Source organism: Panicum virgatum, chromosome 2K, assembly GCF_016808335.1.
Source record: "Panicum virgatum strain AP13 chromosome 2K, P.virgatum_v5, whole genome shotgun sequence".
Taxonomy (NCBI): Eukaryota; Viridiplantae; Streptophyta; class Magnoliopsida; order Poales; family Poaceae; genus Panicum; species Panicum virgatum.
This window is the reverse complement of record NC_053137.1, coordinates 51792651-51864739: the sequence shown is the minus strand read 5'-3', so window position 1 is coordinate 51864739 and position 72089 is coordinate 51792651. Positions and strand designations below refer to the sequence as shown.

The window sequence follows — 72089 nt, the reverse complement described above, 5'->3', positions numbered from 1 at the left end:
GCAAGCATCCATCCCATTTCTGTGAATAGGCTAAGACACAGGCGCGGAGCATGTCCTCTAAAATTTGATTTATCCTCTCTGTTTGGCCATCTGTTTGAGGATGATAGGCTGAGCTGTGAATAAGACGAGTTCCCAAGCAAGCATGTAATTGCTCTCAAAAGCGAGCAATGAATTGAGTCCCACGATCTGCACCATGTAAACATAGTATACGATCTATATACAACTCGGCATACTGCTTGGCCATGTACCTGGTCTTTACTGGAAGGAAATGAGCCGATTTGGTAAGGTGATCTACTATAACCCAGATAGAATCGTAACCCTTTTGAGTTCGAGGCAGGCCAACTATAAAATCCATACTAATGTCTTCCCATTTCCATTCAGGAATACTCAAAGATTGAAGAGTCCCAGCTGGTCTGAGATGACTGGCTTTAACCCTTCGACAGATGTCACATTTGGACACATACTTGGCAATTTCCCTTTTCATCCGAGTCAACCAAAATCGTTGTTTCAGGTCTTGATACATTTTATTGCTTCCAGGATGAATTGATAGTCGAGAAGTGTGGGCTTCATCAAGAATTTGCCTTCTAAGCTCAAAATCTTTAGGCACCACTAGTCGGTTTTTGAACCATAATACATCCTCACTATCTTGGTGGAAACAAGTCACTTTAGGATCTCCTTCTGATATCCTTCTCTGAATTTCCTTCACCCCTTTATCTTTCTTTTGTTCCGCGATGACGAGATCTCGAAGAGTAGGAGTGAGTTCTAGATGGGCCAATGTGCCATGTGGTACAATACTTAAGTTCAGCTTTTCCATTTCAAAGCAAAGAGACTCGCTTAAGGGTATAGCTGAGATGCAATGACAGTGAGCTTTGCGACTTAGCACATCTGCAACCACATTTGTTTTGCCCAGATGATAATGCACTTCAAGCTCATAATCTTTAATCAACTCAAGCCATCGTCTTTGATGCATGTTCAAATCAGCTTGAGTGAAAAGATATTTGAGACTCTTGTGATCAGTATAGATGTTGCATAATGTACCCAGAAGATAGTGTCGCCAGATCTTAAGAGCATGGACCACAGCTGCTAATTCAAGATCATGGGTGGGGTAGTTCTCTTCATGATGCTTGAGTGATCGAGAAGCATAAGCAATCATTCGGTTCTCTTGCATCAGAACACAGCCAAGTCCTGTGCCTGAGGCATCACAATAGACATCGAATGGTTTTGTAGTGTCAGGCTGGGCTAAGATCGGTGCCGAAGTAAGGAGCATTTTCAATTTTTGGAACACTTCCTCACATTGATTACTCCAATAGAATTTGACACCCTTCTTAAGGAGTTCAGTTATCGGTTTAGCAATTTTGGAGAATTCTAGAATGAACCAACGATAATAACTAGCTAGACCTAGAAAACTGCGAATTTCAAGAACTGAAGTTGGGGCTTCCCAATCTAGTACATCTTGTACTTTACTGGGATCAACGAAGATACCTTCAGCAGATATGACATGACCGAGGAATGGAACTTCCTTCAGCCAGAAGTCACACTTGCTGAATTTGGCATAAAGCTGGTGCTCTCTAAGATGCTGAAGTATTATGTGAAGGTGTCGAGCATGTTCCTCTTCATTCTTGGAATAGATCAAGATATCACCAATGAAGACCACGACAAACTTATCTAACTTCGGCATGAATACCGAATTCATGAGGTACATGAAGTAAGCGGGAGCATTGGTTAATCCGAAGGACATCACCAAATACTCGTAAAGACCATAACGAATAGAGAAAGTTGTTTTTGGTATATCTGCCGGTCTGATTTTGATTTGATGATAGCCAGATCGAAGATCTATTTTTGATAATACTTTGGCCCCAGCTAACTAATCAAAGAGAAGGTCAATACGAGGAAGTGGGTACATGTTCTTGATGGTGACCGCATTCAAAGGTCGATAATCCACACATAACCTTAACCCTTGATCCTTCTTCTTCACGAACAAGACCGGGCATCCCCAAGGTGAGGTGCTCGGTCGAATAAAACCTTTATCTTGTAACACTTGCAACTAGACTTTTAATTCAGCTAACTCACTTGGAGTCATTCTATATGGCCTTCTAGATATGGGTGATGTGCTAGGCTGTAACTCTATGACAAATTCAATATCCTGATCTGGAGGCATGCCTAGCAATTTCTCCGGAAACACATCGGGGTATTCACACACCACAAGAATTTCTTCTAAGGCTTTCGCCTCGAGATGGTATATTGCTCTTGTTGGAATCTCTTGCTGGGAAAGATGAATATCTATAGGACCATATGTGGGAGAGTTAAGTTGAATAACACGAGAAGATGTATTAACGATGGCACAATGCTCTTTCATCCAATTCATTCCAAGTATGACATCTATCCCCTGACTTGGAAGGACAATGGGTGTAGTATGAAAAATCTTCCCGCTCAAGTCAAGGGCACATCTCGAACTAATTGGCTGGTACTTAAGTGTATGCCTGGTGCATGAATGATATATGGCCTTTTCATTTGAATTACGTGCAAGTTGAGTCGTGCCACGCATGCTTGACTAATAAATATGTGAGATGCTCCCGAATCAAATAGCACAATAGCTGGGCAGTGGTTAATGGAGAACATACCCGCCATTACTTGAGTGCCTTCGGGAACGTCTTCCAGGGTGGTGTAGTTCACGCGACCCGTCTTAGCAGGTACAATCTTCTTCTTCTGTTCCTGCTAGCGAGAACCTTGACCTGGCGCAGGAGTCTTGTAGTAATCCTGCCAAGGTGGCATACGGCAGTCACGTGCAAAGTGCCCCAGTTTATCACAATTGTACCAGGGGTAGTTGTTGAGGCATGGAGCTTGTAGCGCTAGAGGCTTCTGCCCATACTGCTGTGTCGGGGGACGTGGTGCCCACTGCTGCTGTTGCTGTGGTGGCCTAGCGACCCAACGACCCTACTGTGGAGGACGGTTTGAAGCCTGCTAAGTTCCCGTCTGAACCAGTTTGTACCTCTGGGGTGCATTGCTGGAAGATCCCACCGGTGCCTTCCTTTTCTTGTCAGCTTTGTGCGCCAGCGTGGCATCTTCCTGGGTGATGGCCTTATTAACTAGCTTAGTGAAGTTGTCACAAGTGGTGAGAGCTAGCTTGTCCTGAAGCTTTGTGTTGAGTCCCCTCCTGAAGCAATCATGTTTCTTCTCATCGGTATCCACATGGAACCCACCATACTGGGATAGCTGATTGAAAGTTTGGGCGTATTGCAGGACCGTGTTGTTTCCCTGCTTCAGTGCTAGGAATTCTGCCATCTTTCTCCTCATCAAGCTAGTCGGGATGTGATGGGCTTTAAAAGCTGCCACAAATTCATTCCAGGTGAGACGCGTACCAGTGGGAAGTAGAGCCTTGTGATTAACCCACCATATCTTTGCAGGGCCTCTCAGCTATTGCGCTGCAAAGGCAGCCTTGTCCATTTCTATGCAATTGAGGATACCGAACTTGTCTTCAATGGTGCGAATCCAAGCATCTGCCTCAAGGGGATCATCTGCCTTGTGGAACAGAGGTGGTTGGGTGGCCAGAAAACCGACATAGTCAATTTCAGCTGGTGGTGGTGGAGGTTGTCGACCTCTGCCGGCAGTGGCTTGCATCAGTTGCCTTATCAATTCAGTTTGCTCATTGCGGTCGGCGATAAGAGCCGCAACAGCCTGAGCCAAAGAGGGAGATGGTTGGGGCTGTCCTCCGTGATTCACATTGTCATGGTTGGCAGCATGGTTATCACCCATCTGCAAAACAACCACCCCTTGGTTAGCCATTCCGCTTATCAGGATTAATCCATGCAATAAAAGAATGTGCATATCCAATATGAACACACGGCATGAATCATTTCCCTCGCGATATGGTTCACCAAGGGAAATAATATGACTTGCTTCAGTTGAAACCGCATCTACTCAATTTAAACCGCAGATTGACAACTCGGGGTTGCACAATTTCCACCCAGAGTAGCTCTAGCGTATGCAATACTAAACATTGCTCAACAATTTTAGATTCGCAGACATCCAAAGCACAGGTCATAGTTGAAGTTTCACACACTGACAGAAAGATCATTACAAAGTAATTTACATTAAGCAGCCACACTGCTCGAGCTGGAAAAGAGTTCATTACATTACCAAAGCCCTGCTACGAACGACAAGCTAACATTGGAGAAGGGTTCATACACGACCCGAGCATCACACTAACACTAGCTAAGGGGTTATCCTACATGACTCGAAACTACTGAGCCACAAAAGAATTCTCAACCCAAGGTTAGCCTAGAGCACTATGTTGGACATACTACCCAACTATCCTACAGTTAGGCTACACTGCAAGGGGAGAAACGACACCATCTAGCTGCGTCCTCAGCCTCCATGTCCGCTACTGCCTGCACCTAAGCCTTAACGTCCTCAATCAACTCATGGGCCTGCTGAAGCTGCCCCTCAAGGTGCTGCACCATCTGAGTCCTGTTCTCCAGCTCCTCATGCAACTCCTGAATCCTTATCTTTCTAGCTCTTGCCTTGGCCTTCACAATTTTTAGCTTGTCCAGGGCGCTAGTCATGTTTTGCTCATGTATGTGAGCCTCTCGAGCCTTGCTCCTACATACCAAATTCTCCTCGCGAAGCTGCTCGTACATGTTGATCAAAGCTGAAGAGTAGCTGAATGAGAGGGCCGTCCTGACATTGTAGTCGGGCATCATGTAGTTCAAGTTGCGGTTCACCCGATCTGCATAAGCCTGAGTGGTCTCATCCTTTAAAGGAATCACACTGTAGGGAGTATCCATAACCTCGGCATTATGCTTCTCAGAGAACTCTTCAATGGCATTCCTAGCAGCGATCTCCCAAGAGTCTGCTAGCTTCCTACCATAGACTGTGAGCTGCCAAGAGTCCCAGTCCAAGCGAGCGGGCATGCAGGAATCTTCACTATCATCTGACAGCGCTCGGTGTCCAGCAAGCTAGACTCATGCCTTGAGTACTGTGGGGGCTCGGTGTAGTCAAACGCTCTGAGCATCTGTCACAGCAGACGAGGGAAGTGGCCGGTGTGGAGGGCATTGGAGTGCGCCCAACCCTCTGTATCCACGATCACGTGCGTGAAGTTAGCCATCTGTAAGGACACACAGCGTTAACATAAGCCACAGTTTTCAAAAAGAACAAAATGAAATTTAACAACGCAACATAAATAAATTTTTGGAAGAGCGCAATAGTAACAACATGGCGATCAAAATAAATTTTATGAAGCGCAACCCTAAACAAACAAGGCGATCAACCAACTCGGATATGCAAGATGCATGCACGTTCTATCATTTCTCACCAAACAAGTACCAAAATATGGTATACAAGGACGACTAGTGGCACAATATGTACTCTCCCTATATATACTAGTCGTTTCTACGATCAAGGATTTCATAACGCACTTAATGTGGTTAGTTTACCAGTAAAAGAACACAGAGTATATATATACAACTACTTCTGGACCCTTCGTGCCAGCACTCACAAACGGCCCCCATGTGTCCTACGCCACACGGGTAACGCATATGCAGTTTCCCACATATTCACACATACATTACCATCCACTATAGAGATGGCACCCAGACATTTGACGCTGAATGAGCAGCGCTGCATACATCATAATAACGTATTCACTTCCCGTACACTCGCCTTACGGGACATCCAAGGGTAGACGTGTCCCAAGGGGCACGGTCATGGCCAACCGCATGACAGGTTTACATCTCGTAACATTGTCTTACAAGATGACCGTGATTACAATCACGCGGTAGGAAATCCGCACTCCATATCAGGCGGCAGATAGCGACAGGCTCATTTGAATTCAGCTTGGTCACCTCCTCGTATGCTCATCATACGGGACCCGCGCACGTATGAAATATGTGGGCTATTCTAAAAGACTACCAAGAATGCTTACCTCGCTTATCTTAGCGTAGGTGCGTCATTACCGAATATAGATACAAGTTGTGCAAGAATTAAAGTTTAACAAAAAGTAAATGCTGGAAGTGCTGGAATGAAATAGATACTTAGATGCCACCTGACTCATGTAACATAATTAGGGCATACGAACTATCTATCCTATTCCTTAGCGCATCTAGCGTCAACTTTTCGAAAAACCCAAAATCTTTGCAAGATAAGAGTTACTTAACTTAATTAAGCATGCCAGTAATCACCCCTAATGCAATTTAGAGCTCTGATGCCAGCTGTAGCAGACCCGACTAAATTAAACTGGCTTAAGTGCGCTAACTATCATCTTAATGAATAATCAAGTTACCACGCACTTAAAACGGTGTAATCCGGCAGTCCGTCGGGTAATTCCCGATTAAACTACTATACTCCAGGATCACATTTGCACTAGAAGACTCGCACGAAGACGAGCATAGGTGATACAAGCATACAGAGATTCTCAAATTAATTTACAACACGGGTTTTACATAAAAGTTTTGAATACAAACAACAGAGTTCAAACACAACGGAAGTTAAAACCGAGTTTGAAATACAATAAGGTACTACGAGCGACGATAAAAGTGGGCCTCACATCTTGCCCACGATGTGCTGCCAACTGGCCCGAACTTCACGGAGAAGACGGGACCCACTCGACGGTCCAACCAGGACGAAGCGGTTGTCCAATCCAGAACGCACAGACCTCCTCGAAGTCAGCGGGGACACAACCTGCTCAGAAGGGTTACAACGACAACCCTGAGTATACTAATACTCAGCAAGGCTTACCCGACTCTGGGTATCCTTAGCCCAATAACTACACATGCAAAGCTTTTTGGCTCTAGAGTTCTTTTTCTGAAAGGCTGCTAATGGTGAATCCTTACTTTCACTATTTTAGCTCCATTTAGTATATCAAGTATTAACTAAATTAGCTTAAGTATCTAGAGCATACATGGTTGATTACATTAAACCTCTAGTAAAAAACAATTCAAACGTCTTCATTCCATTCTCAGTCCATCCTTTACTATGATGTGACGAAGTGACCAAGGTTCTCTTAACCGAGAGAGACGGCGAATCGATCCGATTTAACCTTGCAAGGTGGACCTAACTCACACGACACGCGTAAACCCCGTCGGGTCACACACGTCAACTGTTCCCCTCTTTACCACGACGTCTGAATCACACCTGCCAAAACCCGGGTGAAGGGCCCCTCACGACGAACTCCCGGAGAACCCGGAGGCAATATACACTCCAACACCCGCCATCATCCCACTCCCAGAGTAGCGGGTCGCAATTCAAAGTATCGTTGCAAATCAGGTAATTAGCTTACCGGTTTCGACTACCTCCTACTTTCGGTATGTGGTTGGTACTGTTCAATCTTGGTCAGCACAGCCAACAATGGTACGGTCCTCAATCGACACAGGCGGAGGCTACTTTCCCTTTCTTTCATATCCAGAACCAACTCATCTCCGCCCGGTCTCCATTTCTCTTTACTCATCAACTCATTTTCAAGCTATTTGCCAAGGAATCAAGATCTTAAATCTCGCGAGTGACAGTGATCACTCGACTTTTACCGAGATCCTACTTAGCAAAGCATTGCTAACGATACCTGTACACTAGTATAGACTTGCAGGTACCTAGGGAAAACATGCATACTAGGGTTTCATACAACTCCTAGAATGTAAATGCACAATTACTTTAATAAACATTGAATACTTAAATTAGGGTTATGCTCCGGGGCTTGCCTTGCAGGTCAGTGGGGTTAGCGACTTCTTCGGGAGTGGATTCGACTGTGTCCTCCTGCTGTCCTCCTGCTTGCGGCTCCTGGATCGGCTCGGCAATCAGCTCGTAGGCGAATTCGGTTTCAGCGTATACACGAATAAAATATGCCATGCATGAGACTCATGAAATGATGCAATGCAATACACACAATGAGCGGCATGGACAAAACTCTAAAAGTATTTACGGAGCAACCTCACAACTAGGGTTACGATGGAAATGGTTTAGAACTGATGTACAGGCCTTGGTTCTAATGCCTTTTAGCCTGAAGTGTTTTCTATCAAGCAAAAGTTACTAAACTCTCTTTGAAGGATTAAACACAACCCTAGAACAACATGGATCAAATTATTCAGGGGCTTGTTTTGCTACAAAAACACATGCATGAAAGAATTAATTAACAACAATTATAAAAGAAAGAGCATAGTTAGAAACAAATTAAAAACAACGACCTAACTTGCAGATATGATCTAGCCACATGAATTTATCAGAATAACATGATTTTGATAAAGCATGCCACACAATTTTTCCAATATTTATTGATGACCGAAAATATTTATTTTAACTCTAGCAAGTTAAACTAAACATAAATAGATTTCACAAAAGTGCACAGCACCGGCACATGAAATTTTTACAGTGGATTACACATACAAAGATTAGGCTACTGCATAAATTTCATGATTTTTAGAGCAACGAAACAGCAGAAATAAATTAATTAAGCTTGAGAACAAAACAAAATCTAGTAGGGGCAAAACTAACATTTAACATGCATAGGTATTTTTCCTCTGAAGATCTCGATTTAAGCAACCCAACAATATTTATTTTGCATTTTCCTACATTATTTTACAATTTTTCAAAGTTCCCAGCTATTTAAACAAATTAAAACCCTAAACCGGGCTGACAACTGGGCCCCACCCGCAAGTGGGAGGCCCAGCTCAGCCCCTCTCCTGCTTGCGCCCGCGCGCGCCATGGCCATGGCCGTGGCCATGGGCGGACGCGGCGGCAGCTGCGTTCCCCGCCGGCGGGGTTCGGCCGGCGGGGCAGCCCGGCGACCAGGGCGGCTGGCCGGCCCCGGGGCGCGCGGCAGCGGCCCGCGGGCTCGCACAGAGCGGCCACGCAGTGGGCGAGCGGCGGCGGCAGGACGGCACGGCGGCGCTCCGGTGGTGGCGGCGCGCGATTCGAGCGGGAAAAAGGCCGGGGAGGAAGAGGAGAGCGTGAGGAAGCTCACCACATCGTCCAATCGAGCGGAGAAGGGCCGGAAAGGTGGGGCTCGATGAGAGGGGCGGAGCTCGGCGAGGACAACAATGGTGGCCGGCGATGGCGGACTCGATTCGGCCGCGAGATGGCTCAATCGAGCTCGTGGAGGGGCTACGGAGGTGGAGGGCGAGGTTGCGCGGCTTGGGTTTGGCCGGTACGAGCGCCGGCGGCGACTTTGCTCACGTCGGGCTCGGCGTGAGCGCGAGGAAGAGGATGAAGGGAGGGGGAAATGGAGTTGGGCGTCGGGAGGGGATAAGAACGAGCTCGCGCAGAGGCCGGGGCGCGATGGCCGACGCGTGGAGGAGTTCGCCGGCGACGACAGTCGCCGGTATGGGCGCGCGGCGACACAGTGACGAGCAAGGTAGCACAGTGTACGGTTTGACCAATTTTTGACTCGCGTTTGACCGATTGAAACTCAAAACTTCATATAAGAACTTGAAATTTGGCCAACAACTTTTATTTTGGGCGAAAGTTTATTCGAGACCCGGATCAGTGAGAAAAACGAGGTTGAATACGGCTAAAATGATGTTTACCACGCGAACTCGATTAACGCTAATAACAAGGTTAAACTCCTGATTAGCAAAATTAGCTCATGATTAGCTCGCACTAACACTGGGGGTGTTACAATTAGGGACCTGAATTCATTGGCATTTATAGTTTTGGGCTTTTGGCCCATAGATTTCGGGCCTGGCAATTGTCCATTCATGTAAACAAGACTAAAAACTCCAATCCCTAACAGAGCGTGCTGCGTGCGTGCAGCGGTGGCAGCCATCTTTGCGCCGATGGCGTCCCCGCTTCCTCGTCAGCTGTCCACACGCCCTGGCCTCATTGGGCTTCTCACACCCTCAACTAGCGGCCTCTTGTGCTCCTTTGCGTTGTTGGCCTCTTCATGCCCGCTCCGTCGCACCCTCGCCGGGTGTCCTCGCGCCGACGGCCTCCTTGCACCTGCGCCGCACGCGCCCTCACCGGTCGTCCCCTTACTGCTCCACGCACCGACGGCCTCTTGTCAGTGTTGTTTACCACCGGCTAGTAATTCTCGTGGATTGCACGTTTTAGGGACGGACGGTATGCAAGAAAATATAAGAATTATACTGGTTCGGACCGTTCGGGAGAGTAATAGTTCGCGGCAGCTCGTGTATCATGCATCAGTTTGCAGTAGGGTTGTACAAATTATCGAGAGAGGGATGGGCGTCCCAGATCTCTGGTGTGCAAGCAAGCGTGAGCTAGTCTATCGTCTTGCTGGGAGCAAGGGTGAGCTAGTCTATCGTCTGGCTGGGACGGCCCGGGACCTCTGGTCGAGCAGTCCCTCGGTGTCCTGGTCAAAAAAGCGTGTTGTTGTGTGCGTGGAGAAGAGTTCTCTAGAAAAAATGAGTCTCTTCTCGTTGCTGCCGGCCGGATCCAGACTGGAGAGCTTCCGCCGATGATGTTTTTGCAGGCACAGTGCAGGCATGGAGCTCCACGAGAGAGAGGGGCATGGATCTCCCTCGACGATGCAGGACGCGGCGGACCGACGACGTCTGGAACTCGGGCGAGGGCCTAACGCAAGGGCCCCGACGACGCCGGCATCCATGGCGATGGAGCGCAGCACGGGCTGGAGGAGCTGCGCGCGCTTGACTGACGAGCGGGGCGGAAGCACCTTGTGGAGCGCGGCTTCGAGGGTGGGCCAGCAAAATTTATGTTTCATCTTTCCTTTTTCCTTTTTTATTTTTTGTTTTCCAAAAGTTTGTTCCAGAAATTTGCTCCCAATCTAGATATTACTTCCAAAAATTTTTGCTTCTAATTTTTCTCTCCAAAAGTTGTTTTAAATTTTTTTCCCCAAATAAGTTTTTGCTTCTGTTTTTTCCTTTAACTTTTTTTGTCCAAAATTTGTTCTTAAGTTTTGTTTTTCAAAAATTTTCACTTAAATTTGTTCCCAGATTGTATTTGTCTTCTAAATTTAATCTTAAGTTTTTGCTTCTAATTATTTTACTTTCGCAGAATTGCCCCATCTCCCTACAGAATTGCCCCATGAAACTTTTCACCAAAGTGATGGCCAACCGTTTGCGCCCTGCGATCGCTGCGATAGTTGATGCTGACCAAACAGGCTTCATTCATGACCGGAGCATAGCTGAAAACTTTGTCTACGCAGCGGACCTTCTTAGTTGCTGTCACAAACGCAACTTACCTACTGCTGTCCTGAAACTTGACTTCAAAAAAGCTTTTGACTCGGTCGAATGGAGCAGCTTAGATGCCATTCTTATGGCCCGTGGCTTCGATCAACGGTGGCGGGGTTGGATCTCTGCTGTCCTTTCCACTGGGAAGACAGCGGTTATGCTTAACGGGGTGCCTGGCCGCTGGATTACTTGCCGTAGGGGGCTTCGGCAAGGTGATCCCATCTCCCCTTATCTCTTCATCATCGTTGCCGATGTCCTACAACGCCTACTCTAGCCGGCTTCGCGCCGTGGTGATCTGAGTCATCCGGTGGATTGTTCCCTTCCATGCCCTGTATTACAATACGCTGACGATACTCTGATTGTGATGAAAGGGGATGTGGCTTCCATGCGCTCTCTGAAAACGATCCTGGATGAGTTCTCCGCTGCCACCGCCCTGACGATCAACTTCCATAAATCCACCCTTGTCCCAATGCATGTTTCTGCCGATGCTGCTGCTGCAATGGCATGCATCCTAGGCTGCTCGGTTTCCAGCTTCCCCCAGACTTATCTCGGCCTGCCCCTCTCCCCATACAAACTTCGGGTGGCCGACTACAAACCATTGCTTGATAGTTTTGACCGTTGTTGGAAGGCCAAGCTGCTAAGCTATTTGGGAAGGCTTGTTCTGGTTAATGCCGTCCTCGGGGGTCTGGCCATCTACTTCATGTCTTCTCATCTCCTGCCAAAAACGGTGGTTGACAAGCTCGATGCTTGCCGCCGTGCCTTCCTCTGGACCGGTGATGACAAATGCAATGGATCACATTGCCTTCTGAACTGGGAACACGTCTGCACCAGCAAAGCTTGCGGAGGGCTGGGTGTCAAGAACTTGGAAGATCAGAACCATTGCCTCCTTCTTAAGTTTGTTCACAAGTTCCATGAACCATCCTTGCTTCCTTGGAAGCACTGGTACCTTAACCACACTTCGTCCATGGATGGCTCTTTTCTGAACAGACTGATTGCAGTCGAGCTGCCGCGCTATCGCTCCCTCACGTCAGTGCAGATCGGTAACGGCCAGCTCACCTCATTTTGGCATGACAAATGGCTCCTCGGCACCACCCTCTCCCAGGCTTTCCCGGCTCTCTTCTCGCATTGCACGCAAACCACTGGTTCTGTCTGTGCTGTAGTCTGTGCTGTAGTCGCTGAGGGAGTCACTAGACACCTTAGGCCCAGGTTAACGTGGGTGGCTCGTGAGGAGCTTGTGCTTCTCCAGAGTTGCATTCAATTCTCCCATCTTACTGACCGTGCCGATCACCGTTACCTGGATCTCTCGCAGCGCTCCCCATTCAGTTCGCGCGGCTCTTATCACTCACTCCATGCCGAAGATGAACAAAACCCGGATGCTGCTAGGATCTGGGACACAAAACTACCTAGTAAAGTGAAGTTCTTCGGCTAGCTGCTCCTCCTTGGACGCCTCAACTCCAGAGCGAACCTCTGCCACAAAAACATCCGCGCGCGCAATGAGGCAAATTGTGAATTCTGTCCAGGCGTCCTAGAAACCGATGAACACATTTTTGTCCTCTGCAGTCGAGCCCTTGCTGTTTGGTCTCGATTGGGAATTAATCTACTTCCGGGTCACCACAAAACTCCATGGCTAATCGGCTGCCATCCCCCCTTCCTGATCAAACCCGGGTAGATGCCACACTTGTTCTCCTTTGGCACCTGTGGAAAGCTAGGAATGCTAAAATCTTTGATCAATTGGATTTGCCAGCTCAGGAAGTTATTCCCAGGGCCTGCCTGGATCTGGATGTGTGGCGATTCAGATACAAGCAATCGGCTCCCTCCATTGAAGCCTGGCGTGCTTTCTTCTCCTCTTGTTGTTAACTCCTTTTTTTTTTGCTCCCCCTCTCTGTAATCTCGTCCTGGTATGCCAGGATTGTGCTGTTGTAACACTCACTTCGATCAATGAAAAAGTAGGTGGGGATCTTCCCCCCTGATTTTGTTCAAAAAAAAATTTGTTCCCGAAACTTTTTTCTTAAGTTTTTGTTTTTCAAAATTTTTCTCCCGAATTTTTGCTCTAGATTTTTTTTTTGAAATTTCACTAAAAAAATTTCCCAAACTTTTTTTCCAAAATTTTGTTACGGCTTTTATTTCTGAAATTTTATATATTTTTTATCTTTCTACATTTTTTGTTTTGTGATTTTGATTAATTTTGTGTATACAAATGTTTTTTAATAATTTTGTGTGTATAGATTCTTATTAAAAGAGAAAGAGAAAAGCGTACATGTGACTGGTGATTTAGCCCGGTGATTAGCTGGTGGCTTTTGGTGCTACAAATTGTGTTGCGCTGGATATTTTGATGGAGCCTACGCAGAAAGTAGTATACCTGGTCGGAAATGGACCGGACTGAGGGTTCTGTACGGGCGCCCGTAAATTAGAGACAACCCCCTCCCCCAGCTATTGTATTCGGGACTAAAACTTTTATTTGTCCCGTGCCAAACAACTGCCGGGATAAATGTGCAAGATCAAAGATCCTTTCCGTCTAGGGCTCATGTGTACAGTGTATAAATACGAGTGCTCTCTGCAAAGCGTGTAGCCAGCGTAGCTTGTCACGCCGTCAACTGGCGTTCCGCTAACTCATCTTGCATGCATTGGCTGGTCCGAATTATGTAAGCTCGCGTTGGACCCTCCATCGAGAAATTTACAAAAGTTTAATTTCACAGCAGCACGTACAGGGATCTGATGAGGACCGTCTGAGTACCTGGCCTCGGGTCCTCCATCGGCAGGGACGACGGTGAGCGGCGTGCGTGCTAGCTAGCCCTGCTGCTGATAGCCCCACCGGAGTTGGTGGTGCGTGCGCTGTGCGCCGAGGCCAAGGACGGGAATAGCTAGCGCGTGACGACGCTCGCTCGCTCGGAGAAGGTGGTGGTGCGATGAGGGCGCCGTGCGGGGGGCATGGTAGCTAGGAGGGCATGTAGTGTGGTCGATGGGTGGGATATGGGTACAGTACAATACGTTTTGGAGCAAAATTTGCAGCAGGGTCCCGGTGCCGAGCTGCGAGTTGAGCACCTAAAGCTGGAGACCGAAACACCTCTTGCTCTCTCGCCCATCACTCTTGCTTTGCTGTGCCTGTGGTGCTGCGCGCGGCCACGTACTGCGTCGAGTGAGGATTTCTATTTAATCTTGCTTGTTGGGCTAGCTTCAGTTAGATCCTGCAGGCATATATATGATGAAGCAGCTAATTAATCTACCTGCACAAAAACTTCGATCGCCATGTAATTAATAACAGATGCAAAATAAGTGATTCCTATGCGTTCACCAACCAAGTTCCCGGGTGCCTTGTCATAGTTTTTACCATACTTCTATATCGTCGCTCATCAGTTTGTCAGTGTGCTAGTCTCTTTCTTTGCAGTTCATCCTCGGAACATTCACGTTAACTACAGACACAACTATACGCAGGATCAGTAAAGGCTAAGGTTCATCTGGCTGCGACATCTCCTGATGAACATGTCACAGGCCTCGTCAATCGCGTCGTCCATGTTGAACTCGAGACCTTGGGCCTCCCGGTTGCTCCTGATGATTTCTATGACCGAGGGCCCATCGAGCGCATCAACAGCGTCAAGCTCCTCGTTCTCGTCGTAGTCGTCATGGCCGCCATCCTCCTCATCGTTGTAACTATGATCATCGTCGAACAGGGAACTGGTCCAGTCAGGGTAGCCATAGCAACCTTCCTCGAACACCGCCACCTCAAACATGCCAAGAGGAGCCCTGCCACCATGGTCACCACCAGCAGCGGGCTCCTCGCCAGCCGCCGTCGCCGCCGCCTTGTGCGTCGTGATGAGAGCCTTGCTGCTGCCGTGCTCCACCCTCGCTTGCTTCTCTGCCTGGCCGTTCAGCTTGGAGAGCGCGTGAATCTGGCGAGACATCGCGCCGACCATCGCCAGCCTTCGGCGCAGCGAGGCCACGAAGACGAGCTTCGTTCTCAGGGCGTCGGTCTTGCTCTTGACCGACGTTGCCGCCTTCTTCAGGAGGTTGGGGGCGCTCTTGCTGATCCTCATCTTTGACGTGGAGAGCTTGTGGAGCTGCTTGTCAACAAGATTCGCGAAGGAGTTGTTGTGCTCCAAGCTTGGCATGCGTAGTGACTACTGACTAGTGAGTGAGTAGTAGCCTAATAGGTCTGTGAGCTTAGCTTGTAGGATTGAGAGGCATGGGCCTTGTATTGAAGCCCCAGGAGGGTACTTATAGCCAGGGCGGTAGTGCTAGCCTTGCACTGAACCGCCCAGCAGTGCGCCCTTGCAACTTCTTTTTTTTTTCTTCCTGTGCGCATGTCAGGATCAAGCTTTTGGTAGCTTTTTGTAAAAAAAATGGAAATCTTCGAGGTGCCTCAAAGCATGAAAGAAACATTTGGAGATAACAATTCCTTTTAAAAATTCGAAAATCTTTTCTAGCACCTCAGGCTCAAAGCATGAGACAAACAGTTGGAGAAAAAGAATGGGCATGTGGAGTAAGCACCACAACCAGGAAACCGAACTTTGAGAGTGGAAGCGAAACTACTAAAAAGGTGTGGCAAGGGAATGGTCGTAGCAAAGTGGGAGAAAATGATATGGTAAATAAAAGAAATCCCAACTAGCTAGGTAGTGAACAACGACACCTGTCCTAGCGTGAAGATTGGCTCCTCCGGATTTCCCCGTCGTCTTCTCCGATCCGTTGCCGGTGATTGCTGCTCCACCATCTCCTGGATCTCTACCGCTTTCCTCGGCCGCTTCCGTGTGATTCATGCGGCCATGCGCAGTAGTGGGGCTCCAGGCCGGCAGGGTGGCCAATCGTGATCTCGCTTGGCTCGCCGCCGCATGCGCAGTGCCCTCCTCGGCTTTCCGGTGCTTGCTTTCTACGGTTCTACCACGATTTGCATTGCAGCGCCGTGCTTTCTCTCCACTGTCTCCTACCGGCCGGAGCCTCTTTTTTTCTCTGTGGGCGCGATCGCTTCGTCTTTGCCGCTCGTCAACACGAAAAGGCGGCGATCGCCGCGATTTCGTCAGTGGCACCGCCGGCGGGGACGCCGCTGCCGACGTTGCTTCGTGCCCATGCGTGTGCCGTGTGGGCCGCTGTGCAGTGGCGGGAGCTGCGTCTAGAACCGCACGTGCTCCCCGTGCGCGAGCTGTGGCTACTGAAACGCAGCACGGTGTGGCTTTCAGAGTTGTTGTTCGTGGCCAATCATGGCTCGTCGACGAGTAAACGAAAAATATGCATGGATGGTCTCTGGTGGAGAACTCCATTATTGGCCGGAAAGAAGAGGCAGGGGACTAGTACGATACGTAAGGCAGCCAGGCGGCCACGGAGCGATCCAAGGGAGCGTGAAGCGTGGGTTTCATGGCCATGGAGAAGTCAGAAGATATTTGCAGTTGCTTTTTTTTTCCCGCACCGGCCGCACAGTGTACAGGAACGAGCAATTAAGAAAACATGCAAGAGGCAAGAGGAGGGGGCAGTTTGTAATAGAAAGGGTTAACATCAAATTTTTCAGAAATTTATATGGTGACAATTGTATATACACACACACACACTTTGTGCATATTGTACGAGGGGTAGGGGCTAAGTGGGAGTGGGAGTGGGAGTTTTATCAGAGCACATTAAATAGGGTGTCATGTCACAATTTTAGATGATGTGACACTAGATTAATGAGGAGAGAGATAAAATAAGTTTCATCTAGATGAAATTATGTATGCACGGTTACCAAATCTTGATGAGTCTTAGAATTAAATGTGATGAGAGCCTATGAAATAACAAATATGAAACAATGTATTGTGGAGTGAGTTTCATCTATGATTTCATTAGGGTTTTGTTGATGTGTGAGGAATGTTGAGTACCTTCTCCTAGCTGTGATGAGTGAATTGTCAACCGTGCGGTGTGATCGTGTGCTTGGTCTTTGGTTGCAGGTACACGGGCGTCGAGTGTCGACGGAGAGCTGCCGTGGAGGTGCTGTGGCCGATGGACCGTGCGGTGGACAGCGGTGAAGGGCAGCCGGGACCGGAGCTCGGGCCGGGCGGCAGCTATGGCGTCCACTCCTAGATCGAGGGCGCAAGCACCGGTGGACGGCGGGTTTCTTGGTTTGCGCCACAAAACCAAGTTGGCGGACGGCGGTTGAAGACGCCAAGTCGTGGAGGCACGGGCATCGGTCTCGGGACTGGCGGAGGAACGGGCGTCGACGGCGTTAGGGCCTCGCGGCGGGCGAGGAGGTGACGGGCGTCGGGCGGCGTCTAGGGCCGTCAGAAGGCCGAGGCGGGAACGGCGTCCAGGGCCACGGCATGGAGGCGGGAATCTTCCCGCGCGTGGAGTTTTGGCAGTTTTCTCAAAACCGGCCACCTACTCGGGTTTCGCGAACCCTCCAAAACCGCGGACCGGATCTTCATCCCCACGGCGGCATCGCGAAGAAGACTTCGACTCGAAGAAAGAATCTTGGCTGTCGGATGAGTCCTTGTATCTTTTTCCGGTTTTGCCCCTACGGGCTTTCTAGTGTCTAGTTAAGTCTAGGGGTAGTTTAGTCTTTTAGTTCTAGAGTTAGTGGGCTTAAATATCTCTCACCCACTATGTCCTCGGTGGCTCTCCTTCCCTGGCTGCCCAGACGTGCTACTCTCTCCCAGGCGCCCCTCCCTCTCTTCTCTGTTCCTCCCTGTTCTTCTCTCTAGGGTAGGATTTTGTCTATGGATTCTTGAGACTTTGTACTAAAATTGATCGGGAAAGGAGGCCCTATCCTCCTTGTGCCCTCGGGGCTTTTGAATTTGGATCAATTTTGTACTTTGTATGCCTTCCGTGTGATGAATTTTGGTTCTCCCGGTTTGTTCTTGGTGCGTGAGATTGAGGGCGGTTTCTTGATGATTTCGTGACTCTTTGAAGTGATTCTAGTCCATCTAGCCTAGTGCTAAAATCCCTGGAATCACGAGTCTCCTCAATCGGAGCTTTTCGAGTTCATGAGAAAACCCCGTTCTTGCTCGGTATTTCTTCGATTCCTCCCTCCACATGGAGTGATTCTTCAATTCCTTTGGTGGACATGTTCACAAGGTCTTTGTGATCGTGCCTGCATAATTTGGTGGGTTTCGGACCTCGTTTGATCATCCGATCATCGATTTCTCAAACCGATAATCGAGCAGTTTTTCTCGGGCAGATTTTTCCTTATCACCGGTTGAACCGGCGTTCGCCAATGATCAACCGGTGATGAGGGTTTTCTCAGTGTGACAGGGTTTCTTGCGTGTGCACCAGTTGAATTCTTGAACTTTCACTTTTCACTGCGTCGGATCAACCGGTGCTAATGTTTTTGCATACACCGGTGCATTGAGCTTCAGGCTTTTGATCGTCGGATCAACCGGTGCTTGTTCTGTCGTTTTGAGGCCTCTCTGGACAACTGCACCGGCGATGGAGATTGATTTTGTCGGTTTAACCGGTGTTCGTTGAGTCATTTTGAGGTCTCTCTGGACAACTGCACCGGCGTTGGGGTTGAATTTTGTCGGTTTAACCGGTGCGTTGTTTTTCTCGTGCTGGCTATTTAGTCTCACCGGATGAACCGACGTGTACAAGTTTATACACATCGGATCAACCGGTGATACATACAATGTTGTTCTTCTGTGCTGCCAGCTCTGTCTCACCAGTTGAACCGACGTTAACAAATGTATTCTCGTCGGATCAACCGGTGATATATACTGTGCTTCTGCGTGAATTTTTGAGTTTTAAATTTGCTCCATTCACCCCCCCCGTCTGGTCGCCTTTTCGGTCCCTCAATGTGGCACTCTTGGAAACAACAAAATGAAACCCTCCATTGGGACTAGCCTAAGCCCTCCACCTCCCCTTCGGAATGTGGAATTTCTAAGCTTAGCTAAGCTTACTTAAACAAGGATTGATGTTGGGGCAACACATAGGATGCAATCGGTTCATTTGTCCGGACCGACTGCATGCTGGTCGTTGAGGTGATGAAAGATGGTGGTTTCTCAACAACGGTGGCAACGGCGTTTTACGAAGACTGCATTATCTTGTGGATTCGACGACATATCTATAGAGCATTGTAATCGGGAGGCCAATTAGATAGCTCATGAGTTTGCCAGGAAATTTTTTTCTTCAAAATCTTCATGTAATTGTCAAGCGAGGTCAGCGTGGCGTATCGACAAAAAAAAGGTATATTTGTATCTAAAATCCTAACTGTGCCCCGAAATGGGGTTTAGTAAGGGTAGCTTTCACGTAACACAGAAGTGGTATCCTTCGCTTTTTCTGGCTAGTCCAAATTTTCAACCTCGTGCAGTAGAAATCGCCTTTGCTTGCTACTACTTGTTCTTGGCACGGAGAGGGTAGGATAGGATCGTCCAGACGTGGACATTTGTCGCTCGCTCGCTCCCAAAATCCACTGGTCTCGCGTCCGAGCGCGCCGAACATTTGACGCCACGGCGCCGCACGGCACAGGCGGGTGAGCGGCCGCGCGCGTGCCGGCCCTCTTGCTGCGGGCGCCGGGCGTGGGCGGGCATGCGTATGGCATTCGGGTAATCCGAAAATTAATACTTGAAATTTATCCGAAATAACAAAAACACGACATTTCGGATACCCAAAAATTCGAGTTCGGAGTTGGGTAATCCCGAACTACCCGAGATTCCAAGCGGCACGGTGGGGAGGGGGCGTCGGCGGCGCAGCAGGGGCGTCGGCGGTGCGGCGGGGATGGGCCGTGGCGGTGCCGGGCGTCAGCGGCACGGCCGGGGCGTCGGCGGCGTGGCGGCGCCGCCTACACTGGTGGGGACGGGGGCAGGACGTTGGCGGCACAGCGGGGACAGGCCGCGGGGTGTCCGCGGCGTGGCGAGGGTGGGCCGCGGGGGCGCCGGGCGTCGACGGCGCGACCGGAACGTCGACAGCGTGGCGGTGGCACTTGCACCGGTGGGGGCGGGGGAGGCGCCGCGGCGCGAAGACTAGCAGCGAGCGGTGGCGCTGACTGCACCGCCGGAGACGGGGGCGTCGGGGCATCGCCGCGTCGGGTGCGAGGAGGCGCCGGCCTGGGCGGTGGGCGGTGGCGCGGTCTGTCCTGGGCGGCGGTGGCTTGGAGGGGAGTACTGGGTGCGTCTGTGTGTGGCATGGGGGTGTGACTGCCTAGGATTAGGGTTAAGGAGCTTGGTGGGCTGGGCTGCAATGAATAAAACATATTTGAGTTGGGCTGTTTTTCGGGTTGTTCGGTTAGTTTGCGTACCATGGTACGATACCCGAATTACCCGTAATAATTTCGGGTACCGTGGGTTGAAACCCGAATTAGGGTTCGGATTTTTTGGGCTCGGGTTTATCGGGTTCGGACTCGGATTTTTCGGGTACGGGTTTGGAGTTTCGAGTATTTTGCCCACCCATAGGCATGCGGACCGAACTGGCATCCTCTTCACCATTGTAGTCATGTTTGGTTGTGTTTAGTTCATGAAAAAGTTTGGATTTGGGTATTGTAGTACATTTCGCTGTTATTTGACAATTAATATCCAATTATGGATTAATTAGACTTAAAAGATTCATCTCGTATGAAACAGTCAGACAGTGTAACTAGTTATTTTTTTCAGCTGCATTTAATACTTTATGCATGTGCCCAAAGATTTGATGTGACGGGTACTGTAGAATTTTTTTTGAAAACTAAACAGGGCCTTAGATCCCAACAATAATGCCATCACATATCAGAAGCGGGCTCAAGATTTCAAACATGGGTATTCAAAAATATTGAAGAACAATTTTCTTGACACCCTAAACCTAATTTTTGGCATGTCTAATTGATTGTAGAATCAATTGATGCTCATTTTACCTAATTATATCTAGATTTTTCTTTTGACTTATGCAACTGACATTATTAAACCGACATACAACAAGTGAAGAAGCATAACTAAATTTTGGTGGAGACAGCCGAAGGGGTGGTGGTGGGCTATTTCATTTTTGAACCTTTGTCATACTGTTGTGGTGTTTATTTTTTATTCTTTTTCTTTATATACTTGAGAAGTATTATATATATAAATATTTTGGTAAAAAAAACAATGGGTATTCAAGTGAATACCCTTACTCCCACTTGGGCCCGCTCCTCCACATATTTTACTATAACTAATTGAAGGCGCCTTGGGACAGTCCCGATCCGAAAACCAGCCAGCAGTTTCCATATACATGCCACGTCCACTAGAAATTAGCTCAAAGAACCGTAGTCCTCAACCCAGAAATCATCCGTGTAGGTCTCATACTACGAACCGCCAGTAAATGCGCGCTCTCTCCCGGCGATGAGCGCGTGAGCAGGTAGGTTCCATTGGAGGAAACGGCGACCCCCTCCAATGCAAGACTGGTAGTTTCTTGTATCTTGGAGCGAAAAGTAGACATCGTTTCTCATACCAGAAACCATTTCTTGCAATTTTCTTCTCTTTCTTCATTTACTCCTATGCCAGCTCATTAGTTTTGTCTACATGGTAAGAAAGTTAATGCTATGAAAATTGCTCTCGTGTCGTGTTGGGACTGTCTTTAAAATCTTCATATGAAGTCATCTAGGATTCTAAGTTGACATTCTAAAAATAGGAAAATTCTAGAAATTCTCACAAAAATCATAAATATCTGGTCATCAATCCGACAACTCTAATTATAATAGTCATTGGATCTAATATCTTTTCTAATAAATTACCCACCTCTACTATTATGAAAATAGACTAAAGTACCCCACTAAACATGTATCTAAATAACCCACATCTGTTGTTAAAAAAAATCTAAAGTAACCTCCTAATGTAAATTATCCACCTATGCCATTATAAAAACAATACAAATAACCTATAAATTTGCTTATAAATTATGCAATTATGTTACTATGAAAAGTTGAAAGTAACCTTTAAATCTGAATCTAAATTATATACTTATAACAAGATATTAAAGTGCACCAGTATAAAATTCCAATAAAAACTATTTATATCATTATTAATATATTATTTGTGTTATTGTTTATATAAAAATACTACCCACGGTATGTGTCACCATGTATTTATGTATGATATAAAAAAATAAAATTACCAATTCACAAACAAATTGTTCAATTAAATAATATCAACACATATGGAGGTGTGATGCGAAATGAAATCTGTTGCAACTAGATAATGATAAATATGTATTTTAGATGTGTTAGAATATTTAATAAATGAAAGAGGATGTGTGATGATAATTCTAATTATTCGCTATAAGACGTATTTTTATATTAATTATAATTAGCATACGTGGGAGTATGTTAGTTTTGCATTACTATGCAGTGCATGTGTAGCAATGTGCAGAACGCTTTGTTGCCGCACCACATAAAAGTGATCATATTATGCTTCCATCAAAACAAGTTCTTCATGCCCTCCAATCCCTACCTGCTACCAAAATCTTAGCATCTCACGCGCCCACCTTCTACTATTGTCTCCCAACTCATCAGCAGTACTAGTATCTTCATGCATGCTTACATCACTCGAGCAAACTACAAAAACTGAGATCACTAGAAACTAAGGTTCATCCGGCTGCGACATCTCCTGATGAACATATCGCAGGCCTCGTCAATGTCATCTTCCATGCTGAACTCCAACCCTTGAGCCTCCCGGTTGCTCCTGATGATCTCGATGACCGAGGTCTCATCGAACACATCAAGATCAAGATCATCCTGCTCATCGTCTTGGACATCATCATCATCCTCACCGTTGCAAACATCGTCATCGTCGAAGAGGGAGGTGGTCCAGTCAGGGTAGCCATGATAATCTTCCTCAAACACTGCCACCTCAAACAGACCAAGGCGAGGAGCCTCGCCGCCATGATCACCAGCTGCCTCTTCGCCCGCCGCCGCCGCCTTCTTGTGCGGAGCGAGAGCCTTGCCGCCGTGCTCCACCGCGGCCTGCCTGGAGAGCCCGTGGATCTGGCGAGACACTGCGCGGACCATCGCCATCCTGCGGCGCAGCGAGGCCAGGATGATGAGCTTCGTCCTTAGAGCGTCAGTCTTGCTCTTGAACGACGTCACGGCCTTCTTCAGGAGGTTGGGGCAGCTCTTGCTGATCTTCATCATCTTTGATGTGGGGAGCCGGTGAAGCTGCTTGTCGATCAGATTCACTAAGGAGCTGCTGTGACTCAGGCTAGGCATGAGTTTGTAATTAAGGCCAGTGAGCTCCGGTCTCCGGATCGAGATGAGAGATGACTAGTACGCTTGAGGGGCATGGGCCATGTCCGGAAGCCCCATGTGGGTACTTATAGCCAGGAACCAGGAGCACTGAACTGTTCAAGTTGCAATTTAATTTGCTCGTGTCAAGATCAAGCTTTCTTTCATGGTTGCTTTACTTAGAAAAATGGAAGGGCCTTTGGTGGTTAGCTCAAAGCATGAAAGGCTTTCTTTTCCATGGTAGCTTTACTTAGAAAAATATATGGAAGTGTCTTTGGTTAGGTCAAAGCTTGAAACTTGAAAGACGCAGTTGGAGAATGGAAGTCCCGACGCAAGAAAAGGAAGCAAAGTGCGAGAAAACAATGATATTTGAAAAAGAATTGCGATTAGGTAGGAACTAAAGGAGAACTGAAGGTTGGCTCCTGCTGATCCCTATATAGTTTGTCGTTAACTAGGGTGGATTAGTAGCCGTGAACCGTGATGGCATGGCTGCTCCCACCATCAACCAAAGAGAAGAGACCACTTCTTCTTCTGACCATAACGCGCAAAGAACGCCGAGTGGGGGAAATGCTGCTTTCCTTGGCTGTTTCCGAGCGATCCATGCGCCCAGTTGCCCGATGGGGCAGGATGAAAGCCTGAAAGTTCTTCCAGCACCCCAGATCGTGCGTTCCCACGGCGAGCAGAAATGCCGCCCTCGGCTTCAGTTTCCGATGCTTTTTACCCCCTTTTTGTGCAGCGCTTCTACTGTGTTCTTCATTCCATGGGCGCGCGCTTTGCGGCTCGTCAACACAGAAAATTAAAGCCGCCGGGGATCGCGTGATCTTCTCGTCTTTTGGCATCCAAGATGGTGGCTCGCGTCGCGTTGCTTCGCGCCCTTGCACTCGGGCGCTGCGGCGGAGTGGGATCCGCTAGCTGCTGCCGCCTGGAACCGCACGTGCCCCCCGTGCGCGTGCTGTTGAAACTGACGACAACACGGCGCGCCTGCTGGCTTCCAAAGTGTTGGTGTTGGTGATCAATCATATATGCCCCCGACGAGTAAAGGGAAATCATAATCTCTGGTGGAGAACTCCATTACTGGACGGGGGTGAAAAGAAATAAAGAAACCTAGCTAGAAAAGGCGCCGGCGGCCGGCGTGAAGCACGAGTTTATTTCATCCACGGCTACGGGAGAAGCCACGAGATCTTTATTTGTAGCTCGTAAGCAACGGGGTTTAGAGTGTAGCTTAGCTTTCGGGTGACATGAGTAACGCTCCCTGTTTTTCTGGTCGGTCCAGCGCTTTGCTTTGAGCCTGGCGTTCGATGAATCGATCCTTCACAGCGGGGGAAAAAAACGCCCGTTTGCCACTGCGTGTGGGGTCTGGCCGTCTGGGGTGGAGGCGTCTCGCCGGAATCAATCGGCATCCACCGCCGCCGTAGGCACGGACAGGTAAAACTGAAGGGCGGCGTGCCGGGCCGGTTGGCTTGCTGGGGCACCGCGGACAGGCAGGCCGCATGCGCGCGGAACAGATGCGCATCACGTGAGCGGGCAAGGGCGCCGATCGGGCGAGAGGGCATGGCAACGTCGCGACGAGGCGCGCGCGCGGGCGGGCTGAGCCTGAGACAGGTTGCGGATACGGGCGCCGCCTGAGCGCGCGCGCCGGCGGGCGTGGATGGTGGAGGCGAGTGTTGCCGTCCCGGAGCCCGGAGGTGGCGCACGACGCCGTGGACGTCAGGTCAGGTCCGGGGCGCGCGCGCGCTGTGGTCTGGCTGTACGCCTGCAGACGCGGACGACGAACGGCGGGCGTGGGAAGGCCGTCTTGGCTGAAGCTGCGAATTGGGCCGAAGAGTTTGGGACAGTTTACGCTGGGCTGGCGTCATCACCGAGCCGGCCCCTTCTCGCCTGGGAACTTCAGGACGAGGAAAATATAAGGCGGGTTCTTCGAAGGAAACACGAGTCTCACGGGCGAAGGGCATCTCGGTTGGCGGCGACTCCCTGCCTGTACAGACCGGCGGCGGCGTCCCCAATTCGCCTGTTTAATCGGGGAGACGGGGCAGGTTGCGCGATGTGAGTGTCTATTTACTCGTTTGCTTACTGTTCTAGTGGTATTGCTAACCGAGCAGTTTGAATTGAGCTCCTACTTTGCATGATTGAGTTATGTTTGGCTTGAACATGTAACAGCAGCAGGTAGGTTACTTCTATAACTGATTTTGGACGGGGCTCTATATCAGTCTGCAAATAACCTTTTAAGATAGGGAACGTATCTGGTGCAAACCAATGATCTTGTGCAAACCCGTGCAAATCTAATAAAAAAAGTTTCAAAAAATTCTGAAAAAAATCATGAATGTGCTTCTCAGCTTACCTCATCTATATACAAAATTTTATGGTCAAATTCATCTTACTTTAAAAGTTACAAAAAAGACAAATTTTCTGACAACAATAATCGTTCAAATGCATCTCAAATTTGTCTTTTTTGTAACTTCTAGAGTAAGACGAATTTGACAATGAAATTTTATATATAGATGATGTAATCTGAGAAGCACATTCATGATTTTTTTCAGAATTTTTTGAAACTTTGTTTAGTAGGTTTGCACGGGTTTGCACGAGGTCCTTGGTTTGCACCAGATACGTATCATCACGCATACAAAAATTAGGGATTTTTCCTGTTTCATTCCGGCTTCTTTCAACGAACAACTTTTTTTTGGGCTTGCCCTCCCCATCCGTAGTTGTAGAAGTGGTGCTGCTCAGTCTTCGATTCTTTGTGTTGTGCCCTCTGTTGTGGCAATCTTAGCCAGCCGCTAGGAAATTTCTGCCTATATTTCACCACTTTCTGATTTGTCCGCGCAACACAAAGGTCTCGGTAAACTTGAGCCTTCTATATTTATATGCAAAGAAGAATCAAGTCATTTTGATACTGATCTATAGAGCACATGTTGTTTGGTAGCATTATGATTGTTAGTATTACCATTTATCTTTGAACCTGAGAATAAAGGGACCGTATCCTATGGAAACCAAGGTACCAGTGGAAACTTTGGAAACTCCAACGGAGGCCACTGGATCCCCATCCGAGGGCAGTGGACAGAGCTGGGGACTTTTTTCATCCAGGCGCCCGCACCTCCCCCAATCGTTCCCTTTGTGTTTTGCAAATCCCCCCTGCGTCCGTAACCCACGCGCCGTCACGAGCGTTCCGTCTCCTTTCGTTCCGTCACAGTTTCCTCCACGCGACTGGGCGAGCGCATCTGCCCGGCGTCTTCCGCCGGCGGACTCGACAGCATCTCCGGCCTCCAACACCTCCCTCGGATCGCCGCCTCCCTCGGGTCCCCGCCTCCCTCAGTCCGCCACCGCCTGCCTCAGGCCGCCGCCGCCGGCGTCGAGCCGCCGCCGCCGGTGTCGGGCCGCCGCCTCCCTCCGTCGCCCTCCGTTTGGTGCCGTGCGAAAACGATCGAAGCTCGGTTCCTGGGCACGTACGTCCGCGCGAGCCCTAGGTACGCACGGGTGGCTGAAGGGCACCGGAACGGATCGCCGCCGCCCTCCGCAGCGGGGCCACCTCGCCCACGTCCATTCTCGCACGGCCCGTGGTCTTGCCGTCGGCCATGGAACCGCCGGCCGCTGGAGTTTCTGATGCCTTGAACGTATGATTTTGCAGGCATGTGTTGAGAAGAAGTACGGAGGAATTGCGCCCAAGAAGCCTTTGATATCCAAGGTACGGACAGTGTAGTTCATCACTAGTACTGCAGTACAATCTGTAGAAGCAACAAGCAATTTACCTGGCAGCTTTGATCATTTCATTACCGCGTTCTTGCTTGCTAATGCAGGACCACGAGCGCGCGTACTTCGATTCAGCAGACTGGGTGCTCGGCAAGGTAAGACAAGAACAGAGCAAAAATATCCTCACACCAATATTCAGGCACGGCATCGTCAGATCTCAGACTGTATCTATCTATCTTCTAACATTCTAATCCTGGTTCTTCGGATCCCTCTTTCAGCAAGCTGCAAATAGCAGCACAAGGGCTGCTGTCGAGTCTCTGAAGCCCAAGCTGAAGGTCAGTTGGACCATCTCAATTCTCAACATTCAGTTCAACTAACCACTGCTCCTTTTAACAAACTTCATCTGAACGAGCTGATGAGATTTCTCCAGTATACAACTGACTAGTACTTGTCAATTGCAGCCTCTACTATGTCTATCATCAGAACGTCCATTCTCGCCGGCAACGCGATGGAGTTGGGAGCTGCGTCTTCGGGAGAAGGCGCCAACTCCGACAGCCTCGTCGCCGCCCAACAGACATGGAGCCATCCACCTAACAGCGCTGCTCTCGACGCTCCCATCATTCAAAGCCGCCCGTCCGCCATGGAGCTCCTCGCCGCCATGGAGCCGGCGGCCGGCAGCCACGTGAACTTCGGCGTTGGTAGTTGCAGCCATTCATGCCGGCATTATTTTTTTGTTCAAAATTAATCTGATAATTGCTAACGTGCATGCATGCCTACAGTGGATGATCATGATGGCATCAACGTCGACGCCGGAGTTGAAGCCCACCCTGACCGTCCAAGCACACCACAACACTTGAGTACAGCAGTAAGTTCCTCAACTATTCTCTTCATGGCATCGAGTGATTTTATTATGAGTTCATACAATTTATCACTTCCGTAGGTCTCTTGTACAAGTGACAGAAGCAACACAAATCCCAAAGAACATTTGAAGCCAAAACTTGGAATGATCTTTGATACACTCAAAGATGTGGAGGAATTCTACAAGTCGTATGCACATGAAGTTGGTTTCTCAGTTCGTGTTGGCCAGCACAAGAAGGGAAATGAGGAAATATTAATCAAGAGGTATTATTGTTCAAGGGAAGGGTATAGAAAGGAGAACGTACCAAATGCAAGTGATGAATCTGGGAAAAAAAGAAAGACACACAATGTGATGGAAACCAGATGTGGATGTCAGGCACATATTGTTGTCAAGCTTGGCAGTGACAAGAAGTATAGAATTATTTCAATGGTTGAGGAGCACAGCCATGGGTTTGTGTCGCCAGATAAAAGGCATTTGCTAAGATCCAACCGGAGAGTCAGTGAGAGGGCTAAGAGTACGTTGTTCAATTGTCATAAGGCTAGCATTGGCACCTCACAGGCATATCGACTTCTCCATGTTAGTGAGGGTGGGTTTGAGAATGTCGGGTGCACAAAGAGGGATTTACAAAACTATTATCGTGACCTCCGAATCAAAATCAAGGATGCAGATGCACAAATGTTTGTGGCACAACTTGAGCGAAAGAAGGAAGTAAATCCTGCCTTCTTTTATGAGTTTATGGTGGATGATGAAGGACGACTTGTTCGTGTATTTTGGGCAGATGCTATATGCAGGAAAAACTATAGTGTTTTTGGGGATGTGGTTTCGGTAGATGCGACATATACCACCAACCACTATAACATGAAATTTGTGCCATTTACTGGAGTCAACCATCACTTGCAAAGTGTTTTCCTTGGGGCCGCATTCTTAGCAGATGAAAAGATTGAGTCATATGTATGGTTGTTTGAGACCTTTCTTAAGGCTATGGGCGGAGTAGCACCTCATCTAATCACAACAGATGAAGATGCGAGCATGAAGGCTGCTATTGCTCAGATTCTACCATATACAGCTCATAGACTTTGTATGTGGCATATCATGGAAAAGGTACCTGAGAAGGTCGGGCCCTCTTTAAGAGAAAATGAAGGGTTTTGGAAAAGACTAAACAAGTGTGTTTGGGGGTCCGAGAATTCAGATGAATTTATGTCACAATGGAATTCTATCATGACAGATTATGGATTAATGGAAAATGATTGGTTTTCCTCTAGGTTTAACATTCGCGAATCATGGATTCCGGTATACTTTTTGGACATACCTCTAGCAGGAATGCTTAGGACAACATCACGATCGGAGAGTGCAAATTCCTTTTTTAACCGTTTCATTCATAGGAAGCTGAGCTTTGTTGAGTTCTGGCTAAGGTTTAACACAGCTTTGGAGTGCCAGCGCCAAGAGGAGTTGAAAGCCGACAATGTAAGTCTTCACACCACTCCTAAAATGATGACACCATGGCCCATGGAGAAGCAATGTAGTGTGATATATACACATGAAGTCTTTAGTAAATTTCAGGAACAAATCGTAGTTGCAAGAGACCATTGCATTGTTCAAGGTATTGAAGAGTGTGAAGATATAAAATGTTTCACCATCAGTAGCCTATCTCGAAAAGAGCGAGTTGTTCAGATGAACAAGACAAACATGTTCGGTAGGTGCTCCTGTAAATTATATGAGTCCTATGGCATCCCGTGTCGGCATATCATACAAGTGCTTCGCGCCTAGAAGCAAAATGAGGTACCATCGAGTTATATTTTGAAGAGATGGGAGACAAGATGAATATGAATCTTTCCTGGGTAATAGAATTCCAACTGAAGTCGATATACATCCACCAAACGATATCAGGTCGAAAGGGAGATCCAAAAGAATTAGGAAGAGCAAGGAGCCTAAGACCGGAAGTGGAAGTAAGGGTAAGAAGAAGCGCAAGTGTAGGAAATGTAAGCAAGTAGCTGATCATGATGCACGCAATTGCCCAAACAATGTGGTTGGCTGATTTTTTAGTTTCCTGTAACCTTATTGGTGCTAGGTGGATGGTTTGCCTTTCTTTTATGTGTTGCTGGGCTCTCTTTTTTTTCTTCTGTTAAGCAATATACTGTTTGCCGAATGTTTTTAAACATTCATTATGACCCTTATCACTGTACTGTTGGACACCGATATACAGTTGTTCTTTTACTATTGTTCATATAGTTTGGTTGGTACTGTGTCTTTTGACATGACAGGACAAAATACAAATTCTGTTAGCCAATTAGCATTCTGTTATATTGTCTCCCCCCTCATGATGAGACTAATGCATAATGTTTTCACCTGTATAAAACTCTCACAACAAGCAAGAATCTGGTTTGCACTTGAGTCAATCTCATTATCAAATGACAGAACACAATTCCATTACATATTTTCAGATGATATAGTACAATTCAATCTAAATCATTTTAAATGGCATAACACAATTCAATCTCATCAATTCTTTTTGGTACAAATGGACTGAACACAAAACTTGGACTTGAAATTCTTCCATGGGAACGTCTGGCTAGTAGGTTGAAGTCATGACCATGAAAGTGTTCAGGTTGTTGACATTGACCTCAAAGAAGTCTCTGCTCAAGTCACCACGCATGACATGGCAAACCATTCTATATTCTCGACGCAAGCACTCCCCCAACAGTTTTGTGTCCTCCCTTCTCTTATCTGAAATCAGAGATACAGAACAAGCCATGAAACAATATGGTTTTAAAGATGTCAGGTAGTTGCTGAGGGACAACGATTTCAGAGAGAGTTTCAGACTACTAGCAGAGTTTCTGACATGATCAGTGATTACATTCAGAATGACATTTTTCTGAATCTTTACATGTCCATGTTTGCAGTGAGTTGTATGGCAATAGCCTGATCGGTCCAATACCAGCAATACTAGGCAACCTGACTAATCTTATCAGCTTGGATCTTTGGGAAAATCAGCTTACCGGCCCAATACCAACTTCGCTCGGCACCATCAGCACGCTGCGATTTCTGTATGCACCATTTTTACAGGATTTTTCATATGCTTTTTATGAGGCTATGTTGAATTCTGACTATTTCTAAATTGTTAATGCACTGATGTTCTTCAGGAGGTTGTACCAGAACAACCTGACAGGGTCTATACCGCCATCATTGGGCAATCTGACGAGCCTTCAGGAACTGAAACTTGAAAAGAATGCATTCAGCGGCTCTATTCCATCCTGGATGGCACAGTGAGATCATCAGAACTAAGAGGTACTTTGTATAGTGTGCGTTTCTGTCAGCTCAATTGGAAATCCATCTAAGAAATCAATTGTCAGCTCTGCAGATTAGACAAAATATTGGTTCTACCAGAAGTCACATATTTATTTCCATAAAGGATCAATGGTTGATTAGTACTGAACATATTGGTTCTGAACATTTTGCACTGGACATACGGGCTCTGAACATGGCGCACTGAACATTTTGCACTGAGCATTCTGAACACATTTGTACATCCCAAAAAGAAGAATTGAGCAAAGCAAAACCATTTGAATCATTTGACCTCAAGTCTGAATCAGGGGCACAGCAGAATCGAACTACACAGCAGAGAGGTTCTGGGGCACAGCAGAGAGCGGGCAGTGCCAAATCACGGCCGGGGGGCGCCAGGGCCATGGCCTCGCGGACGGCCCCGTCCTCCATGGCGGACGCCTGGTCCATGGCAGCGGCGCTGTAGTGGAATCGGAGGGCGGCGGCGCTGTAGGGCTTCGGAGGGCAGCGCCGCTGATGGAGATGGAGACCGGCGGCGCTGGTGTTGCTGCTGGAGGCCGGCATCGACGGGGGGGGGGGGGGGGGTGGGGGGAGGACCTCCTGGGCATCGATGGGGGGCGACGGGGGCGAGACGCAAACGGACGTGACGAATGGAGGGGATGACGGACGGAACGGAGGGGCTGACGGCGCCGTGGGGGTAGCTGATGGAGGGATGTTTTTGCAAAATTCGCAGGCCAGGTGGGGTGAGGGCGGGCGCCTAAATGCAAATTGTTCCCAGATCTGTCCACTGCCCTCGGATGGGAATCCAGTGGTCTCCGTTGGAGTTTCCAAAGTTTGCACAGAAACTCTGGTTTCCATAGGATACGGTCCCGAGAATAAAAGGTCAGAAGGTATTGTACGGTTTTAGATTTCCTATTGGTGTTGGCGCAATATGATCAAAGCTTACATCAAGGACCTTTGTTGCTCTGCTAAGCATTTGCATTGACATCCCGCTTCAGGACTACGAAGACTTTGCAAAACAAGGGGCAGATTGATTGCACAAGAGGTGTGAGTAGGGAGAAGAGAGCCATCAATAGAAGGAACAAACTTGAGTCATTGCTTTCAAGGGGAGGTGATGGTCCAAAACGTTTGAGTGATAGGAAGACACGCATCGGACGCTTAGCCGAAAAACTATTAAAATGTGAGTTGTTTAACTTTGAAGTTTCTGGTTCTTCCTATTGTGGCATATATTGCTCTAATAAAGCACTCACAGTTGTCGTGTATCATGTTCGTTAAATCAGATGAAGAGTGTCAGGTGGCGGTGGAAAATTTGGAGAAGAATCAATGTGCTATTGAGGAGGAGCGTTTTGGTGAAGTTCTTTATGATGGAGAAGTTCCGACTTTTGTAGAGAAATCATTTGGTTATCATGTGGGTCCTGGTGAAGTTCATTATCGAACCAGTGATAATGTTAGATATTTGTCTTCCATTGTGGTCTCTCTTGCTTTGTTTGATGGTAATTGTGCGCCTGCTGATTCATTTTCATAATTTGTATTTTACTGTCACTTGTTAATTACTTAATTCATGATCTTGTCCAGGAGATAAGATGATATTTGCATGCTCGGGGATACCTTTACCACGCGGGACAGCTAGACTACACCTAACAAGATTTGTGACTTCGGCACATTTGGTTAGAGAGTTCAAGCGTTATAGAAACAGAGATGATAAACTGAGGGTTGGTGCTGCTAACCATTGTGTGTCCTCCATTTTGCTTTGTCTATTTAGGCTTCATTGCGTCCTCCATTTTGGTTTGTTTATTAGACTAGTTAGCTTTTATCCCTATAGGTTGCAGTGCGCCTTTCTGATAAAAAAACTACTGATGGGTTCTTGGGACTATATGATGATGATATTGCTATTGTCACGTGCTTGGGCCTCCTGGATGTCTATCCTATAGATCTGAATTTTAAGGTAGCACCTGCAACATCTGCTTCTCCCGACGATAGTGTACTAGCTGCTGGGCGTGCCTACATGGTTCCTAGTTTGATGGCCATGAATGGGTCCCCATGTAGAGTATGCGACAACACATGGATTCTTGAACATCAGCATATGAATAAGGTATGCTGTTGATCTGTTTGTTGCCTTTTGGCATGATAGAAAACTTTAAATAAATTATTGTGTTATATCATATTGGTGGTCTTAAGGTATCACTGTTTGTACCAAAGTAAAAATTACAATTCTCCATTATAAATCCTCCTACTTTGCTTTTACTATAGGCTGTACTTGGAGGGCCACTTCTACAACAAAATGATGCAAGATTTCTTGGGATGATCTATGGAGGGGTCAAAATTAGACGAATTGAAAATCTAAAGGCCCAAGCATAGACCTTATCAAGCACAAAAGCATATGACTACTGTGAAATTCAACTTAGAACAACTCAATAGTTAGCCTATTGTTTTATTAAAAAAATAGTTAGCCTATTACTATTTGGAAATTTTGTAGATTCATGATCTTTTAAGAGGGCAAAATTCTACTTATTACAAGTAAGTAGCTAGCCTATTGCTATTTAGAAAAATCGAAGAATTACAAATTTATACTTTATTTAACACTGCAGTGTCTAGCTAGATATAAATACAGGGCCAAATGCGGTATTTGGTCTTAAAAAAAAGACATGCAGAGACAGATCGGGCAGTGCAACTGCAGAGATAAAACTTGAGGCGATGATCTGATGAATTGAATTCAGAAGAGAGGAACGAGATGTTCCTGAATCTGAGACATCCGCTTGTGTTTGCCTGCAGGAATTACGATTTGCAGCAGCCGGTACCTCTTGGTTTGTGTGTGCGATCTGCATCAAGTTGCTGATTACACTCTGATAGTCTGATCAGCCTGACAAGATTCTGAACATTAGGCGCGTTGTGATCTAATTCCTCTTCCAGCCCCGTTTCTGACGTAAACTGTTAGCCCCATCCAATGGTGTAACTGATTATACTCTCGTTGATAACCTGCGCAAATGAACCGTCATTTTGCCGGGAAAGGTTGCAGTAGTGTGCAGAGACGCCATTATATTGCAGAATGCAGACAGACAGGCGCACCGACCGTGCCAGGCAAGCTCGAGCAGAACATGGCGGCGCTGGACAGGGACGTGGTGGGACATTGGCGTAGGCACGCGGCCACCGTTGGCTCGGCGAGGCCGTGGAAGCGGCGGCGGTTACCCCGGACGACAACAAGGAGGAGGCCCAAGGAGACGAGGAGGCGCCGCGGTGGCGCCACGGCCCTGCGCTGCGCGTGCGCCGGCCATTCCGAGAGGCGCCGACACCCGAAGGAGGCCCTCGAGCGCGGCGCGGCGCCGACGAGGAAACGAGGACGACGGCCACCGGCAGAAGCACCCGCGTGCACGCGGCACTGTGATCTCCGACGACGCCGACCGCCGCCGCGGCGGCGAGCGGGGCGCGCGCGCTGGGCACTAGGGTGGACGGTAAATGGAACACCGTCCACCCCGGACGGTATTTCATTTACCGTCCGGGCTCTAGGCCACCTCAACCGTCAGATCTCTTTCGTGTGGCTAGGACCTCTCAAATACTAAGTCAAAGCGGGTCGCCCCTCTCCCTGCTTCCATGGCCCCGCCTGTCAGATCCCCCGTCCCCCACAAACCACTTGGCTGCCCGACGCACGAAATCGCCGTCGCCAGGGACATCATCTTCCTCCGCGTCCCGCCGCCGGAAGGCAACGCGCGGCGCTCGCGTGCACGCGTTGGGCGCGCCTTTATTTCGCCGGCACCGCGAGCGCCAGCAGGCGGCCCCCATGCGGGGGCAGGGGGCTCCTCGCCGACCTCATGCACCCACACCGGCGGCATCGCCCTGTTCATTCCCACCGTCCCACGTGCATGCGGCGGCTTCTGCCGGCCCGAGATGCCGGCGCCGGCGACATCCGCGTCGTGCTCAGCCGGGTTCCGGCGACCGATGTGCCCCTAGGTCAGGACTTTGCCTCCGCACTCACCGCCTGGAAACCTCACCACCAACGAGCTGCATCAGCTTCGCCTCCTGCTGCGCTTCGGTGCCGGCAGGCTAGGTGCTCAACTGGAACGATCGAGACGGTCAATGTTCAATGCATCACCCTACTGCACCTGTTCTTGAACATCGTCCGGCTAGCTTCTGCTCAAACAACCCGCGGAAAGAAGAGATGCATTGCAGATAGACAGCCGCACCGACAGTGCCAGGCAAGCTCGAGCAGAGTACGGAACTTGGCCTTGGCGACGCCGGACAGGGACATGGCAGCACATATATGGCAGAGGCCGGGGAGGCTCGCCGTCACCGTTGGCTCGGCGATGCTGTTGAACCGGCAGCGGTGATCTCGGAGGAGAAAAGGATGGAGGTCCACTGCGCCGCGGCGCCGGCGGCATGCGCCTGCCACGGGACGGCGCCGCATACACGCGCGCCTGCCATTCCGCAGCGAGCAAGTGCCAAGGCGGCGGCACCGGGAGGAGGCAGTCGGGCACGCCGCGGCGCGGCGCCGTCGAGGAAATCTGGACGAGGACCTCCGGCGGAAGCATGGCGGCGCATGGACATGACGCCGTGATATCCGAGGACGCCCGGCGGCGGCGGCAGCGGCGAGCAGGGCGCGCGCTGGGCACCCGGGGAGGACGCCTGGACGGTGAATGAAACAACGTCTACCACGGACGGTATTTCGCTTACCGTCCGGGCTCTAGGCCACCTCGACCGTCGGATCTCTTTCGTGCGGCCAGGATCTCTCAATAGCAAGTCAAACGGGATCGCCACCCCCACAGCTCCCGTCCCGTGGCCTCACCTGTCAGATCGGGACGAGAGGAGATGGCCGAGGGCATCTTCTTCCTCCGCGTCCTGCCGGACAGCAACGCGCGGCGCTCGCGTGCAAGCTCTGGGCGCGCCTCTTCGCCGGCCGCGGCTTCTGCTGCCGGTACTGCGAGCGCCACCGGCTGCCCCCATGCATGCTGGGGCTCCTCGCCAACGTGCAGCATTGCCCCCGCCGCACTACTACAAAACAGGCCTTTGTTCCTGGCCATTTGTCCCGGCAGCCTTTGGGCCCGGGACAATAGGTGGCTTTTGTCCCGGGTCCAACGGCTAGCCGGGCCAGCGGGGGGACGGGGGCCTTTTGTCCCGGTTGGAGACACCAACCGGGACAAAATGGGAGACTTTTGTCCCGGTTGGTGGTTCCAACCGGGACAAAAGGCCCGCGTAGCCTTTTGTCCCGGTTGGAACCACCAACCGGGACAAAAGTCCCCCCTTTTGTCCCGGTTCGTGCCTCCAACCGGGACAAAAGGCCTTCCCTTATCCCCTTCCCTCTCCCCCCGCCCGAGCCATTCAGCTCACTTGTTTTCTCTGTTCTTGGCTCGGGATAGAGGAGTTCTTGCTCATTTCTTCACCACATTTGTGAAGATCTTTGATTCCCCGTCCATCCATCTGCTCTAAAGGTTTGGGGCTTGTTTTTCTCTTCTTCCTTGGCTTGTATAGCTCATTTCATACTTTAGAAATAGAGAAAATGTGTAGCTAGCTCATTTCTTGGACATTATTTTGCTAGCTAGATTGCATATATATGTAGGCGTAATTTTCTTTTAGATTTAGATGAGTATATGGATAGTAGAAATTTTTAGAATGAGTGTAGATACTTCATGTGATGTACTTGTATATATGACCATATTGTGGATAGTTGATTTTTTTATTCGTGAATGAATTAATGAAATGAGTATATTATAGAATTTTTTGTATTATGAATGGATTATTTTGACACTCTAGTGATGTATTTAATCAGGCTCACATTGAAACCATCTAGAAGCTAAAAAAATCTTTATTTCGAAACAAGTATACGTCGTTAATCTCCATCCAACGGTGATGGCACTACCTTTCAGGGATACACGATGCGCTATAAGGACGTCGCAAATCGGTTGGTCGCATCACCAGCACTTCCGATTGATAAGAAGACAGCATTTGACGCAGTCAGCATGCCGTTGTTGTACTGAGAGCATATGAACGAGCATGCTGCCTGTGCCAAGTGCTGTGCCTATTAATCGTAAATGTTGGTGCTGCGACTAGCCGATTGGTGACATCCTTGTACCGCACCGTGTCCCCCCGAAAGGCAGTGTCATCACCGCAGGGTTGAGGTTACTGACATATACATTTTCAGAAATAAAGGTTTATTTTTCTTCTAGAGGGTTTCTGGATATTGAAAAGAGTGTACTCCTGGAACTGAAGGGTGTCAAAGTAATTAGAAGTTATAGAGATTTCTTTCAATTAATTAGAGATTTCTTGAGGATTAATGATACATTTCGTCTTTTTTTATATAATTTCATTGTTATTTGCAAGAGTTATTAATCTGATCATTGTAATTGTAATAGTAAATAATTTTTGCTTTGTAATGGTAAGAATTTATAATTTTGTGGAAAATAAAGGTATTTTTCAGTAAAATATGGCTTCAACAGCTGGAGGGAGTGGCGCCGGTGGGGGTGATCGTTGTCCTTCTGGAGAGAAGGGCACAACTCGAGTAGGTCGTCGGTCCAAAAAACCTAGTGCTTTTCATAGGGCAGCGCTCCGTTATTTGGAAAAAGAATATAGAGAATGCATGGCAAGGGGCGAGGAACCTCCGTTTGATCTTGAGGATTTATTGCGGCGTTACGGTTCGTCACCACCAAACTCGGAGGTTTCAGCTCCGCCATCTTATTCTGCGCCAGCAAGAAATCCGTTAGAACATTCTGCGTTCCAACGCAAGGACGGTTGAAAACCTATGTGTTGTTGACCGAATTTTTAAATTTCATGTATAGTACTCCTTTGTTAAGTTCTGTAATGGATTAAGTACCCCTTTTAATTAATCAAGATGTATGATAGATATTGCATATCTTTTAATTATTCATGTTATGTTACATTTAGTTTAATTTAGGTTTGATATATTTTATTTATTCGATACGTGTAAAGAATTCAAATCGATTTATTTAAAATGCAGATGGACCGGCAATGGATGTACAATGCTGACCGACGTTCGAAAGAATTCATTGATGGCCTGCATTATTTTTTGTCTGTGGCTGAGGCAAACAAGCAGAATGGTTTTATGTGCTGCCCGTGTGTTCATTGCAACAATAACAAGGATTACTCATCTTCAAGAATCCTACACAGCCACATTTTCGCAAATGGTTTCATGAAAAAGTATGTTTGTTGGACGAAGCACGGAGAACAGGGGGTTACCATGGAAGACAATGAAGAAGAAGATTTTGACGACCACTTTCCCGGGAATGCTGGAATCGGTGCATTCGATGACGATATTCCCATGGAAGAGCCCGAAGTAGATGTAGCAGAAAATGATCCCAGCGACGATCTGGGGCAAGCATTGCACAATGTGCAGGCAGACTGTGAGAGTGAAACAGAGAGGTTGAAGTTCCAGAAGTTGTTAGAGGACCACCATAAGTTGTTGTACCCAGATTGTCAAAATGGATTTAAGAAACTTGGCACCACCTTGGAGTTGCTGCAATGGAAGGCGACAAATGGTGTATCCGACAAGGGATTTGGTGAATTACTCAAACTTGTTAAAAAAATGCTTCCTAAGGACAATGAATTGCCTGCCACAACGTATGAAGCCAAACAACTTGTTTGCCCTTTGGGACTGGAAGTGCAAAAGATACATGCATGCCCCAACGACTGCATCCTCTACCGAGGCGAGTACGAGAATTTGGATGCATGTCCCGTATGCAGTGCATTGCGTTACAAGATTAGAAAAGATGATCCTGGAGATGTCGAGGGAGAGCCTCCCCGGAAGAGAGTTCCTGCGAAGGTCATGTGGTATTTGCCTATAATACCACGTTTGAAGCGTCTGTTTAGAAATAAAGATAATGCTAAGTTGATGCGATGGCACAAAGAGGAACGCAAGAAAGACTCGATGTTGAGACACCCCGCTGATGGGTCGCAGTGGAGAAAAATAGATAGAACGTACCCTAAATTTGATTTGGATGCGAGAAACATAAGGTTCGGTTTGAGTACGGATGGCATGAATCCTTTTGGTGAGATGAGCAGTGGTCATAGCACTTGGCCTGTGACTCTTTGTCTGTACAATCTTCCACCATGGCTCTGCATGAAACGAAAGTTCATCATGATGCCAGTGCTTATCCCGGGTCCAAAGCAGCCCGGAAATGACATTGATGTGTACCTAAGACCATTGGTCGAAGAACTCTTATTGCTCTGGGGCGATGAAGGTGTACGGATGTGGGATGAATACAAACAGGAAAACTTCAACCTACGAGCATTGCTGTTCGTAACGATCAATGACTGGCCTGCTCTTAGTAACTTGTCAGGACATTCGAACAAGGGATACAAAGCATGCACACACTGTTTAGATGATACCGATAATATATGGTTGACTCACTGTAAGAAGGTTGTATACATGGGTCATCGTCGGTTTCTTCCCATCAGGCATGCGGTACGAAAGAAGGGCAAGCATTTCAAAGGCCAAGCGGACCACCGAACAAAACCGATGCACCGTAGTGGTAAAGACGTCTTCAACATGGTAAAAGATCTAGAAGTTGTTTTTGGAAAGGGATCTGGTAGCCAACCTGTTCCGAACGAAAATGGAATGGCGCCCATGTGGAAGAAGAAATCTATATTTTGGGAGCTACCATATTGGGAAGTCTTAGATGTTCGTCATGCAATTGATGTGATGCACCTCACGAAGAATTTTTGCGTCAACCTGATAGCATTCTTGGGAGTGTACGGAAAGACAAAAGATACAGTAGAAGCACGTCAAGAATTGCAACGTATGGAAGAACGAGATGCCTTACATCCACAACAGCGAGATAATGGACGACAATACTTAAGTCCTGCCAGCTATACTCTTAGCAAGGAAGAGAAAGAAACCATGTTTGACTGCTTGAGCAGTATAAAGGTTCCATCTGGATACTCATCCAATATAAAAGGAATCTTAAATTTGGCAGAGAAGAAATTTACAAATCTCAAGTCCCATGACTGCCATGTGCTTATGACCGAACTTCTTCCGGTTGTGCTGCGGGAGATTCTGCCTGATAACGTCCGGTTAACCATCGTGAAGATATGTGCCTTCCTCAACGCAGTTTCTCAGAAGATAATTGACCCGGAGAATTTGATAAAGCTGCAAAACGATGTGGTGCAATGTCTTGTTGGCTTTGAGCTGATATTTCCACCATCTTTCTTCAACATCATGACACATCTTCTAGTGCACCTTGTCAAAGAGATTGATATTCTCGGACCAGTATTTCTACACAACATGTTCCCATTCGAAAGGTTCATGGGGGTACTCAAGAAATGTGTTCGTAATAGAGCTCGTCCAGAAGGGAGCATCGCCAGTGCCTACGGAACTGAGGAGGTCATTGACTTTTGTGTTGACTTTATTGATGACCTTAAACTGATTGGAGTCCCTGAATCGCGATATGAGGGGAGACTATCTGGAAAGGGTACATTAGGAAAGAAATCTTATGTCTGCACAGATGATTTCTCATTCAAGAAAGCGCATTATACGGTTCTTCAACAATCATCCTTGGTTGACCCATATATCGAGGAACACAAGAAAATTCTGCTCTCCAATTTCCCGGAAAAGTCTGAGGCATGGATTACACGTGAGCACATGAACACTTTCTGTAGCTGGTTGCGGAAGCATCTAATGCATAACATGGATATAAGTGAACAACTGTTCTTATTGGCTAGGGGACCATCTTGGAATATCTTAACATACCAAGGGTACGAGATAAATGGAAACACATTTTATACGATAGCCCAAGATAAAAAGAGTACCAACCAAAACAGCGGTGTTCGTATGGATGCCACGGACAATAATGGAAAAAAAGACACATATTACGGCTACATTGAAGAGATATGGGAGCTGGATTACGGTCCCAATTTCAAGGTGCCTCTATTTCGTTGCCAATGGGTTAAGCTATCTGGAGGAGGGGTAACAAAAGATGAGTATGGGATGACAATAGTTGATCTCAACAATCTTGGGTATAGAGACGAGCCATTTGTCCTAGCCCAGGATGTCGCTCAGGTTTTCTACATTAAGGACATGTCCAGCAAGCCAAAGAAGGGGATCAACAAGCAAAAGGATGAGCCTAAGCGACACATAGTTCTATCAGGAAAGAGAAACATCGTTGGAGTGGAGGACAAGACAGACTTTTCAGAAGAATATAATAATTTTGTTGCCATTCCAGCTTTCGAAGTAAATGCTGATCCATGCATCCTGCTAGCCAATGATGATGCTCCATACTTGCGCCGTGATCATAATCAAGGGACATTTGTGAAGAGAAAGTCTGTTACCGCTAATCCTTCATGTACTTGAATCATTTTATATTATTGTATAAAAACATAATCGCAATTCGAATACTTTTATTATATATGTACTGTACAATTATATTTTATGTGTTCTTTATATTATTTTATATATTTTTCACTTAATTACTAGACTCAATTATAATTTTCATTCAATAATGGATTACTCAACTAATTTTATTTATTTCATGAAATTACATTCACATTAACACACTATACTCTTTCACTAACACACACAATCTCACTAACACACACTATCTCTCAAACTCACACACACTACTCATTAATATCATGAAATTGCTTAATTTTATCTAAAATTCACTTTTTAAACGTTAATATCGTGATAGAATCCACTTTCTATCGAAAAGCAACAGTTTGAAAAAAAATTTCACCTAATATATTTTTGCATGGTCAAAATAACAAATATGATTTCAAAAAAGTTAGATATTTCATTGACCCAATCACTTGAATGAAAATTAATTATTTTTGTTGCGTGTATCAAGTTTATATAGAGATAATAAGAAATTTTGTTCCATAATTTTTGGAATCATAATTTTATTATCTGAATTAACATATGAAAGCCAATTTTAAATGAGAAGTAAAAAAGAAACAAAAACAAACATAACATTAGGCGGGAACGAGGGAAAACGGGCCCCTTTTGTCCCGGGTGGTAGATCCACCCGGGACTAAAGGTGGGCCGCGGGCTGGGAATTTTCCCGGCCCGCCCAAAAACCCCTTTTGTCCCGGGTGAAGCCACCACCTCCCCCAATCGTTCCCTTTGTGTTTTGCAAATCCCCCCTGCGTCCGTAACCCACGCGCCGTCACGAGCGTTCCGTCTCCTTTCGTTCCGTCACAGTTTCCTCCACGCGACTGGGCGAGCGCATCTGCCCGGCGTCTTCCGCCGGCGGACTCGACAGCATCTCCGGCCTCCAACGCCTCCCTCGGATCGCCGCCTCCCTCGGGTCCCCGCCTCCCTCAGTCCGCCACCGCCTGCCTCAGGCCGCCGCCGCCGGCGTCGAGCCGCCGCCGCCGGTGTCGGGCCGCCGCCTCCCTCCGTCGCCCTCCGTTTGGTGCCGTGCGAAAACGATCGAAGCTCGGTTCCTGGGCACGTACGTCCGCGCGAGCCCTAGGTACGCACGGGTGGCTGAAGGGCACCGGAACGGATCGCCGCCGCCCTCCGCAGCGGGGCCACCTCGCCCACGTCCATTCTCGCACGGCCCGTGGTCTTGCCGTCGGCCATGGAACCGCCGGCCGCTGGAGTTTCTGATGCCTTGAACGTATGATTTTGCAGGCATGTGTTGAGAAGAAGTACGGAGGAATTGCGCCCAAGAAGCCTTTGATATCCAAGGTACGGACAGTGTAGTTCATCACTAGTACTGCAGTACAATCTGTAGAAGCAACAAGCAATTTACCTGGCAGCTTTGATCATTTCATTACCGCGTTCTTGCTTGCTAATGCAGGACCACGAGCGCGCGTACTTCGATTCAGCAGACTGGGTGCTCGGCAAGGTAAGACAAGAACAGAGCAAAAATATCCTCACACCAATATTCAGGCACGGCATCGTCAGATCTCAGACTGTATCTATCTATCTTCTAACATTCTAATCCTGGTTCTTCGGATCCCTCTTTCAGCAAGCTGCAAATAGCAGCACAAGGGCTGCTGTCGAGTCTCTGAAGCCCAAGCTGAAGGTCAGTTGGACCATCTCAATTCTCAACATTCAGTTCAACTAACCACTGCTCCTTTTAACAAACTTCATCTGAACGAGCTGATGAGATTTCTCCAGTATACAACTGACTAGTACTTGTCAATTGCAGCCTCTACTATGTCTATCATCAGAACGTCCATTCTCGCCGGCAACGCGATGGAGTTGGGAGCTGCGTCTTCGGGAGAAGGCGCCAACTCCGACAGCCTCGTCGCCGCCCAACAGACATGGAGCCATCCACCTAACAGCGCTGCTCTCGACGCTCCCATCATTCAAAGCCGCCCGTCCGCCATGGAGCTCCTCGCCGCCATGGAGCCGGCGGCCGGCAGCCACGTGAACTTCGGCGTTGGTAGTTGCAGCCATTCATGCCGGCATTATTTTTTTGTTCAAAATTAATCTGATAATTGCTAACGTGCATGCATGCCTACAGTGGATGATCATGATGGCATCAACGTCGACGCCGGAGTTGAAGCCCACCCTGACCGTCCAAGCACACCACAACACTTGAGTACAGCAGTAAGTTCCTCAACTATTCTCTTCATGGCATCGAGTGATTTTATTATGAGTTCATACAATTTATCACTTCCGTAGGTCTCTTGTACAAGTGACAGAAGCAACACAAATCCCAAAGAACATTTGAAGCCAAAACTTGGAATGATCTTTGATACACTCAAAGATGTGGAGGAATTCTACAAGTCGTATGCACATGAAGTTGGTTTCTCAGTTCGTGTTGGCCAGCACAAGAAGGGAAATGAGGAAATATTAATCAAGAGGTATTATTGTTCAAGGGAAGGGTATAGAAAGGAGAACGTACCAAATGCAAGTGATGAATCTGGGAAAAAAAGAAAGACACACAATGTGATGGAAACCAGATGTGGATGTCAGGCACATATTGTTGTCAAGCTTGGCAGTGACAAGAAGTATAGAATTATTTCAATGGTTGAGGAGCACAGCCATGGGTTTGTGTCGCCAGATAAAAGGCATTTGCTAAGATCCAACCGGAGAGTCAGTGAGAGGGCTAAGAGTACGTTGTTCAATTGTCATAAGGCTAGCATTGGCACCTCACAGGCATATCGACTTCTCCATGTTAGTGAGGGTGGGTTTGAGAATGTCGGGTGCACAAAGAGGGATTTACAAAACTATTATCGTGACCTCCGAATCAAAATCAAGGATGCAGATGCACAAATGTTTGTGGCACAACTTGAGCGAAAGAAGGAAGTAAATCCTGCCTTCTTTTATGAGTTTATGGTGGATGATGAAGGACGACTTGTTCGTGTATTTTGGGCAGATGCTATATGCAGGAAAAACTATAGTGTTTTTGGGGATGTGGTTTCGGTAGATGCGACATATACCACCAACCACTATAACATGAAATTTGTGCCATTTACTGGAGTCAACCATCACTTGCAAAGTGTTTTCCTTGGGGCCGCATTCTTAGCAGATGAAAAGATTGAGTCATATGTATGGTTGTTTGAGACCTTTCTTAAGGCTATGGGCGGAGTAGCACCTCATCTAATCACAACAGATGAAGATGCGAGCATGAAGGCTGCTATTGCTCAGATTCTACCATATACAGCTCATAGACTTTGTATGTGGCATATCATGGAAAAGGTACCTGAGAAGGTCGGGCCCTCTTTAAGAGAAAATGAAGGGTTTTGGAAAAGACTAAACAAGTGTGTTTGGGGGTCCGAGAATTCAGATGAATTTATGTCACAATGGAATTCTATCATGACAGATTATGGATTAATGGAAAATGATTGGTTTTCCTCTAGGTTTAACATTCGCGAATCATGGATTCCGGTATACTTTTTGGACATACCTCTAGCAGGAATGCTTAGGACAACATCACGATCGGAGAGTGCAAATTCCTTTTTTAACCGTTTCATTCATAGGAAGCTGAGCTTTGTTGAGTTCTGGCTAAGGTTTAACACAGCTTTGGAGTGCCAGCGCCAAGAGGAGTTGAAAGCCGACAATGTAAGTCTTCACACCACTCCTAAAATGATGACACCATGGCCCATGGAGAAGCAATGTAGTGTGATATATACACATGAAGTCTTTAGTAAATTTCAGGAACAAATCGTAGTTGCAAGAGACCATTGCATTGTTCAAGGTATTGAAGAGTGTGAAGATATAAAATGTTTCACCATCAGTAGCCTATCTCGAAAAGAGCGAGTTGTTCAGATGAACAAGACAAACATGTTCGGTAGGTGCTCCTGTAAATTATATGAGTCCTATGGCATCCCGTGTCGGCATATCATACAAGTGCTTCGCGCCGAGAAGCAAAATGAGGTACCATCGAGTTATATTTTGAAGAGATGGGAGACAAGATGAATATGAATCTTTCCTGGGTAATAGAATTCCAACTGAAGTCGATATACATCCACCAAACGATATCAGGTCGAAAGGGAGATCCAAAAGAATTAGGAAGAGCAAGGAGCCTAAGACCGGAAGTGGAAGTAAGGGTAAGAAGAAGCACAAGTGTAGGAAATGTAAGCAAGTAGCTGATCATGATGCACGCAATTGCCCAAACAATGTGGTTGGCTGATTTTTTAGTTTCCTGTAACCTTATTGGTGCTAGGTGGATGGTTTGCCTTTCTTTTATGTGTTGCTGGGCTCTCTTTTTTTTCTTCTGTTAAGCAATATACTGTTTGCCGAATGTTTTTAAACATTCATTATGACCCTTATCACTGTACTGTTGGACACCGATATACAGTTGTTCTTTTACTATTGTTCATATAGTTTGGTTGGTACTGTGTCTTTTGACATGACAGGACAAAATACAAATTCTGTTAGCCAATTAGCATTCTGTTATATTGTCTCCCCCCTCATGATGAGACTAATGCATAATGTTTTCACCTGTATAAAACTCTCACAACAAGCAAGAATCTGGTTTGCACTTGAGTCAATCTCATTATCAAATGACAGAACACAATTCCATTACATATTTTCAGATGATATAGTACAATTCAATCTAAATCATTTTAAATGGCATAACACAATTCAATCTCATCAATTCTTTTTGGTACAAATGGACTGAACACAAAACTTGGACTTGAAATTCTTCCATGGGAACGTCTGGCTAGTAGGTTGAAGTCATGACCATGAAAGTGTTCAGGTTGTTGACATTGACCTCAAAGAAGTCTCTGCTCAAGTCACCACGCATGACATGGCAAACCATTCTATATTCTCGACGCAAGCACTCCCCCAACAGTTTTGTGTCCTCCCTTCTCTTATCTGAAATCAGAGATACAGAACAAGCCATGAAACAATATGGTTTTAAAGATGTCAGGTAGTTGCTGAGGGACAACGATTTCAGAGAGAGTTTCAGACTACTAGCAGAGTTTCTGACATGATCAGTGATTACATTCAGAATGACATTTTTCTGAATCTTTACATGTCCATGTTTGCAGTGAGTTGTATGGCAATAGCCTGATCGGTCCAATACCAGCAATACTAGGCAACCTGACTAATCTTATCAGCTTGGATCTTTGGGAAAATCAGCTTACCGGCCCAATACCAACTTCGCTCGGCACCATCAGCACGCTGCGATTTCTGTATGCACCATTTTTACAGGATTTTTCATATGCTTTTTATGAGGCTATGTTGAATTCTGACTATTTCTAAATTGTTAATGCACTGATGTTCTTCAGGAGGTTGTACCAGAACAACCTGACAGGGTCTATACCGCCATCATTGGGCAATCTGACGAGCCTTCAGGAACTGAAACTTGAAAAGAATGCATTCAGCGGCTCTATTCCATCCTGGATGGCACAGTGAGATCATCAGAACTAAGAGGTACTTTGTATAGTGTGCGTTTCTGTCAGCTCAATTGGAAATCCATCTAAGAAATCAATTGTCAGCTCTGCAGATTAGACAAAATATTGGTTCTACCAGAAGTCACATATTTATTTCCATAAAGGATCAATGGTTGATTAGTACTGAACATATTGGTTCTGAACATTTTGCACTGGACATACGGGCTCTGAACATGGCGCACTGAACATTTTGCACTGAGCATTCTGAACACATTTGTACATCCCAAAAAGAAGAATTGAGCAAAGCAAAACCATTTGAATCATTTGACCTCAAGTCTGAATCAGGGGCACAGCAGAATCGAACTACACAGCAGAGAGGTTCTGGGGCACAGCAGAGAGCGGGCAGTGCCAAATCACGGCCGGGGGGCGCCAGGGCCATGGCCTCGCGGACGGCCCCGTCCTCCATGGCGGACGCCTGGTCCATGGCAGCGGCGCTGTAGTGGAATCGGAGGGCGGCGGCGCTGTAGGGCTTCGGAGGGCAGCGCCGCTGATGGAGATGGAGACCGGCGGCGCTGGTGTTGCTGCTGGAGGCCGGCATCGACGGGGGGGGGGGGGGGGGAGGACCTCCTGGGCATCGATGGGGGGCGACGGGGGCGAGACGCAAACGGACGTGACGAATGGAGGGGATGACGGACGGAACGGAGGGGCTGACGGCGCCGTGGGGGTAGCTGATGGAGGGATGTTTTTGCAAAATTCGCAGGCCAGGTGGGGTGAGGGCGGGCGCCTAAATGCAAATTGTTCCCAGATCTGTCCACTGCCCTCGGATGGGAATCCAGTGGTCTCCGTTGGAGTTTCCAAAGTTTGCACAGAAACTCTGGTTTCCATAGGATACGGTCCCGAGAATAAAAGGTCAGAAGGTATTGTACGGTTTTAGATTTCCTATTGGTGTTGGCGCAATATGATCAAAGCTTACATCAAGGACCTTTGTTGCTCTGCTAAGCATTTGCATTGACATCCCGCTTCAGGACTACGAAGACTTTGCAAAACAAGGGGCAGATTGATTGCACAAGAGGTGTGAGTAGGGAGAAGAGAGCCATCAATAGAAGGAACAAACTTGAGTCATTGCTTTCAAGGGGAGGTGATGGTCCAAAACGTTTGAGTGATAGGAAGACACGCATCGGACGCTTAGCCGAAAAACTATTAAAATGTGAGTTGTTTAACTTTGAAGTTTCTGGTTCTTCCTATTGTGGCATATATTGCTCTAATAAAGCACTCACAGTTGTCGTGTATCATGTTCGTTAAATCAGATGAAGAGTGTCAGGTGGCGGTGGAAAATTTGGAGAAGAATCAATGTGCTATTGAGGAGGAGCGTTTTGGTGAAGTTCTTTATGATGGAGAAGTTCCGACTTTTGTAGAGAAATCATTTGGTTATCATGTGGGTCCTGGTGAAGTTCATTATCGAACCAGTGATAATGTTAGATATTTGTCTTCCATTGTGGTCTCTCTTGCTTTGTTTGATGGTAATTGTGCGCCTGCTGATTCATTTTCATAATTTGTATTTTACTGTCACTTGTTAATTACTTAATTCATGATCTTGTCCAGGAGATAAGATGATATTTGCATGCTCGGGGATACCTTTACCACGCGGGACAGCTAGACTACACCTAACAAGATTTGTGACTTCGGCACATTTGGTTAGAGAGGGGCTTTGCTACGGTACTCCAATTACCTTTTAGGAGGTAAGAGTTCAAATAAATCTTAGCCCTTGAATACTAGGAGGAAAACTAAATAACTAATTAATTAAGGAAAAATCTGCCGTCTATCCTAACTACCCGCATGCTGCTTCCGTGAATCTAGCAGAGGCTTGCAAATTTGCATGTACGTATGCATGAAAATCTCGATATCCTCCCTTATTTTGTTAGGATTCAATTGTGTGCACGTTTCTTAATTACATGTTGGTAGCTAGACACATTTGTTACATGTCGATCTCTCTTGTTTGGAAAAATATTTTTTTCAAGTTTGTCATACACATCTCAAGTTAGATCTTGAAGGTATGCATCTCATATCATTACAAAATAACATTATAAACTCACGGTGGTTCCTTTATATGTCACAAAAAATGATGCAAACTCAAGTATGCAAAGGCTCCAATCATGTTCGTGTCATTCCCCAAGAAAAACAAAGAAGTTACACTCACACATGTACACATGCTCCATCGACGTATCAATCATGTTAGATCTAAATTGTGCATATACATCATGTATTTATGTTAAAACTCGTGATGGCAAAAAAACGTCACATACAATCTGCTGGGTATATATGTCACGTGCACGGAGGATAAAAAATAATTCTTGTCTCAATTTAATGGCCGGCACATCATGTGAAAAAAATAGAAATATGAGATCTCAACTAATCATGCATGCATGTTAGATCTAATCCTCTATTTTCTAATTTAAAATATATAGAATAAATATTAAAACTATTACCTTCTAAGAGGTAATATGGCATTAGATCAACGGTCCACAGTTATTTGGGTGTACCATAGCAAAGGCCGTTAGAGAGTTCAAGCGTTATAGAAACAGAGATGATAAACTGAGGGTTGGTGCTGCTAACCATTGTGTGTCCTCCATTTTGCTTTGTCTATTTAGGCTTCATTGCGTCCTCCATTTTGGTTTGTTTATTAGACTAGTTAGCTTTTATCCCTATAGGTTGCAGTGCGCCTTTCTGATAAAAAAACTACTGATGGGTTCTTGGGACTATATGATGATGATATTGCTATTGTCACGTGCTTGGGCCTCCTGGATGTCTATCCTATAGATCTGAATTTTAAGGTAGCACCTGCAACATCTGCTTCTCCCGACGATAGTGTACTAGCTGCTGGGCGTGCCTACATGGTTCCTAGTTTGATGGCCATGAATGGGTCCCCATGTAGAGTATGCGACAACACATGGATTCTTGAACATCAGCATATGAATAAGGTATGCTGTTGATCTGTTTGTTGCCTTTTGGCATGATAGAAAACTTTAAATAAATTATTGTGTTATATCATATTGGTGGTCTTAAGGTATCACTGTTTGTACCAAAGTAAAAATTACAATTCTCCATTATAAATCCTCCTACTTTGCTTTTACTATAGGCTGTACTTGGAGGGCCACTTCTACAACAAAATGATGCAAGATTTCTTGGGATGATCTATGGAGGGGTCAAAATTAGACGAATTGAAAATCTAAAGGCCCAAGCATAGACCTTATCAAGCACAAAAGCATATGACTACTGTGAAATTCAACTTAGAACAACTCAATAGTTAGCCTATTGTTTTATTAAAAAAATAGTTAGCCTATTACTATTTGGAAATTTTGTAGATTCATGATCTTTTAAGAGGGCAAAATTCTACTTATTACAAGTAAGTAGCTAGCCTATTGCTATTTAGAAAAATCGAAGAATTACAAATTTATACTTTATTTAACACTGCAGTGTCTAGCTAGATATAAATACAGGGCCAAATGCGGTATTTGGTCTTAAAAAAAAGACATGCAGAGACAGATCGGGCAGTGCAACTGCAGAGATAAAACTTGAGGCGATGATCTGATGAATTGAATTCAGAAGAGAGGAACGAGATGTTCCTGAATCTGAGACATCCGCTTGTGTTTGCCTGCAGGAATTACGATTTGCAGCAGCCGGTACCTCTTGGTTTGTGTGTGCGATCTGCATCAAGTTGCTGATTACACTCTGATAGTCTGATCAGCCTGACAAGATTCTGAACATTAGGCGCGTTGTGATCTAATTCCTCTTCCAGCCCCGTTTCTGACGTAAACTGTTAGCCCCATCCAATGGTGTAACTGATTATACTCTCGTTGATAACCTGCGCAAATGAACCGTCATTTTGCCGGGAAAGGTTGCAGTAGTGTGCAGAGACGCCATTATATTGCAGAATGCAGACAGACAGGCGCACCGACCGTGCCAGGCAAGCTCGAGCAGAACATGGCGGCGCTGGACAGGGACGTGGTGGGACATTGGCGTAGGCACGCGGCCACCGTTGGCTCGGCGAGGCCGTGGAAGCGGCGGCGGTTACCCCGGACGACAACAAGGAGGAGGCCCAAGGAGACGAGGAGGCGCCGCGGTGGCGCCACGGCCCTGCGCTGCGCGTGCGCCGGCCATTCCGAGAGGCGCCGACACCCGAAGGAGGCCCTCGAGCGCGGCGCGGCGCCGACGAGGAAACGAGGACGACGGCCACCGGCAGAAGCACCCGCGTGCACGCGGCACTGTGATCTCCGACGACGCCGACCGCCGCCGCGGCGGCGAGCGGGGCGCGCGCGCTGGGCACTAGGGTGGACGGTAAATGGAACACCGTCCACCCCGGACGGTATTTCATTTACCGTCCGGGCTCTAGGCCACCTCAACCGTCAGATCTCTTTCGTGTGGCTAGGACCTCTCAAATACTAAGTCAAAGCGGGTCGCCCCTCTCCCTGCTTCCATGGCCCCGCCTGTCAGATCCCCCGTCCCCCACAAACCACTTGGCTGCCCGACGCACGAAATCGCCGTCGCCAGGGACATCATCTTCCTCCGCGTCCCGCCGCCGGAAGGCAACGCGCGGCGCTCGCGTGCACGCGTTGGGCGCGCCTTTATTTCGCCGGCACCGCGAGCGCCAGCAGGCGGCCCCCATGCGGGGGCAGGGGGCTCCTCGCCGACCTCATGCACCCACACCGGCGGCATCGCCCTGTTCATTCCCACCGTCCCACGTGCATGCGGCGGCTTCTGCCGGCCCGAGATGCCGGCGCCGGCGACATCCGCGTCGTGCTCAGCCGGGTTCCGGCGACCGATGTGCCCCTAGGTCAGGACTTTGCCTCCGCACTCACCGCCTGGAAACCTCACCACCAACGAGCTGCATCAGCTTCGCCTCCTGCTGCGCTTCGGTGCCGGCAGGCTAGGTGCTCAACTGGAACGATCGAGACGGTCAATGTTCAATGCATCACCCTACTGCACCTGTTCTTGAACATCGTCCGGCTAGCTTCTGCTCAAACAACCCGCGGAAAGAAGAGATGCATTGCAGATAGACAGCCGCACCGACAGTGCCAGGCAAGCTCGAGCAGAGTACGGAACTTGGCCTTGGCGACGCCGGACAGGGACATGGCAGCACATATATGGCAGAGGCCGGGGAGGCTCGCCGTCACCGTTGGCTCGGCGATGCTGTTGAACCGGCAGCGGTGATCTCGGAGGAGAAAAGGATGGAGGTCCACTGCGCCGCGGCGCCGGCGGCATGCGCCTGCCACGGGACGGCGCCGCATACACGCGCGCCTGCCATTCCGCAGCGAGCAAGTGCCAAGGCGGCGGCACCGGGAGGAGGCAGTCGGGCACGCCGCGGCGCGGCGCCGTCGAGGAAATCTGGACGAGGACCTCCGGCGGAAGCATGGCGGCGCATGGACATGACGCCGTGATATCCGAGGACGCCCGGCGGCGGCGGCAGCGGCGAGCAGGGCGCGCGCTGGGCACCCGGGGAGGACGCCTGGACGGTGAATGAAACAACGTCTACCACGGACGGTATTTCGCTTACCGTCCGGGCTCTAGGCCACCTCGACCGTCGGATCTCTTTCGTGCGGCCAGGATCTCTCAATAGCAAGTCAAACGGGATCGCCACCCCCACAGCTCCCGTCCCGTGGCCTCACCTGTCAGATCGGGACGAGAGGAGATGGCCGAGGGCATCTTCTTCCTCCGCGTCCTGCCGGACAGCAACGCGCGGCGCTCGCGTGCAAGCTCTGGGCGCGCCTCTTCGCCGGCCGCGGCTTCTGCTGCCGGTACTGCGAGCGCCACCGGCTGCCCCCATGCATGCTGGGGCTCCTCGCCAACGTGCAGCATTGCCCCCGCCGGTTCGTCCCCGCGTGCAGCTTCTGCCGGGGAGCGACGTGCCCCCAGGCCAGGACTCCGCCCTCGCCGCCTCGGACCCCACCGCCGACGAGCTGCGGCGCCAGCAGGTGCTCAACTGGAACGAGGCTGTCCATGTGCAATGGTCCGATGCATGAAATACAGTCCACTCTGGTTACTGTATGCGGCGGCGCCGTGGTGGATAGAGAAATAATCGAATGCCGGCAGTGGGCCGCCGGCTGGTGAGTCGAGTCATCGCGGCACGTGTCTCGGCCCTCATATCCGGACGGTCGTATTCCTCCTCTCCTCTACGTTCCCTACGCCCCCGCACCTCATCGATCGCCCCCGGCCGACGACGCAGCGCTCCAGCATCCAGCCAGATCATCAGCCATGGACACAGAAAAGAGCAGGGACAGCAATCCAGGATCCAGCGCTCAGGAGCAAGAACACAATGCATCCAATCTGAGGATGGATGATTGGATTGAACTCTGGCTCGTGCAAGCAAGGGTCGGAGCTCCCCGGAGACCGGTGAGGCGAGGCAGCGCCGCGGGATCACGGCCTCGACGAGGGGGCGCGGGGAGGGGGAAGAGACCCTGAAGTCTGAATCGGGTGCGTCCTGTCCGTTGGATGCGGAACGGACGGTGCTCGGCTTCGGCTGCCCAGAGGGTGGACGGTAAATGAAATACCGTCCACCCCGGACGGTAATTGGGGGTACCGTCCACCCCCGGGTTGAAGTATGCAGCGGCAAGGGAGAGCCGGCAAGCGAGGCCACGAAGAGGACACCGCTCTGGAATAGAACCTGGGAGCACGGCGGCGAGGCATCCGCCGCCGCCGCCTGCGCGGGCACCAAGCACCACTGCCTGCGAGTCCGCCGCGTTGCGCGCGACAGAGGCGCCGCCGGTGGCTGGCCGCCATGGCGTTCCATCGCACGGCACGTCTTCTCAGAGTAACGCGCCGCGCCGCAAATCGATCGGCCAGGGGCGCGGTGGTGTTCGACGCGCGGGCTGCCGGGCGGGTGGGGCGGTGCTGGGCTGGCTGCCGCGGGCGGCATTTCCTGGATGAATGGGAAGCTGTGATGAGGTGCCATGCAATCGAGCTTCAGGCTGAGGGGCACCCTGCTTTCTTGCTCTCCTCTGCTTCCGGGCGAAGGGAGATTTTGAAAGGCTAATCTGCGAAATGTAGCACTGGTGGCGTCCACAAATGTGGCATTACAGATGGTTAGCTAAGTTCAGAGTCTGCAAGCAGTCCGACCATTGATTGTTCTGTGGCCTTTAACAGAGAACAACCAACCAGTTAGAACATTTCCCACTCCAACATTGGTACTTGTAAACTTCCTGAATGTCTGAATAAATGATGTGCAGGAAGTCTGAATGCATCTGTTCAGGACCAATTATCTTTAAATGAATCACTGTTAGGAACCTGCAAAAACACCGTCAGCCAGCAATGACTGCACGATGACGAAGAAGGTGAGAGGCTTCAGATGATATGCAGCGAGCAACCACAGTTTGCCACCTGATGCTCCACTGGGACCTTACAGGAGTGGCAAGGTTGCCTCAGGATTCCAAAGTGCTGTGAAGATTTTGATCATATAATCTTAGACGGCGTTGGGAAATAGTGGTATCACCACTTGTCACTTGACTTGTCCTGCTTATTTCATACAGCTAGCTTTGCTCAGTTCTGATTTCCTTACAAAGAGGGGATTTGTAGGCTCACATATACACACTCGCAGTTGCTACAATGTTCAGTATCGGGAATATTCGGTTGATGTCCCAAAATAGCATTTGTTCAGTTTTATAAATGCCATTACCTAGTACCTGCTGATATGTTTTGAATTTCTTTTCTTTTTGTTTTTCGATCAGTTCTGCAGTTCTGAGAGCGGCACTGGCCGCTTCTGATGAGATTCGGAGTCAAGTGAAGGTGCTTGACAAACTCAGGCGCTCACCAGAGGATTTATTGGCAACAGGTGCTGGTGCTCCAATGCTGTACCGTAGAGTGGGAGCATCTCGCAACTAGTTTTTTTTGTCTCTGTTTCTTTTGAAGTTTAGAAGATGGGAGAAAGGGGAAGAAGAATGTGTGTGCTGTTCGGTGATGATCATGTATGTAGTCGGGCGACATTAGCTGAATGATCGTTATGATAACTTCAAAGATGTTGTTTTCCTTTTTTTTTCAAAAACAAACAAAAACTTGAGGCGATGATATGTTGAATTGAATTCAGACGAGAGGGATGAGACGTTCTCAGGTCTGAGACGTCCGCTTGCACGACTCGTTTGCCTGCAGGAATTACGATTTGCAGCTGGTACCTCTTGGTATGGGCGTGCGATCTGCATCAAGTTGCTGATTACACTCTAAACCGCCCGATAAGATTCTGAACGTTGTGTGTGTCCTGCTGACAATTGGCAGGGGGCTGGTGCATTTTGTGTACACGACGCGTGTGGCCGAGTTCCTCTCCAGCGCGCACAGTAAACTGGCAGCCCCTATCCAACCGTGTAGGCGTGTAGCTGATTATACTCTCATCGATAACCTGCGCAAATGAACCGTCAATTTGCCGTGAAACGTTTCAATACTGTGCAGAGATGCCATTGCAGATAGACAGGCGTAGCGACTGTGTCAGGCAAGCTCGGGCAGAACGTACATGGCGCCACCGGGCAGGGACGTGGCGTAGGCACGCGGGCTCGGCGAGGCCATCGCAGCGATGGCGGTTACTCCAGAGGACAACAGGGTGGAGGACCAAGGCGACGAGGCTGCGGCGGCAGCACGCGCGCGACACGGGGACGGCGCCGCATGTGCGCCGGCCGGGCATCCCGCGGCGAGTAACGTGCGGAGGGGTCGCCAAGGAAACCTAGGCGAGGACCTCTGGCGGGAGCAAGGCTCGTGTACGCGACGTTGTAATCTCCGACGACACCGACCGCCGCGGCGCCGTCGAGCGGAGCGCGCGCGCTGGGCGCCCGGGGTGGACGGCAATGGAACACCGTCCACCCGGACGGTATTTCATTTACCGTCCGGGCTGTAGGCCGCCTCGACTGTCGGTACCCTTTCTCGCGGCCAGGACCTCTCAATACCAAGTTAAAGAGGATCGCCACCCCGACAGCTCCCATGGCCCCACCTGTCAGGCCGAGACGAGAGGAGATCGCCGAGGACATCATCTTCCTCCGCGTCCCGCCGGACGGCAACGAGCGCCTCCTCCGCGCGGCGCTCGCGTGCAAGCCCTGGGCGCGCCTCCTCGCCGCCCGCGGCTTCTGCTGACGGTACCGCGAGCACCACCGGGCCACCCTCTTGCATGCTGAGGCTCCTCGCCAACGTGCAGCATTGCCCCCGCCGGTTCGTCCCCACACGTGCAGCTTCTGCCGGGGAGCGAGGTGCCCCTAGGCTAGGACTCCACCGCCTCCGACCTCGCCGCCTCGGACCCCACCACCGACGAGCTGCGGCGCCAGCACGGTGCTCACCTTGGAGCGAGGCGGTCAATGCTCAATGGTCCGATGCACATGAAATACATACCGTCTACGCCTGGTTATTGTATGCGGCGGCGAGCCGAGAACAGGCAAGCGAGACCAGGAAGGGGAAATGCTCCGGATTAAATGCTAAGAGCGCCATCGACATCGAGGCACTCGCCGTCGCCGTTGTCTTCACAAAGCACCGCGGCGGCGCGGCCTTGGTCTGCGCCGTTGCGCGTGCTCACGTTGCCGCTCGGCAGTGCGCCAGCAGGCAGTGGCCCGTCGCCATGGCGTTCCGTCGCAACTCGCACGGTCTGTGCGCTCTGATGAGGGCGCCGAGCGCGGGGTGCGGCTGCATCCACGCCGAACGCAGCGCTGTTGTGGAGGGAGAAGTCGGCGGCAGTGAAGTTCGACGCACGCGCGGGCGGACCAGCCGGTGGCTGCCTGCCGTCTCAGGCCGGCGATCGAGGCAGCGCCGAGGGGATAACGGCCTCGACGAGAGTCGAGGGGGACGCGGACTTTGCTGGAGTTCGATACGGGTGTATCCTGGCCTTCGGTCGCGGATTCAACGGCCCTCGGCTGCCCGGGGTGGACGGTAAATGAAATACCGTCCACCCCGGACGGTAATTGGGGAACCGTCCACCTCCTGGGTTGCCGTATGCGACGGCAACGCCACCCGCCGGCCGCCGGCGAGCCGAGAGCCGGCAAGCGAGCCCACGAAGTGGACGCTGCTCTGGAACAGAACCTGGGAGCGCCGGTGAGGCATCCGCCGCCGCCCGCGTGGGCACTGGGCACCAAGCGCCGCCGCCTGCAAGTCCGCCCCGTTGCGCATGCGCAGTGTCGCTCCACGGTGCCCCAAGCGCCTGCTGGTGGCCGGCCGCCTCGCCGTTCCGTCGCACGGCGCGTCTGCTCATCGTAACGCGCCGCATGCAGGAACGCGGCCGCGTCCATGCCGGACGTGCCGCCGTAGTGGAGGGAGAGGTCGGACGTGCCGCAATTCGATCGGCCAAGGGCGCGGTGGCGTTCGACGTGCGGGCGGGGTGGGGGGTTGGCTGTTGGGGGCGGCGTTTCCTAGATGAATGGGAAGCTGTGATGAGGTGCCACGCAGTCAAGCTTCAGGCTGAGGGGCATGCTGCTTTCTTGCTCTCCTCTGCTGGCATGCTGCTTTCTTGCTCTCCTCTGCTTCAGGGCGAAGGGAGATATGGCCACTCATGTGTTCCAAACCTCAGTTAACAGAACTGCAGAAGTAACATCATGCTGAATTTCAGTTTACATGGGCACGCCTCTGTGGCCGTGAGATTGTGCAATGGTAATAGTAAAAATCTGCTATCGAAATTTTGAAGAAAAGAAATATCAAAGCTTCTCGTGAGACATAGATTATTCAGATGTGATGTGATGTGATGTAACTCTGAATATTTTCCTCAGGAAAAAGGATTGATGTTGGGGCAACACATAGGATGCAATCGGTTCATTTGTTCGGACCGACTGCATGCTGGCCGTTGAGGTGATGAAAGATGGTGGTTTCTCAACAACGGTGGCATTGTAATCGGAAGGCCAATTAGATAGCTCATGAGTTTGCCAGGAAATTTTTTTCTTCAAAATCTTCATGTAATTGTCAAGCGAGGTCAGCGTGGCGTATCGACAAAAAAAAAGGTATATTTGTATCTAAAATCCTAACCGTGCCCCGAAATGGGGTTTAGTAAGGGTAGCTTTCACGTAACACAGAAGTGGTATCCTTCGCTTTTTCTGGCTAGTCCAAATTTTCAACCTCGTGCAGTAGAAATCGCCTTTGCTTGCTACTACTTGTTCTTGGCACGGAGAGGGTAGGATAGGATCGTCCAGACGTGGACATTTGTCGCTCGCTCGCTCCCAAAATCCACTGGTCTCGCGTCCGAGCGCGCCGAACATTTGACGCCACGGCGCCGCACGGCACAGGTGGGCGAGCGGCCGCGTGCGTGCCGGCCCTCTTGCTGCGGGCGCCGGGCGTGGGCGGGCATGCGTATGGCCGGGCATTCGGGTAATCCGAAAATTGATATCTGAAATTTATCCGAAATAATAAAAACCCGACATTTCGGGTACCCAAAAATTCGAGTTCGGATTCGGGTAATCCCGAACTACCCGAGATTTCAAGCGGCACGGTGGGGCGGGGGCGTCGGCGGCACAGCAGGGGCGTTGGCGGTGCGATCGGAATGTCGACACCGTGGCGGTGGCGCCTGCACCGGTGGGGGCGGGGGAGGCGCCTGCACCGGTGGGGGCGGGGGAGGCGCCGCGGCGCGAAGACTAGCGGCGAGCGGTGGCGCTGACTGCACCGCCGGAGACAGGGGGCGTTGGGGCGTCGCCGCGTCGGGTGCGAGGAGGCGCCGGCCTGGGCGGTGGGCGGTGGCGCGGTCTGTCCTGGGCGGCGGCGGCTTGGAGGGGAGTACTAGGTGCGTCCGTGTGTGGCATGGGGGTGTGACTACCTAGGATTAGTGTTAAGGGGCTTGGTGGGCTGGGCTGCAATGAATAAAACAAACTTGAGTTGGGCTATTTTTAGGGTAGTTTGGGTACCGTGGTCCGATACCCGAATTACCCGTAATAATTTCGGGTACCGTGGGTTGGAACCCGAATTAGGGTTCGGATTTTTTGGGCTCGGGTTTTTCGGGTTCAGACTCGGGTTTTTCGAGTACGGGTTTGGAGTTTCGAGTATTTTGCCCACCCATAGGCATGCGGACCGAACTGGCATCCTCTTCACCATTGTAGTCATGTTTGGCTGTGTTTAGTTCATGAAAAAGTTTGGGTTTGGGTATTGTAGTACATTTCGTTGTTATTTGACAATTAATGTCCAATCATGGATTAATTAGACTTAAAAGATTGATCTCGTATGAAATAGTCAGACAGTATAACTAGTTATTTTTTTAACTGCATTTAATACTCTATGCATGTACCCCAAAATTTGATGTGACAGGTACTGTAGAATTTTTTTTGAAAACTAAACAGGGCCTTAGATCCCAACAATAATGCCATCACATATCAGAATCCGGCTCAAGATTTCAAACATGGGTATTCAAAAATATTGAAGAACAATTTTCTTGACACTCTAAACCTAATTTTTGGCATGTTTAATTGATTGTAGAATCAATTGATGCTAATTTTACCTAATTATATCTAGATTTTTCTTTTGACTTATGCAACTGACATTATTAGACCGATATACAACAAGTGAAGAAGCATAACTAAATTTTGGTGGAGACAGCCGAAGGGGTGGTGGTGGGCTATTTCATTTTTGAACTTTTGTCATACTGTTGTGGTGTTTATTTTTTATTCTTTTTCTTTATATACTTGAGAAGTATTAAATATATAAATATTTTGGTAAAAAACAATGGGCATTCAAGTGAATACCTTGCTCCCACTTGGGCCCGCTCCTCCACATATTTTACTATAATTAATTGAAGGCGCCTTGGGACGATCCCAATCCGGAAACCTGCCAGCAGTTTCCATATACATGCCAAGTCCACTAGAAATTAGCTCAAAGAACTGTAGTCCTCAACGCAGAAATCATCCGTGTAGGTCTCATACTACGAGCCGCCAGTAAATGCGCGCTCTCTCCCGGCGATGAGCGCGTGAGCAGGTAGGTTCCAATGGAGGAAACGGCGACCTGCCTCCAATGCAAGACTGGTAGTTTCTTGTATCTTGGAGCGAAAAGTAGACATAGTTTCTCATACGAGAAACCATTTCTTGCAATTTTCTTCTCTTTCTTCATTTACTCCTATGCCAGCTCATTAGTTTTGTCTACATGGTAAGAAAGTTAATGCTATGAAAATTGCTCTCGTGTCGCGTAGGGACTGTCTTTAAAATCTTCACATGAAGTTATCTAGGATTCTAAGTTGACATTCTAAAAATAGGAAAATTCTAGAAATTCTCACAAAAATCATAAATATCTGGTCATCAATCCGACAACTCTAATTATAATAGTCATTGGATCTATTATCTTTTCTAATAAATTACCCACCTCTACCATTATGAAAATAGACTAAAGTACACCACTAAACATGTATCTAAATGACCCACATCTGTTGTTAAAAAAAATCTAAAGTAACCTCCTAATGTAAATTATCCACCTATGCCATTATAAAAATAATACAAATAACCTATAAAATTGCTTATAAATTATGCAATTATGTTACTATGAAAAGTTGAAAGTAACCTTTAAATCTGAATCTAAATTATATAATTATAACAAGATATTAAAGTGCACCAGTATAAAATTCCAATAAAAACTATTTATATCATTATTAATATATTATTTGTGTTATTGTTTATATAAAAATACTACCCACGGTATGTGTCACCATGTATTTATGTATGATATAAAAAAATAAAATTACCAATTCACAAACAAATTGTTCAATTAAATAATATCAACACATATGGAGGTGTGATGCGAAATGAAATTTGTTGCAACTAGATAATGATAAATATGTATTTTAGATGTGTTAGAATATTTAATAAATGAAAGAGGATGTGTGATGATAATTCTAATTATTCGCTATAAGACGTATTTTTATATTAATTATAATTAGCATACGTGGGAGTATGTTAGTTTTGCATTACTATGCAGTGCATGTGTAGCAATGTGCAGAACGCTTTGTTGCCACACCACATAAAAGTGATCATATTATGCTTCCATCAAAACAAGTTCTTCATGCCCTCCGGCCTCCAATCCCTACCTGCTACCAAAATCTTAGCATCTCACGCGCCCACCTTCTACTATTGTCTCCCAACTCATCAGCAGTACTAGTATATTCATGCATGCTTACATCACTCGAGCAAACTACAAAAACTGAGATCACTAGAAACTAAGGTTCATCCGGCTGCGACATCTCCTGATGAACATATCGCAGGCCTCGTCAATGTCATCTTCCATGCTGAACTCCAACCCTTGAGCCTCCCGGTTGCTCCTGATGATCTCGATGACCGAGGTCTCATCGAACACATCAAGATCATCCTGCTCATCGTCTTGGACATCATCATCATCCTCACCGTTGCAAACATCGTCATCGTCGAAGAGGGAGGTGGTCCAGTCAGGGTAGCCATGATAATCTTCCTCAAACACTGCCACCTCAAACAGACCAAGACGAGGAGCCTCGCCGCCATGATCACCAGCTGCCTCTTCGCCCGCCGCCGCCGCCGCCTTCTTGTGCGGAGCGAGAGCCTTGCCGCCGTGCTCCACCGCGGCCTGCCTGGAGAGCCCGTGGATCTGGCGAGACACTGCACGGACCATTGCCATCCTGCGGCGCAGCGAGGCCAGGATGATGAGCTTCGTCCTTAGAGCGTCAGTCTTGCTCTTGAACGACGTCACGGCCTTCTTCAGGAGATTGGGGCAGCTCTTGCTGATTTTCATCATCTTTGATGTGGGGAGCCGGTGAAGCTGCTTGTCGATCAGATTCACTAAGGAGCTGCTGTGACTCAGGTTAGGCATGAGTTTGTAATTAAGGCCAGTGAGCTCCGGTCTCCGGATCGAGATGAGAGATGACTAGTACGCTTGAGGGGCATGGGCCATGTCCGGAAGCCCCATGTGGGTACTTATAGGCTTATAGCCAGGAACCAGGAGCACTGAACTGTTCAAGTTGCAATTTAATTTGCTCGTGTCAAGATCAAGCTTTCTTTCATGGTTGCTTTACTTAGAAAAATGGAAGGGCCTTTGGTGGTTAGCTCAAAGCATGAAAGGCTTTCTTTTCCATGGTAGCTTTACTTAGAAAAATATATGGAAGTGTCTTTGGTTAGGTCAAAGCTTGAAACTTGAAAGACGCAGTTGGAGAATGGAAGTCCCGACGCAAGAAAAGGAAGCAAAGTGCGAGAAAACAATGATATTTGAAAGAATTGCGATTAGGTAGGAACTAAAGGAGAACTGAAGGTTGGCTCCTGCTGATCCCTATATAGTTTGTCGTTAACTAGGGTGGATTAGTAGCCGTGAACCGTGATGGCATGGCTGCTCCCACCATCAACCAAAGAGAAGAGACCACTTCTTCTTCTGACCATAACGCGCAAAGAACGCCGAGTGGGGGAAATGCTGCTTTCCTTGGCTGTTTCCGAGCGATCCATGCGCCCAGTTGCCCGATGGGGCAGGATGAAAGCCTGAAAGTTCTTCCAGCACCCCAGATCGTGCGTTCCCACGGCGAGCAGAAATGCCGCCCTCGGCTTCAGTTTCCGATGCTTTTTACCCCCTTTTTGTGCAGCGCTTCTACTGTGTTCTTCATTCCATGGGCGCGCGCTTTGCGGCTCGTCAACACAGAAAATTAAAGCCGCCGGGGATCGCGTGATCTTCTCGTCTTTTGGCATCCAAGATGGTGGCTCGCGTCGCGTTGCTTCGCGCCCTTGCACTCGGGCGCTGCGGCGGAGTGGGATCCGCTAGCTGCTGCCGCCTGGAACCGCACGTGCCCCCCGTGCGCGTGCTGTTGAAACTGACGACAACACGGCGCGCCTGCTGGCTTCCAAAGTGTTGGTGTTGGTGATCAATCATATATGCCCCCGACGAGTAAAGGGAAATCATAATCTCTGGTGGAGAACTCCATTACTGGACGGGGGTGAAAAGAAATAAAGAAACCTAGCTAGAAAAGGCGCCGGCGGCCGGCGTGAAGCACGAGTTTATTTCATCCACGGCTACGGGAGAAGCCACGAGATCTTTATTTGTAGCTCGTAAGCAACGGGGTTTAGAGTGTAGCTTAGCTTTCGGGTGACATGAGTAACGCTCCCTGTTTTTCTGGTCGGTCCAGCGCTTTGCTTTGAGCCTGGCGTTCGATGAATCGATCCTTCACAGCGGGGGAAAAAAACGCCCGTTTGCCACTGCGTGTGGGGTCTGGCCGTCTGGGGTGGAGGCGTCTCGCCGGAATCAATCGGCATCCACCGCCGCCGTAGGCACGGACAGGTAAAACTGAAGGGCGGCGTGCCGGGCCGGTTGGCTTGCTGGGGCACCGCGGACAGGCAGGCCGCATGCGCGCGGAACAGATGCGCATCACGTGAGCGGGCAAGGGCGCCGATCGGGCGAGAGGGCATGGCAACGTCGCGACGAGGCGCGCGCGCGGGCGGGCTGAGCCTGAGACAGGTTGCGGATACGGGCGCCGCCTGAGCGCGCGCGCCGGCGGGCGTGGATGGTGGAGGCGAGTGTTGCCGTCCCGGAGCCCGGAGGTGGCGCACGACGCCGTGGACGTCAGGTCAGGTCCGGGGCGCGCGCGCGCTGTGGTCTGGCTGTACGCCTGCAGACGCGGACGACGAACGGCGGGCGTGGGAAGGCCGTCTTGGCTGAAGCTGCGAATTGGGCCGAAGAGTTTGGGACAGTTTACGCTGGGCTGGCGTCATCACCGAGCCGGCCCCTTCTCGCCTGGGAACTTCAGGACGAGGAAAATATAAGGCGGGTTCTTCGAAGGAAACACGAGTCTCACGGGCGAAGGGCATCTCGGTTGGCGGCGACTCCCTGCCTGTACAGACCGGCGGCGGCGTCCCCAATTCGCCTGTTTAATCGGGGAGACGGGGGCAGGTTGCGCGATGTGAGTGTCTATTTACTCGTTTGCTTACTGTTCTAGTGGTATTGCTAACCGAGCAGTTTGAATTGAGCTCCTACTTTGCATGATTGAGTTATGTTTGGCTTGAACATGTATGTAACGAACATGGCACCATTTAGGCCATTGTTTGTGATTTTGGTGATTGAATGACAATATAATCAATGGGACTAATGAGTTTGTGAGATCACACTTGTAGGAGTTTTTATGTCCCATGGATATGAGTCAACATGTCTAATTCATCGTCAAGACGCAATGTCCAATCTATCGTCGAGACGCCAAGTCCAATCCACCATCAAGATGATAAGTCCAATCCGCCGTAGAGATGTCAAAGCATAGTGGAAAGCCGTAGAGATGGTAAGCTACTTTTTATACTAGCAGCAATAGTGCCTTAACAGTTCCGCAAAGTAATACTTTTAGCAGCTCAGCCTTTCTTGTTGCCCAACCTTATGTTTACCAGCGTCTGTACAACGTCTCGTGTTACTAAATTAGTTCCATGATTTATTTGTCTAAATGAGGAATAGTTTAAAAGATAAATCGATCTGGCAATATGGACAATGCAACCTATATTTGTGACATTTGAATGCTCCGTCCTCTCATGTCATCTGTTTGAATATTTATGATCCTGATTTCCAATCCCTTTTTCATATTTGGTACGACTGTTTTTGCTATTCTAGTTCCTGTGTGTGTGTTTTTTTTTGTAAGAAGTATACTGTGTTCTATTGCAGTGATAAACAACTCGACTTCAGTGAATATAAGTTGCCTGAAGGTGTATCAAGCATAGTCCCATCAGGTGGGAACTCAAGCCATCATTCTCAATGTTACCTGTTTGATCATTGTGCACGGCATATTATGTGAATAATGCCATCTGAGTACTAATAATGATCATACTATTGTATCAGGGTTTATGAAAATTATTAACCGGATAAAAGCCTGGGGCTATCCCATGCCACCACCACTTGTGCTTGAATGTAAGCCATTTCTTTTAGTATTGTTGTTATCCCCTTGTGCGCTTCTTTATACTAAACTTCTGATTATTTTTTTCTAAAAAGTCAATGGGCGATTGCTTAATCGATTTGAAGAACGCTTTGGTGAATTACTCGCTTGGAAAGGGTTTCCTTATGGTCATCAAACAAGTTTTCCTTTGGAGCGTGTCTGGAACCGACTTCCAAAAAAAGTTGTGAAAGATATATCTCGTTGTGTTGTCTCACTTCATTCAAAGGTTTTCTTTTTTATACCAGCATGCTCACTAGTTTTCAATGCTAGCATTCTATCGTCTCTAATAACTAAGTTGTAATGTGTAGGCAATGTGAGGTATTTTGTACATAGTCACAGGATTCGGGGTCGATGTCTCGTCCCTCGACCCGGGAACGTTGTTCCGATTCGAGGGTCGGGGTCGAAGAGGGTCAGTGTCCCATTCAAGGTTGGATCGTGTCCCGGTTTGAAAGGGGTCGCAGCCCCATTGCTAGCAGATTTAGTTGGGATAAGGAGGTTAAAGACAGTGGATTGGTGTGGTTTTTGTTAGACAATGAGCTGAGTACGTGTAGCATGGTCTAAATGTACTCTTTTATATGTTTCTTATATGCTTGTGCAGATTAGTTTCTTCATTAGTAGCACATATATAGTTTTTGTCTTTATCGACCCGAAGATATCGACCCCGATGAATCAGGATCGCGTCCCACATAATAATTTATCGTTCCATAGATGTATACCCCCTTCGTACCATAATTTTATAAAATGACGACCCTCGACCCTCGACCCCGTTCCTCGACCCGGTCGACCCAGGAACTTTGTGACTATGATTTTGTATGCACTAGCTTGCTTATAAAGTGGCATGGAAGCAAAGCTACGCGCACTGTCATCCTTACTTCAGCCAGTTTGGTTAGAGATCATGATAAAGAAGATGTCATTGATAAAACCCTGACGGTTGGTGCCCGGTCATTTATCATGGTCTTTTTGGTTATACGATACGATGGATATCTGAATTCACTTTGTCATTGCAGATTGAGGTGTTTCTCCCACCAAATCAACGTGGCATTGGGGCATTGGAATTCTATAATTTAAGCTATAATATTGCTATTGTCAGTGTCAAGAAGAATTTCAATGTTGTTTGCAAAGAAGACATTTTCAGTAAAACAGCGCAAAAGCCTTCTGAAGACTTTGCAAAACAAGGGGCAGATTGATTGCACAAGAGGTGTGAGTAGGGAACAGAGAGCCATCGATAGAAGGAACAAACTTGAGTCATTTCTTTCAAGCAGAGGTGATGGTTTAAAACGGTCGAGTGGTAGGAAGACACGCTTGAGCCACTTTGAAGAAAAGATAAGAAAATGTGAGTCGTTTAACATTGAAGTATCTCGTTCTTCCTTTTGCGGTATATATTGCTCTAATAAAGCACTCACACTTGTGGTGTATCATGTTCGTTAATCAGAGGAAGAGGTTGAGTTGGTGTTGGAAAATTTGGAGAAGAATCGATGTGCTATTGAGGAGGAACGTTTTGGAGAAGTTCTTTATGATGGAGAAGTTCCGAATTTTGTAGAGGAATCATTTGGTTATCGCGTGGGTCCTGGTGAAGTTCATTATCAAACCAGTGATAATGTTAGAGATTTGTCTTCCATTGTGGTCTCTCTTGCTTTGTTTGATGGTAATTGTGCTGATGCTTATGCATTTCTGTAATTTGTATATTATTTTCACTTGTTAAGTATTTAATTCATGATCTTGTCCAGGAGATAAGATGATATTTGCATGCTCGGGGATACCTGTACCACGAGGGATAGCTAGACAACACCTAACAAGATTTGTGACTTCTGCACATTTGGTTAGAGAGTTCAAGCGTTATAGAAACATAGATGATAAATTGAGGGTTGGTGTTGCTAATCATTTTGTCCTTCATTTGGCTTTGTCTATTTAGGCTTCATTGTGTCCTCCATTTTTGTTTGTTTATTAAAGCTTATTAGCTTTTATCCCTATAGGTTGCAGTGCGCCTTTCTGATAAAAAAACTACTGATGGGTTCTTGGGTCTATATGATGATGATATTGCTATTGTCACGTGCGTGGGCCTCCTGGATGTCCATCCTATAGATCTGAATTTTAAGGCAACACCTGCAACATCTGTCTCCCGATGATAGTGTACTAGCTGCTGGGCGTGCCTACATGGTTCCTAGTTTGATGGCCATGCATGGGTCTCTATGTAGAGTATGCACCAACACCTGGATTCCTGAATATCAACATATGAATAAGGTATGCTGTTGATCTGTTTGTTGCTTTTTGGCACACTTTAAATAAGCAATTGCGTTATGATATCACATTGGTGGCCTTAAGGTATCACTGTCTGTACCAAAGTAAAAATGCAATTTTCCTTTATAAATCCTACCACATTGCCTTTACTGGAGGCTGTACTTGGAGGGCCACTTCTACAACAAAATGATGCAAGATTTCTTGGGATGATCTATGAACTTTATGATAATGGTGATACAATTGTGAGATACTGGTTCCTACCACTGGAATTACTTCGTGAGCGCTTGGAACATTTTGGTATACTCAAGTATGTCTTATAAACTTCCAGTATTTGAGTATTTTCTTCCCCAGTTAGCTTATTGATATTTGTTCCAAATCTGCTCTCCTATTCTACTTTCCTGTTTAAGTTAAGCCAGTTTTTATATTAGCAGCAATGGTGCCTTAACAGTTTCACAAAGTAATACTTTTAGCAGCACAGCCTTCAGAGTTTTCACACGGTATAATGTTTGGATTGAAAACAATTTGGTTCTTGTTGCCCTAAACAACTCGACTTCAGTGAATATAAGTTGCCTAAAGGTGTATCAAGCATAGCCCCATCAGGTGTGAACTCAAGCCATCATTCTCAACGTTACCTATTTGATCATTGCACACAGAATATTATCTGAATAATGCCATCTGTGTACTTATAATGATCTTATTGCATCAGGGTTTATGAAAACTATTAACCGGATTAAAGCCTGTGGCTATCCCATGCCACCACCACGCATGAGAATTAAAGCTGAGCCAGAGCCGGCGGCGGCACCGTTCACGACTTCTGATTGATCTCTAATCACAGCGACAAACAACACAGAACCCATCCAGAAGCATGTCTAAGACTCTAAGTCGTCGGGAGTATCCATCTGCAAGACTGCAAAACATGAAACAGCCATCGATTTCTATTGAACATTTATTCCAGAAAAGAAAAAGAAAAGATGTCTATTGAACCGTGCAACAGCCAGCGATGAAGCAAAACATGAAACAATCATTCATTATGTTCTTATTACAAACGCAAAGAATGGTTCCAGATTGAACCCAATGTAATGAACCATCAATCATGATAGCCATTTGCTACCAGTAATGAAAGAACAATTTCATCACCTCCTAGTGCACCAACCGAATGCTCATTTTCAGGATCACCATTTCATGCAGGGGCGGAGCCAACGGTGACCCATGGAGCCTTGTCATGGATACAGTGCGAGGAGAGGCTGAAGTTGTTTACATGTGGAAATAAGCCCCTCCTATGAATTATTCTAGATCCGCCACTAATTTCACGGTGATCCACCCTACCCGCTAGCAGCAATCCATCAATTGTCTCTAGAGAGATGAGATGCTGCTCTCCTATGTACAACACCAATAAGTCGGTCGCTTTGTTATATAAATTTTCGGGTAAAACACATGAATGAAACAAGCAAGCAAGCAACAAGCTTTCTGCAGTAGTTTTCATCTCTGTGCAATGGCATCGGCGTGGCCATCCTCAAGCCGCCAGCTCGTGCTCCGGCTCCATGACCCAATGGTTGAAGGCGGCGCTCCGGTCGGACGCTGCGTCGTTGAGCTCCGGCATCGTATGATATTGAGAAGACGAGGCCCGCAAAGAAGAGTAGCCACACCCACGCCCGAAGCAGGCGAAGACATTATGCAGGATCGCCTAACAAGACATACATTAATATAAGGCTCAAGTGCTCCACTACCAAGACATTCATTCCTTTGCATGGTGTAGCGAAAATGGCCTCTCATGCCATATTTTAATATAATGTTTTGGTGATTGATATAGACAACACAACACTTGGACTAATATGATTATTAAGATGACCATTCTCAGGCTTTTAGGTTCAAATGATGACAAAGAGAAGATAGCCGTAGCTAGGCCCGAAACCTCTTCGGTCCAAAGGACAAAGAATTGAAGAGACCGTGAAGAAATCAAGTCAAAACAAACAAGACAGAGACATTTTGCTATCACCGGTTAAACCGATGATGAGCAAATTGTACTCACCGGTGCAATGAACCCAGAAGCTGAAGCTAGGGTTTTGCGTCGGTTGAACCGACGATGAAGATATTGAATACGTCGGTGCAACGGCAGAAGAAGACCAAGAGAAATGCATACATCGGTTGAACCGATGATACACCGGTCAATTACGTCGGTGTAGTTGTCCAGAGAGTTGGTTTTCGGGAACTCTGGGACAGTTACATGCACCGGTTAAACCGGCGATGAAGATACATTCACCGGTTGATTACGTCGGTTGATTAAGGTAGCCGTTGAAGTATAACGGCTAGTTGAAAAAAGGTGCTCACCGGTTAAACCGGTGATGACACAAAGTGGATCATCGGATTAACCGGTGATTGCGCTTTTTGTCAGCCACTTTTACAATGGCTCTTTTGGGGTGTGTGGGCTATATATACCCCCCAAGGCCGGTTGCTGCATATGGTTGGACGCCAGAAAAGTTGAAGGAAGTGTTGCCCAAGCAAACTAACATCTCCAACCATCCTAGCAAAGCTTTATGTCATATCTAGCTTGTGAGAAGCTTTGAGAGAGTGCTTTGTGCACTTGTATAGGGATTGGTTTTTGCGAGAGCTCCCTTGAGCAAAGTCTTGCTGCGGCAAGCAATCGTGTACTCGTCGTGTGACCCTCCGACTTGGTGTGGAGTGGCAACGACACTTTATGCGGGGAAGGAGACCCCTCTTGGTGAGAAGCTCCAAATAGTGAAGACGGTGCCGTTGATGACGCTTTGAGAGAGACGGTGGCGGTGGACTTGTCTTGGTGACTTGGCACCACTTAGCCTTTGCTTGCCGGAAGCCTTGGTGGCGAACGCAAGACGGTGATCAAGCGAAGAGACTTGGCATCACACTTATTCTTGTTGGACAAGTGGCCATGGATGTAGGGAGGGACTTGGTGTCCTAACCGAACCACGTTAAATCGTGTGTCTTGGTGTCTTCATGGGAGTTTGCATATTCTCTCCCTTACCTCTTTACTTACCGCATTACGTTTCCGCATTTACTCTATCTTGCGTGCCTTTACTTTCCTAGTTAGTTTGATTAGGATTGGCTATAGGTTGCAAGTCTTTTAGGGGTAAGTAGAGAGTAGCATAGATAAACCTTAGTCATAACTAGCATGTGTAGGACGTGTTAGATTTATCTCATGCAAATAGATTGAGCCCTAGGATAGAAAGCGATTAGCGACCCTATTCACCCCCTCCCCCTCTAGGGTCGGACACCCCTATGATCCTTACACATGGTCCTTCTATTCTCTATCCAGCCCTATAAATAGTATGTGCCGTGCTCTCGCGCATCAGTGTCACCGGCAAGGCAAAGAAGGGATGTAGGAAGGCAGCAGGCCGCTACCATTGCTGCCAAGAAAGCTGTTCCGGGACCAGACGAATTGTGTCCGAGCAACTACTATACGACATCTTCGACGATCATGCTGCTGGGAACACCGATGTCATGGAGAGAGACGACGACGAGGGAACGCGGTGGCGCGCAGTCTGATGTCGTCCACCAAGGCGACGATGATAACGGCGGCAGCGGCGATGTCATGAGCGAGATGACTGGTGGCTACCGCATGAAGTTCCTCTTCATTCATATATTATTATGTTGCCTTTCTAAGTAGCAAGAAGTCAAGAACGGGGTAAAATCAATACTATGTCCCACACAATCTACTGAAAAGCTCTCTCAAATACCCGCAGCAACGCGCGGGGAATCACCTAGTGATATTGAGAGGACGAGGCCCGCAAAGAAGAGTGGCCACGCCCGAATCAGGCGAAGACATTGGCCCTGTTTGATTTGTGCTATGCTAGATTTTGTATCAACTTTGACCGCTAATTAGAAATATTAAATTAAGGCAGTTTTCAAAACCAACTTCAGAACCCCATGTGCTAGGAACCCTGAAGAAGACCTTTTACCACGTGATTAGAGAATAGTTATTGTAGCATCACTGTAGTCAATTATTGATTAATTACTGTCATTAGATTCATCACGAAAAGTTACACCCATCCCTGAAAAGATTTTGCAAATAGACGTCATTTAGTACTCCATGCATGCGAGATTTTCTTTTCGAGAATTGTGTGCTAGGATCTTGGAATGGAACCAAGGCCATTATGCAGGATCGCCTGATGGCGCCCCTCTGCAAGCAGGAGACCCTCCTTGGCGCGTCGCTGTTGTTGAATCCGCCGTCCATCTTCGCGTATACGGCGGGGGAGCTCCCTCTTCTTGGGCCTCCTCCTCGTCCATCTCCTCATCCTCCGCGGGGTTCTCAATCCTTGCTGGGCTTAATTTGCTGTTGGTGGGCTTTAAAGATATAATCTCGTGCATACTCCGGAAGCGCAAATCCTATATATCTTTCGGAAGATTTTTTCTTCCCCACCTTCTAATATTTGAGATTCGTGCAAATCACCTCAACTGTTAGATCTCCTCAACCCTAGCTTTCTCCTTCCTCCTGCTCCCTTTTTTTTTAAGAAGTATACTGTGTTCTATTGCAGTGATAAACAACTCGACTTCAGTGAATATAAGTTGCCTGAAGGTGTATCAAGCATAGTCCCATCAGGTGGGAACTCAAGCCATCATTCTCAATGTTACCTGTTTGATCATTGTGCACGGCATATTATGTGAATAATGCCATCTGAGTACTAATAATGATCATACTATTGCATCAGGGTTTATGACAACTATTAACAGGATAAAAGCCCGTGGCTATCCCATGCCACCACCACTTGTGCTTGAATGTAAGCCATTTCTTTTAGTATTGTTGTTATCCCCTTGTGCGCATCTTTATACTTAATTTCTGATCATTTTTTTTCTAAAAAGTCAATGGGCAATTGCTTAATCGATTTGAAGAACGCTTTGGTGAATTACTCGCTTGGAAAGGGTTTCCTTATGGTCATCAAACAAGTTTTCTTTTGGAGCGTGTCTGGAACCGACTTCCAAAAAAAGTTGTGAAAGATATATCTCGTTGTGTTGTCTCACTTCATTCAAAGGTTTGTTTTTTTATAGCGGCAAGCTCATTACTTTTTCAATGCTAGCATTCTATCGTCGCTAATTAAGTTGTAATGTGTAGGGAATATGAGGTCTTTTGTATGCACAGGCTTTCTTATAAAGTGGCATGGAAGCAAAGCTACGCGCACTGTCATCCTGACTTCAGCCAGTTTGGTTAGAGATCATGATAACAAAGATGTCATTGATAAAACCCTGAAGGTTGGTGCCACA

At 48.0% G+C, this 72089-nt stretch overlaps 2 protein-coding genes and 1 pseudogene across 2 annotated transcripts; 1 reads left to right on the top strand and 2 right to left on the bottom strand.

The window, feature by feature from the left end:
- Positions 1-22590: 22590 nt before the first annotated feature.
- LOC120695427 lies at positions 22591-23148 on the bottom strand. Its single transcript, XM_039978681.1, has one exon. The coding sequence runs from the start codon at positions 23146-23148 to the stop codon at positions 22591-22593; it is 558 nt and encodes a 185-aa protein (XP_039834615.1).
- Positions 23149-60916: 37768 nt separating this feature from the next.
- Positions 60917-61471, bottom strand: LOC120695426. Its single transcript, XM_039978680.1, has one exon. It carries the CDS (start codon positions 61469-61471, stop codon positions 60917-60919), a length of 555 nt encoding a protein of 184 aa, XP_039834614.1.
- Positions 61472-65726: 4255 nt separating this feature from the next.
- Positions 65727-72089, top strand: part of LOC120695425 — a 7382-nt pseudogene continuing 1019 nt past the window's right edge.

Coding starts and splice junctions, on each gene's coding strand:
- LOC120695427 (XM_039978681.1), bottom strand. CDS start 23,148: ATGATGAAGATCAGCAAGAGCTGCCCCAACCTCCTGAAGAAGGCCGTG.
- LOC120695426 (XM_039978680.1), bottom strand. CDS start 61,471: ATGATGAAAATCAGCAAGAGCTGCCCCAATCTCCTGAAGAAGGCCGTG.